Here is a 72,089-nt window from a genome sequence, read left to right as displayed (position 1 = left end):
GTAAGATCCCGCATGCTGCACCGCGCAACCAAAAAGTAAAGAAATTTAAAATGTGTGCTTTGAAATGAGGAGAACAGTTTAATGAGAGCAGTTAAAAAGGACCATGATTGGGACTTCCCTGGTGGCGCAGTGGTTAAAAATCTGCCCGCCAATGCTGGGGACACGGGTTCGAGCCCTGGCCCGGGAAGATCCCACATGCTGCGAGCAACTAAGCCCATGCGTCACAACTACTGAAGCCCGGACGCCTGGAGTCCATGCTTCACAACAAGAGAAGCCACCGCAATGAGAAGCCCGCGCACCGCAACGAAGAGTAGACACCGCTCGTCACAACTAGAAAAAGCCCACACATGGCAACGAAGACCCAACGCAGCCAAAAATAAATAAATTAATTTTTTTTTAAAATGACCATGATCTAGACTATTTATGTCTTTTATTTTGTATTTGTTTGTTTGGTTTTAGATGGAATAGATCTGAGTATATTTAGACTGGATGGGAACAATTCAGGTGAGTGAAAGAGGTTAAATAATATACAGGAGAGAAAAGGATTAAATAACAGAGCACGCTTCTGGAGAGCATAAGGAGGATCTTACACCCCTCGGGGAGGGACTGGCGTCTTCTAAAGCCACAAGAGGGAACATTGAGAGAGTGGATACAGAAGTAGGGGGGGTGGCAGGTTTTGTACCAGAAAATTGAATGAGGTCCTGTCCAAAAGCTTGGATTTTCTCTGAGGGAGAGGAGTCAAAGTTGTCTACTGGAAATAAGGCAGAAGAGGAGAAAGTCAGACATCTGAAAGAGTCTGGAGAGGGTTTGAAGCTTTCATCATGGACTGCAGGAAAGCAAGTCAACTGAGAAATGCAGCAGAATGGTTGGGGTGTGTTAAGAAGAACCCATCTGAGATAGGTGATGGTGACTATATACTAACAACAGTCTGCCTATTGTGTAATTTTCCCCAGAAACCGCAGAGAAAGCATACAGTTGGTTTCATTCAGGGTTGGGGATTTGCCAAATTGAGATGAGGAAGTGCCAGTGGGTCAAGGGAGTTTAGGATAATTGGTAAGAATAAAGGACCACAGAATTCAAGAGGAGAAGCCTGATTAATTGGAAAAAGGGAAGGGGTGTCAGTGGACTGGAGTTGCCAAGGAGATGGAAGAACAACTGTAGTGAGGGTGGTTGAACAGTAGGCTGGAAGGACGGACAAGAGCACAGCTGGAAGACGGCAGGATGGGGGGGGGGCTATCCCTGAACACATCCTCCAAACATAGAACCTCTTCAACAATATCAGATATTAAGACATGATGAAAAAATATTAGAGGAAGCAGCATGAAAGCAAGGCAGTGAGAGCCACGACCCATCAATAAAGTGATAAAAGAGTGGTGCTTTTTTAGCATCACTTTTGCTCCACCATCAACCATTAGCATAAGCCCCAGACCTCAGCCCACACCCTACCCACTCCCAGGTTTTGTCTCCCCAGTGTTGGAGCCTGACTAGGCTGGTGAGGAGGGAAGGACACAATTACAGGTCATTACACATTTATCAATGCTTAAATTGGTTATTCTGGACAGTTTCAAATGGTTACAAAATTTGGGGTATGGCTGTGGGAGTGGGTGGCTGAAGTGGAGAAAGGCCATTGGAAATGAGGAATTCAGCATCTTGGAGGGTCATCCATGCAGGTTGATGGTACACTTGGTAGAGAAGGCTGAGTTAAGCATAAAAGTCTTCATTGAATGATAGAGTGTAACCCCAAGGTGGGCATATGACAGGGACCTGAAGACAGATGGGACAACACATGACCCATAGGAAAGGAGATTTTTTTGCAGGAGAGTGAGGGAGTAATGGTCTGGAAGAAGCAGTGGAAAGAAGGCAGACACAAAACCTAATGCTGGTTCCTGAGGACAGTGGGTATAAGGGCATCAACAGTCAACATTCAATCTAGTGAAAGGGACACATTAGAAGAATCATTCCCTAAGCTGTGCCCCAGTGGACTGTGTCAGCCCAAAGGCATGTCTTTCAGATTTGCCGAGTGCACCCTCCAGACTGGCTGTGACCTTGGCAGAGAAAGTGCCGACCTAAGGAAGAGTCAGATTTCAGTGAAGGCAAGGTGATGGAAGGGATGGCAGAGAAAGGCTGATTATGGATTAGCCAAGGGTGCAGTAGAATAAATAGTCATTCAGTCATTTAAGAGAAAACTCTAAGGTTTTATCTCTAGATTGAAAGCTGGATGGACAAGCTGCGGCTTGTTAACCATTGTCGCCCCAGGGCCCAGCACTATCTCTAGCCGAGAGCAAGTTCCTGAAATAACATTAGTTAGAAGTAGGAATGAACTTCCTATTACTAAAGTTGTAGTTTGGAAGGGAAATGGGTGAGCAAAACAGCAATTCTTTAAACCTCCATAGTTAGAAATAAGGTGTGGATATAGAGCACAAAGGAGATTGAAAGTCAATGCCCTCAAGAGAAGCTTTGCAAAGTGCCTTTGTCCCCTGACTTCTAAAGTCATTGTTCCAGAAATGGACTGTACCCGAGGGTGCCTCCTCCCCAGATGAGTTCTCAAGTACTACAGTAGAGGCTGAGCAGTAACTAAAATGGGGGAGAGAGAAAAAGAGAGAGAGTTGTCTCTATTAGAAGAGGGTGTAACTAGTACTCATCTAAATTCAAAGATGGAAATTCAAGCCCATATTGATTTTATTCTATGTTTTATATGAAGTTAGAAGGAGCAGTAGATACATAAGATGCTTATTAATTTTCCAGTAGTATCTTAGGAGAGGGACTGGAGAGAGACACAGCGTAAATGTTAACAGTAGTTATCTCTGGCTGGTAGACTTGTTTTTCCTCTTTGTACATTTCTTCATGTCTGCGTATTCTATATTGTATATATCTGACTTCGATTTTCTCAGAAAAAACTGTAGAAATATATTTCTACAAGCCCAGAATATCTTTTTTTAGGGCAAAAGTAGTTGCAAACTAAAGGGATTATAAGGCTTCAAAAGGAATTATTTCTAGTAATTTCAGCAGTGGTGCAGTAATTGTGAAGAATCAATACATAGTAAATTTAATAAAATGAAAGTTGTTAGGAAAGCAAACAACATGCAAAACACCAGCTGAGTTAATATTGATATTGATCTACAGCGTACAAGAAGGAAGATTCAAGGCCACAAGAAACCTTGCTACTTTTAATGGGAGAAAGACACGCGTTTTAGGAAATCTGCATGACAAGTTACCCAAGGGAAAATAACTAAACAGCTATTATTATAAATAGTCTCAGAGTGATACTAGTTTGAAACTAGATGAGAAATTTTTAAATTAAAACAGAATTTTTCCTTACTTGAAGTACCTATAAGGATACATCCATTATTCCAACACAACTAAGAACTAGAAATATGTATTTGATTTAGCTAGATCATGCTGCAGTAACAAACAGCCCTCAAAATCTCAATGGCTTACAACAAGTTTATTTCTCATTCATGTTACACGTGAGGGGCTGCAGGTCAGCTGTGGCTCTGCTCCATTTTTCTTCTCATTTTAAGACCTGGGCTGAAGGAATGGTCTTTATCTGGAGCTGACATTCTCATGGCAGAGGAAAATATTACGTGAGTTAGTGGGAAATAACAATGGCTCTTAACATTTCTGCTAAGAACTGGCATATTGTAATCTCCCTTTTGTTTGTTTTCGGTTTTTGTGGGGTTTTGTTGTGTTGCTGTTGTTGTTGTTAAAGAGACATGGCTAAGCCTAGTGATAAGGCAGTGACTTATACTCCTTCCAAGGGATGCACTACATGGCAGTAGGCAGAAGTGTACAATCATTTTACAAGGAAGGAATCAGTGGATATCTGGGAATAATAATACAATCTCTCACAAAATGTATTTCCTTACTGAGCAATTACTATGATGGCGAGAACTGGAAAAATGCAGAGAAGATGAAAAGCATCATTTGTATTCTTAGGAGCTCAGTGCAGAGCTACATAGAGTGCCTGCTGTGCGGCATATACTACACTAGATCCACTACTTACTGTGTCCCATTTAAGCCTTTCAGTAACACTTTCAGGAATTATAGGTACTCATTTTTCTCATTTTATTTAAGAGAAAACTGGAGTTGGCTAACTCTTCCAAGGTCTCTCTGGTAGACTGTAAAAATGGCCACAATCTTCTCCCTGCATCAACACCTTGCAATGTCACTTGGCAGATCTTCCCATTAAGGAATGGAGACTATTTCTCCACTCTTAAATCAGATTGGCTGGCCATGTGGCTGGCTTTGGCCAATGAGACATTAATACATGTGACAAGCTTGAAAAGTGCTTGCACGCTGGGGCTTGTCCTTTTGCTGCTCTTGAATCATGTGCCATGAGAACAAGTCCAGGCTACCTTTCCAGATGAGCGACATGTGGTTCATTGCTCCTCTTGTCCCAACTAACAGCCTGCTAATCTAATGACCAGACAAGTGAGTGAGGCCATCCTAAATCATCTAGCCACTAGACAAACCACCACCTGACAACAGATGCATGAGACAGCCCAGTAGAGACCAGCTGAGATGGCCATCCAGCGAGCCTAAGAATCATTACCTAAATAAATAGTTGTTTCAAGTCACCAAGTTTGGGGGTGGTTTGTTATGAAGCAAAAGCTAACTAAAACGCAGGAAGAGAGAACAGGAAAGGAGTTTGGGTACAAGTCTGTCTGTCTCCAAAGCCCCTGTTCTTTCTACCAAGCTATACTTCTTCTCTAGGGTGGAAGAGGGACCTTGAAAAGTCATGCATGCCATTCATTCACGCAACATGCTTGTAACAAATATTGATGAATGACCAGCCTAGCTTATGTCAGGCACTTGACTATGTTTACCTTCACTGTATTGAACAAGAAGTAAATAGCCTCTGTCATTAAGAGCTTACAGTATCACGGCTAGAGGGAAAGCAACAACAAATAATACACAAAGAATTTATTTTTAATTGTGATAAGAGATATAAAGAACACCAACGTAATTAGGTATCAACAGTAGAAATTTGTAGGATGGGAGAAAGAGATGGGGTTAAGGCAAGGGCTGTAGTTTATGTAGAGTTGCCAGCGAGCAGGGAAGGGCCCTCTAAGGAGGTTGTGCTTGTTAGGTTCCCCTGGAAGCAAATATAGAGATTGAGTTAGGAATGCAAAAGCTTTACTGGAGAGTGATGCTTCTTAAGAAAAAGTGAGGGAGAAATATTGGGCAGGAGAACCATCAAGCAATAACCTGACCACAAGACTGCTAACCCAATAGGGCACTCTGGAGCAAAAATGCCCTGTTAGATAAATTCTACATGAGGTAAAAATGTCTTGTACCTCTGACTCTAACTGTGACCTCAGTCACTGGCTGAGGAACACCATGAGAAGAATGTGACCTCAGCCAAACACTGAAGGGGGGAGATCCTGAAGAAGCTAACGGCTGGACAATGCTGGCTAGCCACACAAGGGTTTATTTCTTGGTTCTCTATTCTACTCCATTGGTCTATATGTCTGTCTTTATGCCAGTACAATACTGTTTTGATAACTATAGTTTTATATGTTTTGCAATCAGAAAATGTAAGATCTCCAACTTTTGTTCTTCTTTTACAAGTTGTTTTGGCTATTTGTGATCCTTCAAGATTCCTTATGAATTTTAGGATAGATTTTGCTATTTCTGCAAAAAAACAACATTGGCATTTTGGTAAGGATTGTGTTGGATCTATAGATTGCTTTGGATAATATTGACATTTTAACCACATTAAGTCTTCCAACCTATGAACATGGGATTTCTTTCCATTTATTTGTGTTTCTTTCATTTCCTTCAACAACATTTTGTAAGTTTTATTGCTAAGTATTTTTGATGCTATTGTAAATGCAATTTTCTTAATTTCCTTTTCAAATTGTTCATTTTTAATGTATTCATATACAAGTGATCTTTGCACATTGATTTTGTATCCACTTTTATGAATTCATTTATTGGTTCTAATCATTTTTTATAGAATATTTAGGGTTTTCTACATATAAGATCCTGTCATCTGTGAACAGAGATAATTTTAGCTCTTCCTTCTAATTGAAATGCCATGTTTGTTCTTTCTTGCCTAAATGCTCTGGCTAGGTCCTCCAGTACTAGGTTGAGTAGAAGTGGCAGAAGCAGGGTATATGCATCAGAGCTGATTCTTGAGTGACACTCAAAGAAGCTGGAAGAGCAAGTGGTCTGAATACAAAGTAGTAGAGATCTTTTTTTTTTTTTTTTTTTTGGCCATGCCGTGTGGCTTGTGGGATCTTAGTTCCCCAACCAGGGACGGAACCCAGGCCCTCAGCAGTGAAAGTGCAGAGTCCTAACCACTGGACCACCAGGGAATTCCCATCAGCCAAACATTTTTATAACAGCTTTATTGATATATAATTCACATATTATACATTTTATCCATTTAAACAGTACAATTCAATAGTTTTTAGTATATTCAGAGTTGTGCTGTGCAACAATCAATTTCAGAACACTTTCATGGCCCACAAAAGCAGTCACTCCCATTAGCAATCACTACCCATTTCCCTTCAATCTTCCCCAACCCTAGGTAACCAGTAGCCTACGTTTGTCTCTATGAATCTCTCTTTTATGGATATTCCATATAAATGGGGTCATACAACAAGTGGCTTTTTGTGTCTAGCTTCTTGCACTTAGCATAACGCTTTCAAGGGTCATCCAGTGTTGTAACACAGCCTAACATTTTAATGACTGCTACAAACTGGTTTCATAATATTTTGTATTTTGTTAGTTAAATACACATAAAGGTTAATATTTGGGACAGACAGATATCATTCTGTAATGGAACTGTATCTAATGTAATGCTATGTAAAAAACCACCTTAAATCTTAGGGGCATAAAACCACAGCCATTTTACTATGTACATGGTTTTGTGGGTAAGGAATTTGCACAGGGCACAGCAGGGAATTTTTCTTGATTTATAATGACTAGGATGGCTCAAAAGGCTAGAGATTTGCTAGAATGGCTTCAAACAGAAGCCATTATGTGGCTTATATATGTGGAGAAGGTCTGGCTTCACAGGTGTGTGACCTACACTGACTCAAAAATAAAAGGGTCCCATACTCATTAAATCATGCCTGGTTTAATTCTTGGGTTGTCACCATCTTGAACTTCAGAACAATTTTTGAAAAAGGGCTCCACAGTTTCATTTAGCACTGGGTCCCTCAAAATATGTAGTCAGTCCCACAGTTCTCGTTGTCAGCTGGGTTCTTCAGTTCTCTACGTCATGTCTGCTTGGGCTAAAATGTCAGAGATGGCCTCTTCACTCACATATTTGGTTGTCTGTGTTGGGATGACTGGGAAAGCTAGGGATGGCCAAGCATCTCTCTCCCTCTCTCTAAGTGGCCTCTTTTTGTTGCAGGGTAATCAGACTTTTCACATGGTGCCCAGCATTCTCTACAGTGAGCAGTCTAAGAGCCTGGGGAAAAAAAAAATTCAAGGATCCTTACGACCTCACATGGGAAATCACAGAACATCATTTCTATTACATTCTATTGGTCAAGAAAGTTGCTAAGGCTAGCCCAGCTAAAAAGGAAGGGAAATTAAACTCCACATCCCAATGGAAGGAAGAGCAAAGAATTTAGCTAATACTATCTTTAATCTATCACTAGGTAATATCCACCTGATACATTCATTTTGTGGGGACAAAATTAATGTGTGTTACAGAAGGAATGCAAAGAGATAGACCAATGGAATATTCAGTTTCCAACATTCAAAATAGAATCATGAAGTATGTCACTATGCTTTACATCATATTGTAAATCAGACCTTTACCTCTTCCTTAAGAATCTGAAAGACTAGGGGTAGTCCATAAATTGTAAAGAATGGAAGGTAGCGACCTTCTCTTTCTGTCCCTTGAGGATAGTTGTAAATAGAGAGGAAAGGAGTGAGTGAAGGTGGAGGAAGATTCTTTTGTCCTGCCCCAGTCTTGTCACACTTCCCCTTTAAGGCTTTGAGAGAAGATTGCCTTGAAGAGTCCCTTGAACCAAAGCATACTTGGTAATTGTATGATAGGGAGAAGGGGGTTTAGTCACCCTTGGTTCCTCTGTGCGGACACTTGAGATTTCTTGCCTGCCTGATCCCTGGGCACCACGTTGAGTCCACATGGATTCAAGAAAACTGTCTTCCAAAAATGTTACAATATGGCACAAACCACACACATCAACCTTATACATCTGGACATCTTCCATGGAAATAAAGAAGAGAAAGCTGACTGAGAGGTAAGTTGTTTAAGCTAAGATGGCCTGGGGCCTTCCCTGGCAGTCCAGTGGTTAGGGATCTGTGTTTCCACTTCAGGGGGCCTAGGTTCTATCCCTGGTCAGGGAACTAAGATCCCACACATGCTGTGGGGTGCAGCCAAAAAAAAAAAAAACTAAGACAGCCTGAACACGATTTAAAGAGACTGATTAAATTTATTAGACTGAACTGTTTTGAATTAAATTGAACATTTAATGAACTCTGCACAGACTCATACCCTAACTAGTAGCAAGGTTTGGGGAGAAAAATGGAAGAGAGAGGGGGGGAAAGGGAGGGAGGGAGGGAAGAAGGAAAAGAGAAAGAGGGAGGGAGGGAGGGAAAGAAAGTCATTATTTTTGCACGTCTGAGTTGCAGTATGAATTATATTTGTGATTCTTCTGCAATACATACCATACCATACTACATAAGGGTGTGGGATAAGAACTAAGGACATCCAATCAGCACAGGGCTGTCTAGGGCAGGGCGGGGTGAAGGACTTGATCCAGCTACAGTGGGCTCTCTCTTCCAAATCAAGCCCCTGAGTAGGAGTTACGGGTGAAGGAAAGAGGAAAAAGCATTGCTTTAACTGTATCATTCCATCTTATGCCCTAACTGTATTACATTTTTTTTTCAGAAAATAAAGGAGGGTCTACTTCATAATTCATTGCTAGGAATATTCTCAGCCTAAGTATAAATTGTGAAGTAAGATCAGATAACCTTCTGGGAAAAAGCTGATTCAATTATAATAAATAAATAGAAGAGGTATGGAAAATAAATTAAACAGGCTTTCATTAAAATAAGGATGTACTGGGACTTCCCTGGAAGTCCAGTGGTTAAGACTGTGCTTCCAATGCAGGGGACATGGGTTTGATCTCTCATCAGGGAATTAAGATCCCACGAGCTGCGCAGTGTGGGAAAAAAAAAAAAAAGATGTACTGAAGCTTGACAAAATAATCAGTTTGGGAACCCTCCAGGCTGAGTGTGCAATATTTCCATGTGGATGGGCAGGAGGAGAAGGGTGCTCTCCTGGTAAAGTCCCAGAATTGGGCAGGGGAGGGGCCCCTGGGCCTGAGTGACCTACCCTTCAGCTGGCAATCTGGATAAACTAGGAGGAGATGGGGTGATAAAAAGCTCTGTCAGATTCTAATATTGCAATAACTACTGGTATACCCTGTTCAACTGGTTGGGGGTCCTGCAGAAAGGAATTTTGGTGTGTGGATTCTCTAATTAGAATAAGTAACATCTATGTAGGTTGATTTATGTTTCTCTTGTAGGAGTCCTAAACATCATCAGCTCAGTGCCGTTTTCCTTTCATAACCATTTGTATTTCACATAAATCAGCATAAAGATTTTGAGAGAAGTTGTTTTCTAGTTTGCTTAAATGATAATGAGGGGAGACGCTTTCGTTCAAGTATTCATTTATAGGGCACTCCTGTGTTAATCTCTGTTCTGAGTACACGGGGCAGTGAGATCAAAGACATTCTCCTTGACCTCAAAGCTCTCTGGCCCTATGCCTTTCTTTTTTCACTCCTTCATGGAAGGGTAAACCCAGGCCCATCCCAACCCTTCAAATCAAGTTAAGACCAGGCTGTAACATATAACTAGACTTTATGGAAGGTTTCAGGATAGCAAAATGGAATTACAATGTAGTAAAGGAAAACTTTAAACTGTCTACTAAATGTGACTTCTGAATGTCAATGTCCTTACCTACCCAATCCTTTTAGCCCCGGACTTCCTACTATGTTTTAGGAGTAGCCTACTCTCCTTAACAGAGGAGATGCCTGTGACTGTGAACATCACTCCCCACCTCCCCAGAGTTCAGGCTCCTTGAATCCTCTAAGGCCCAGTGAGAGGAGAAACCTGTCTCCCCTCAGCTCCAGCCTAAGGCTAGCTTTCTGGGAGACATCATCATCTACACAACTCCACCCACAAGGATGACAACTTCTGATATTGTTTTAAGAGCAGTTTAGCTCTGCGAGGTCTTGAATCTCACCACTGCTGAATGGCATCTTGACTTTTCCTTTCTCAAGTCCACAGTGCATTATTCTTTTTTTTTTAACTCAGATTTGTTGAGATTTAATTACATATAGTAAAATTCACCCACTTAATGTACAGTTCTGAGTTTTGACAAACACACAGCCATGTTACCACCACCACAATCAGGACATAGCACAGTTGCTTCACCCAAAAAAATCCCTCGTGTCCTTTTGTGGTCAACCTCCTTATACCCTCAGCCCCAGGCAGATAGTGACCTGTTTTCTGTGTCCATAGTTTTACCTCCTTCAGAATGTCATACAAATGGATCCAAACAGCTGGTAGCTTTTTATATCTGATTTCTTTCACTTAGCATAATGCAACTGAGATTCATCCATGTTGTTAAGTGTATCAGAAGTTCACTCCCTACATTGCTGTCATTTTCCATTGTATGAACGTACTATAGTAGATTTATCCATTCACCAGTTGAAGAACATTTGAGTTATTTCCAGTTTTTGATGATTATAAATAAAGCCTCTGTAACATTTGCATACAGGTGTTTGAATGAAGATAAGTTTTCATTTCTCTTGGGTAAATATCTAAGAATGGAACTGCTGAGTTGTGTGATAAGCATATGCTTAACATTATATGAAATAGTAAGTTGTTTGCCAAAGTGTTTGTGCCATTTTGCATTCTTACCAACAATATATGAGAGTTCTAACTAGTCTGTATCCACAGCAGTACTGAGTAATACCAGTTTTTCTGTTGTTGGTGGTTTTTTTTAATCTTATTCATTGTAATGGATGTGTACCGGTACCTCAGTGTAGTTTAAGTTTTTAATGACTCGAGTCTTTTCACGTGCTTATTTGCCACCCATATTTCTTTTTGGTGAAATATATTTTCAATTCTTTCCCCTTTTTACTTATTAACTTGTTTGCTTTATTGCTGGGTTTTGAGGATTCCTTACATATTCTAGATCCAAGTCCTTTAGCAGAAATATGCTTTGCAGATATTTTCTCCCACGCCTGAAGTTTGTCTTTTCATTTTCTTATTTTGTCTTAGCAGCTCAGCAGCTATAATAAAATGTTGTAGACTGGGTGGTTTAAACAACAGTTATTTCTCACAGCTCTGGAGGCTGAGATGTCCAAGATCAAGATGCCAGCAGATTCAGTACCTGGTGAGAGCTCTCTTTCTGGCTTGCAGACTGCCACCTTCTGGCTGTTTCCACACATGGTGGGGAGAGAGAGATCAAGCTCTCTGGTCTCTTCTTATCAAGTCACTAGTCCCATCATGAGGATCCCACCTTCATGATCTCATCTAAATCTAATTACCTCCTAAAGGCTCCATAATCAGATATATTGGGGGGTAGGCCTTCAACGTGTAAGTCTGTGGGAAGATACAATTCAGTCCATAGCAATGTCTCTCAGAGAGAGTAAATTTTAAATTTTGAGGAAGTCCAACTTAACAATTTTTCTTTTATGGATCATGCCTTTGGTGTCATATCTAAGAAGTTTATGCCTAACCCCAAATCACAAAGCTTTTCTCTTATATTTTCTTCTAGAAAATTTATACTTTCAGCTGCTTTTATGTAGGTCTACAATCCATTTTAATTGTTATACATGGTGCCAGGTATAGATCAAGGCTCTTTTTTTTTTTTTAACATTTGTATGTCACATTGTTCTAGTGCCATTTGTTAAAAAAAAAGACTATCTTCTCTCTTGAATTTCCTTTGAAAATTTTTCAAAAATCAATTAACCAAAAATCCATAGGTCTATTTCTGGTTTCTCTCTTCTTTTCCATTGATTTATGTATCTATGCTTTTACCCGTACTATGCTCTCCTGATTAGTGTGGCTTTATCCTAAGTCTGAAATCAGGTGGTATGAATCCTCCAAAAATTTTTAATTGTTTTGATTTTTCTAGCCCTTTGTATTTCCATACAAATTTTAGAATCAGCCTGTCAGTTTCTACTGGAAAAAAAAAGCCTTCTGGCATTATGGTTAGGATTTCACTGAGTTTGTGCAAATCAATTTGAAGAAAATTGATAGCTTAACAATATGGAGTCTTCTGATTCATGATCAGTATTTCTCCCCATTTCTTTAAATCTTCTTTAATTTCCCTCAGTAAGGTTTAATAGTTTTCAGTGTACAGGTCTTGAACCTCTTCTGCTAAATTTACCTTTTAGTATTTTACTTAAAAAAATTTTTTTAACATTTATTGTTCATCGTGGTCCGAGCACAGGTTGGAAAAGAATTTCCAGACACAAGGCAGAATGTAAGGAAGATATAGTTTATTCAAAAGAGTTGCTGCAAGAACAGTGGGCTGAATTCCTGGTAGCCAGGGAAAGTTGACCATGAGCGTGGGTTTCTGGTCTGTTTTTATAGCCAGGGAACCTGTAAGTCATCTGCTGACCGGGCGGAGTATGTATACTTTCAGTGTGGGGAGCATGAGAAGAACAGGGCAAATATCTTTCCTTATATGGGATAGGAGAGGGACAGGGCGTGCTGCCTGGGAGGGCTCTGGAACATTGCAATGGTCACATTCTGACAGTAATGGGAGTCCTGGAACTCTTTGTTCTGGCAATATTGGCCCTTTGAGTTTATCTTGTTCTTTGTCCTTGGAGCACACCACATTGTTGTCTAGTACATGTTGTTTAGTAGCATGTCCATTTATTTTATTTACTTCTTGGCCACACCATACAGCATGTGGGATCTTAGTTCCCTGACCAGGGATCGAACTCGCACCCCCTGCATTGGAAGTGCAGAGTCTTAACCACTGGGCCACCATGAAGCCCCTTGTATTTTATATTTTCCATTTTTCATGGTAATTTTAGAATTTTCTGATTATTCATTGCTAGTGTATAGAAATATAATTGATTTTGTATATTGACCTTGAATCCTATGAACTTGCTAAACTCACTTATTCTGGTAGCTTTTTTTTGTGGATTCCTTAGGATTGTCTGTGAATAAGGTCAGCTACTTCTTTTCCAGTTTAACTATCCTTTAGTGATTTTTCTTGATTTTCTAGTTTTAACTAGAACCTCCAGCAATACGATGACTAAAAGTGCTGAGAGTAGCTATCCTTGCTTCTCTCAAATCTTAGTCATTCACTGTTGTATTAGTTTGCTGGGGCCGCCATAACAGAGTACCACAGACTAGGTGGCCCAAACAACAGAAATGTATTTTCTCAAACTCTAGAGTCTAGAATTCTAAGATCAAGGTGTCAGTGGGGTTGGCTTTTTCTGAGGCCTCACTCATTGTCTTGCAGATGGCTGTCTTCTTCCTGTTTTCACATGGTCTTCTGTCTGTATCTGTGTCTGTGTCTTTATCTCCTGTTCTTTAAGGACACCAGTCATATTGGATTAGGATTAATCCTAATGACCTCATTTTAACTGAATTACCTCTTTAAAGATCCTGTCTACAAATACAGTTATATTCTGAGGTATTGAGGGTTAGGATTTCAAAATGTGAATTTTGGGGGGACATGATTCAGCCCTAACCATCATTAAGTATGATGTTAGCTGTAGGTCTTTGTAGATACCTTACCTAAGGTTGTTAAAATTCCCTTTTATTTCTAGTTTGCTTTTTTTTTAATCTTGAATGAGTACTGAATTTTATCAAATTATTTTCTACATCTATTAAAATGATAAGATGTGTTTCCTTTCTCCCTCTTTTAGTATGGTGAATTACATAGATTGAGTTTTCAAATTTCAAGCCAGACTTGTATTTCTGGGAATAACCCCATTCAGTCGTGATGTATTATCCTTTTCATACGTTGCCAATTTTTATTTGGGAAAATATCATGTAGTATTTTTGTGGTGCACACCACATTGAAGACTGTTGAGTTTCTGGGTGGAAGGAGAAATGCTATAAAAATGTTTAATCAGGGCTTCCCTGGTGGCGCAGTGGTTGAGAGTCCGCCTGCCGATTCAGGGGACACGGGTTCGTGCCCCGGTCCGGGAAGATCCCACATACCGCGGAGCAGCTGGGCCCGTGAGCCATGGCCACTGAGCCTGCGCGTCCGGAGCCTGTGCTCCGCAACGGGAGAGGCCCCAACAGTGAGAGGCCTGCGTACCAAAAAAAAAAAAAAAAAAAAGTGAACGGAAGCATGACTAGAAAGTAAGGTTGTTCTTCTTATAGTTTTTGTACCATTTGCCTTTTAAAAATTATGTGCACATTATTTTAGAAGTAAAACTTAATTTACATTAATTTTTTTAAAAAGTCTCCAACCAGAAACCAGTCATTTGTTTTGTTTGTTTTCATTACAACTCTGATTCAGTTGGGACTTTTTTGTTGGTGCATGGCATGCAAACAACTGGAAGAGCGTCTATTTTTCCTCCTAAATAGGTAACTAATTCGTCCCAGCATAACTGACTAGTGCTTTTCTTCCCATGATTTGTTAATACTCAGTTATTCATACCAGGATATTTCTATACTATTTGTCCTTGCTCCAGTACCACACTGATTTGAGCTATAGTGGAATGAGTTTACTGTGGTGAAGCTTATTTAAAAAAAAAAAAAGATGTGCAAAGACACAGGTTTATAAAAGTAGGTGGCTGGTTAAGTGCATGGAGGAATCTGAGAGTAGATAAACAATGAATGTTGAAAGCGCAACAGTAAACAGCATTAGTTAAAGCCAAACTCTGGCCACATAGCCTCTCGGGAGGAAACAACCTTCACAAGTTTGGACCCGTAGATGCGGGAGACACCAAGCACAAAGGAAAAGCGGCGGAAGCCCAAGGGAATCCCACAGCGATTTACGGTCCCTCACCTGCTCAGGGAGAGTGGCGGCGGCCCCGGGGGCGGGGCAAAGCAAACGTCACTTCCGGCCGCGGCCAGCGAGGTCCTCTCGCGCTATGAAGGCCAGTGCGGAGGCGCGGGGGCGGCGCCCAGGAGTCGGGGTAGGAGTAGTGGTAACCAGCTGCAGGCATCCTCGCTGCGTCCTCCTGGGGAGGAGGAAAGGGTCATTTGGAGCCGGCAAATTCCAACTTCCCGGGGGCCACTTGGAGTTCGGGTAAGCAGCCGCCTGGCGGACGGGGAAAGCGGGAAGTGCACGGTAAGGATGACCTCGCTCCCTGCGTGCGTCCGTGCGTGCGCGCCGACGCTGCGTCGTTTCTCGCGAGTTTCTCTTTTCTCCTCTCGGGCCGGGAGGGGGCACTGCGCTAGGTATGGCTGAAGGAGAGATTTCCTCGTTCCTGTGTGAGCTGCGCCTGCGCCATCAGCTCCTCGCGAGACCTGACGCGGCTGGGAGTTGGCTGGTGAGTTGTGTTTTTCTTACTGCTCGCACTTGAGAGACCGGAAGTTGGTGCTTATAGGCCGCGGTTAATGTAGTTCTGTCAGTTAAGGCTTTTGCACGGTTTGCTGGTGATTTAAACGCACGTGGATATATTCCGTGTTTCCTGCTCCAGTAAGTTTAGTTGCGCTCTAACCAAGCGAATTGGCGACTGAAACTCTGGGCCTCAGTTTCTCTTTTTAAAATGGGGAAGTTAGATGATGTACTCCTTAAGGTCCCTCTCTGATTTGGCATATTGTGGTTTGATGATGTGTCAGACCGACAAAGAAAGTTCTACACAGGGGTGTAAAAAGGCTGAGATTGTGCTAGAAGGTGGATTCACCCAGACTCTTGGACTCTTTAATCAATAGAAATTGATAAGATGCCAGATGAGGAATTTAGGCGAAGCTTTATTGGGGCTCGTGCTATAGCAAGAGGGAGCGAGAACAAGACACAGGTGCCCTCGCTCGGCTCCCCTGGAGGGGACGTGGTGGTGGGCTGGTTCCTTAAATGGGGTGAGAATAGGGATGGATCTGCGGGCTGTGCAGGAGGCGCAGCTTAGGTGGCCCGCTTAACCCCTTGGCGTGTGTGAGAATCATGCGTGATACCCTGCTTTGCTCTCAGCAGCTCCGAAATGGCAGTTGGTTTGTGGCCTTTTTATAGCTTGTTTATAATTGCCCCAGCTGCGCATGCGTGCAGTTATTTTTTTGGCCTCTACCTTTGTCCAGGTGCAAGCGCTCTGGTAGATGATCTAGCTCAAAGTGAGAATAAAGCGTTCAAGACACAGAGCTTGTTTTACCTTTTGTATAGAAAGTTTCAAACATACATAAAAATAGAATAGTCAGTGAATCCTCATGTACCCATTACTCAGTTTGTTCTTGTTTCGTCTTTACTGCTCCTCCCTCCCGGCAAACAGACACACACACCCCTTGTTTTCTAAACTATTTTAAAGGAAAGCAGGCATCTTATTACACCACCCCTAAGTAATTCAGTATCTATCTGTAATAGGCTTTTAAAAAGAAGTAACCACAATACCATTTTCAAACCTTAAAATATTTTATAGCATCTGTTACCCAGTCTGTACCGTTTTCTGCAGTTGTCTTGAAAATGTCTTTTTACTGTTTTGTACCAATTCAGATTAAAGGAAGGGCACATGTTGCATGTGATTGATACATTTTTTAAGTCTCTTAATCTAGCAGTACCCGCCCTTTCCTTTTTCCAATGCCATGTTGAATATGGGTCATTTGAATTTCTCACATTATGACTATATTCTTCTAATTCATGTATTTCTTATAAAGTGGTTGTTAGAAGTAGAGGCTTGATCCTAGTGCCTTTTAATCAGACTTAGATCTTTATAGAATATGGAATTCTAATCTTCTAGCACAGGGAATTGTTTAAATGGTCTTCAGAATTTTTAAAAGCATCAATAAGTTTCTCATTTTTAGATAAGTAAGATAATCTATCACTTAATAAATAATAAAATGCGTAGATTAAGAATCAAATTGCCCAGACAAGCACACCATGTTGTACTTTGTCAGTTTGGGGGGCGGGGGAGCATTAGCCAAAGTTAGATCACAAACTAAGCACTATTTAGAATGTGTAATTTCTAGAGTAGTGGTTCGAGATAGTTGTCCTAACAGTAACACAAGACAGTATCGGAGTCTTGACTCATACTGAATGATAATGGCCAAAATTAAACTTTAATGACCTTTTTACTAAGTGCTAGGTGTTATGCTAAGCTCTTCACATGTGTGCTTTCACTTATCTTTGTATAACTGGTAAACTGAGTGGGCTAAATCGATGGGAAACAAACAGGAAGGAAGTAGATTTATTTTCTCTTTTCATTGTCTTCAAATATGATTTGTCTTTCCCTTCTCTGCTTCTCCATGACGTTTTCTGCAAATTCAATTGTTTTGCTCTTGTTACCAACGTGGGTTCTTGAACTCTTTAATCAATAGAAATTGATAAGACATCAGACAAAAGAATTCAGGCAGGACTTTATTGGGACTCATGCTACAGCATGAGAGGTAACAAGTAACAGGTGCCCTTGCTCGCTCTCTGAGGCAGGTGAGCTGGTCCCTTAAACGGGGTGAGTGAGGGTGGGAGTGGATAGGTGCTTTGGGCTGGAGGGGTGGCTTAGGTGCTCTCTCCACCCCCTTGGTGGTGCCGGGTGCCTGTGTCATGTGTGGTACCCTGGTTTTGCTCCTGGCACCTCAAAAGTGGCAGTTGGGTTTTGGCCTTTTTGTATCTTTGTTCACAGTTTGCCCCAACTGTACATGGGTGCAGTTAGTTTTCATCGTCCCTTAGAGTTTCTTTGTATTCTGTTGTTCAGGGAGAGGAGATGTTAGTCCAGATGCAAGCAGTGCAGTAAAGGGTCCCAGTCCCAGCCTGTCTCACTTTCACTTGATTATAAAAGTAAATCGTATTTTGGTTATTATGATCCTCTTCCAGGCATTTAGCTTTCCTTTGTAGTGGGGAAAGGAGGTGTGGGCCATTGTTTTGTTTTCTCTTCCTCCTCCTCTTCTCACTGTTTCTGGTTTCTTTTTCTGGTGTGTTGAGGAAGGAGGGGAGGGAGCAAAACTTTTACCTGAGTGGTGCTGCTGTGACCTATGTTATGTGCCCTCTGGGTGCAGTATTCACAGGCGTGCTCTCTTTCTTTTTTTAAAATTTATTTATTTTTGGCTGCGTTGGGTCTTTGTTGCTGCGCACGGGTTTTCTCTAGTTGCGGCGAGCGGGGCTACTCTTCGTTGTGGTGCGCGGGCTTCAGTAGTTGTGGCTCGCAGGCTCTAGAGCACAGGTTCAGTAGTTGTGGCTCACGGGCTTAGTTGCTCTGAGGCATGTGGGATCTTCCCAGACCAGGGATCCAACCCCTGTCCCCTGCATTGGCAGGCAGATTCTTAACCACTGCGCCACCAGGGAAGTCTGCGTGCTCTCTTTCTTAGGGTGTGTATATTGGTTGGTTGGAAGACCTATAAGGATTTCTACACTGCACAGTTCCCTGACATAGGTGACTGACCTTTTGTGACGCTGGCCACCAGCTCCTGCTGTTAGCACACCACGCTACATTTTCTTTGTGACGGACCCCCCAGCAGTCTCTTGTACCATCTGCTTGGCCCAAAGAAAACACACGTTGGGAAGGACGCTTTCACTGCTGCCCATTTTCTCTGCTCAGCCATCATGAGCTGCTTTAGCCACTCTCCTGCCTTCCAAATTCCTGAAGTGGGAATGAGCATCACCTTGTGTATCCACGTGCATCCCTAAACGCCATGGAACACATCTCAGATGAACGCAAGAGCGCTTTCCCTCCTACACCTCTGCTCTGATGGACTGGGGTAGACCTGTGAGGTTCCACAGCTCAGTCTTTAACTGGGGAGTAACATACCAGTACCTCCTTCTTGAGAGTCTCACCCAGTCTTCGTGACTAATTCTCTTGGAGGGCCTCTCACTTGGTTTCGAGGCAGAGCTGGCCCCTCATCAGGAGGAAGAGGAACGTTCCTTCAGTCTGAAAATGCACAACTCTCCTCCCTCCCAAAGATCTGTCTTCTTATGTAGACTGGGTAGTGACGGTAGTTTAGATAATTAGAGATACAAAAATATTCAAGGTAGAAAAGATAGAGAAACAGTATTCTTTTTTGCTGAATATCACACTAAAGTGCTTCATAAATATTTGGAAATTTAATCTAAAGTGCATATGAAATGACTTTTAGAAAAACTGAATCACACTAATGATTTCTTTTAATAATATTTGTTTTCATTCAATACTCATATTTTATCTGATTGTATAAAATTTCATTTGGAACAATTTCTAAAGGGAGATATTATATATTTTTAATCTTGTCTCATGTATGAAAACTGCAGTGAAATGTTTTAATTTATATACAGGTTTTTGTAACTTTTGGAATATCAGCGTTTTTGTCAATATCTAGTTATTATGGATCATACGTTGAAGGTGACCTAATCACATCAGTGTATTTTAATATTTCGTGAATGCCTGTTGCCTATTGCCCTCAATTTTGAGCCTTCAGAAAAGACAGTGTCCACTTCTTGGTACACCTAACACAACCCCATGAGAAAGTAGTATTATTTTCTTACTTGTCTAAGGTGGAAAATAATGGACTTTGAACTCAAACCCAGGTCTAGTTGACTCCAAAGCTGTGCTCTTAACTGATATATTAAACCACCTCCTGGTTGCATGCTGCTTCCAGGCACATGAAGTAGTGCTGAATTGGCTAAATGTTCACTTTTTGTTCAATATGAAGTCCTTTTGGTCTTCAGATACTTGATATAGGATAAACAGAGTGTCAAAGGAGGGTTGTCGATTTATTGTTGTAAAGCGTGAGCCAATTACATCTCTTTTTGCTTTACACTAGGAATTTCTAGCCAGGAATTTCATGGCAAAAAAAAATGCATAAATAGAATTGAATACGGTGGTGTGTTTCTGTTTTTCAGTGAAAGCTGGGAAGAATGTGCTCAAAGGGAAACCTGGGAAGAAGCAGCTCTTCACCTGAAAAATGTTCGCTTTGCCTCGGTTGTGAATTCTTTCGTTGAGGAAGAGAATTACCATTATGTCACTATTTTAATGAAAGGAGAGGTGGACGTAACTCATGATTCAGAACCAAAGAATGTAGAGCCTGAGAAAAATGAAAGTAAGAGAACTATAAATAATGCATTTTCTATGAGAACATATGGTCTGAAGGAAGATTACATTATGTTGCCATAGGAAGAGAATTAGATTAGAATATAATTATACTTCAGTTAGAATGTAAATATACTTAAATCCTGGATACATAAGGACAGAACAGGAAAGAGAACTGGGCCTAGAGCCAGACTACTTGTTTTGCATCCTGGTTCTTCTACTTAGAGGTTTGTAACCTTGGACAAGTTATTTAGGTCTCTGGGACTCTTTTCTCACTTGTGACAATAGTACCTACTTCAGATGCGTTGTTGTAAGGATAAAATGAGTTAATGCATACAACGGGCCTGGCCTAGTGAACACAGTAAGTACTCAGTAAATGTTAGTTTTATTGTTAGTGTTTAATTTTGTTTCACACTGTGATTTTTAAGCAAAACATTTAACGTGCCTTCCTCAGTTTTCTCACCTGTGCAAGAGAGGTAAAACTTTCTTTTATAGAGAATGCTTAACCTGACAAAACACTTAGCTGTTACCTTCTGCGTTGAATTGAGTGCTCTGAAAGCTTTAATGACAGTAACTGATATTCTGTTATTTACTGTGTACTAAGCATTGTTCTTAGGGCTTTGCATGTATCATCTCTCTTCAGATTTCGTAAAACTGCATGATAAAAGGAACTAAAGAGTAAAATATCAAACTTATTCAGTATATTATTTGCCATAAGAAACCTTATCCAAGTGGTCTCATGTAGGATCACTCCTCTAAACGTTTAATTTCTCCTCTAATAGTGAAAATCTTTTCATTCACAAATACTTGCTGAGTACTGTGTGCCAGACATTGTTCTAAGCACTAAAGGAAAAGTGGTGTTTAAAACAAAGTCCCTGCCCTCCTGGACTTTACATTTTATCTGGGGGGGAAGGCAACAAATGAGCAGATATTTTATGATAGTAATGATAGGAGTAAGAATAAAAATAAAGCTATGTAAAGATAGTGATGCATGGGTGTTGTGTCAGGTGGGGTGGTCAGGGAGGGCTTCTGTGCAGAAGGAAGTGACATTACTAGAATGAATAAGTCATGTCTGAAGTGTTTTACAGACTGACTTGATTGAATGAACAGAAGGGCATGTTCTACCCGAAGGCCCATTGAGTCATATAAGATTTTTTATAAAATAGGTAACTACTTGGAATCCTTTAAAATGAGCTAGCAAAGTCTGAACTGTTTTTACTCACAACACTTCTGATACCAAATGTGTGGACTTTTTTCCTCACACTAAATAATTCTCCAACTCTCCAGACATCAGTTGAGTGTCCTATAATTCAGTTCAATTCTTACACTGTCTACTTGGATCCGAAAAGTTAAAGAGCTCAGTCCCATGAGACTGCCCCCATTTCCAATGCCAATCTCACGTCCAGGCCTCCTGTACTTTTGACGGCCTGGCTATAAATCGAGGCTCCCACAACCCCCTCTTCGGTAATTTGCTAGAATGTCCCACAGAATTAAGGAAAACACTCTCCTTACATTACCAGTTTGTTTTAAAGGGTACAGCTCAGGAACAGACAAATGAAAGAGGTAGGGCCAGGTCTGGGGAAGGGGGCACGAGACTTTCATGCCCTCTCTGGATGTGCCACCCTCCCAGCACCTCGATGTGTTCAACTCGGAAGCTCTCTGAACCCAGCTGTGTAGAGTTTTTATGGAGGTTCCTATGTAATGGGATTGTTATTACTGTGATTGGTTAAATCAATGTCCATTGGCTGTTAACTCAGTCTCCAGCCCCTCTCTCCACCCCTAAGATGGAGTGTGGGGTGAGAGGTGGGCTGAAAGTTCCAACCCTGTGATCACGCCTGGGTCTTCCTGGTCACCAGCCCCCATCCTGAAACTCTCCAGGGGTCTCCAGCCACCAGCCATCTCATTAGCATAAACTCAGCATTGGTTGAAAGGAGCTTATTATGGAAACAAAAGATGCTCCTCTGATCCCTGTCACTCAGGAAATTACAAAGATTTTAGGAACCCTGCCAGGAAACAGGGATAAAGACCAAATACCTATTTCTTATATCACGATGTCACACAAAGAAACACACAGAAAGTATGCAAAGGCCTTCAGCTGGCCTAGGGTACAACAGAAATTACTCATGCCTTAGGAAGTGGGAGGCAGGATTGTACCAGGTTCACTGGGGGAGCTGATAACCTGGCCAAGGTGCAGGCGCTCGGGGGTCTTCGTTTTTTATAATATAAGCATGCAGCCTCTGGCCCATGTTCATCAGGTCCTGGATCTGGACTGCCTGCTTCAGTTTCCTCCAGCCATCTGTTTATACTTAGAAGGATTATCCAGATGCTTTGTTCTCTAGGATAAACTTTACTTCAGCTCTCTTGCGACTCAGTTAACTGAGCATCTTGCAGCACATTGTGAGTGTCTCCCCCCCCCCCCCCGGGTTACTGTGTGGTCACAGGTGCTGATCATGATCAGCCCTTCCACAGCTTATTCCAGTTTCATGGATTCTTTGTCCCCTGCCTTGCCGGAGTGAAATTACATACCTGTATTTTATAGGCAAACAAATACTGAAGGGAAGAAACAGTACTGACACATAGATATATGCATGTAATCATAAACTAATTTAGAACATGGGGTTCTAATAATCATTATATTTCTGTATTATTATCATAATATTTAAACATTCACCTGTCACAGGCATCTGTGCTTTCATGTTATTTACATTTAAATCATCAAAACACCATCCCCTAGAATATTTTTCTAGGATTTCATGTACTTTACAATTAATAGACACTGTTAAATCTTTCACATTTCAGTGGATTTTTAAGAAGACAACTCCTTCCATTCTTGTCTTTCTATCTAAAATATACCACAGCACAGAGAATACTTTTTATTCTCTGTACAGCTTCCATTACTTTTTCAAGAAATGGAGGATAGCTTAGAAATTTTGCAATCTACCTTATTTTGTAGGTGAGGAAACTGGCTTATTTTAATGTAGTTTAACCTGTGGTATCAATGCAATATATAAAATTCTGTGAGTCTTGTTTAACCAGATATTTAAATAAAAATTGAATGGTATTAAATCTGGGTTTTACCACAATGTGGCCTTTGTAAACTTGGCTTCATATTCAAATAACAGCATGTTTTAACCGTATTTCCGCATGCGATTCTCTACTGAAACGTAATGAAAACGTTCCATTTTTAAAACAAATTGTGATGGGCAATGAAAAATGGATACTGTACAATAATGGGGAACGGAAGAGATCGTGGAGCAAGCGAAATGAACCCTTCTTAAGATCTTCATTCTAAACGCAAATTATGTTTGTATAGCCAAGCTAATGCATAGCATCACTATTGCACTTCATTAGTAGCAAATCATTTTTTTTTTTTATTTTGCGGTACGCGGGCCTCTCACTGTTGTGGCCTCTCCCGTTGCGGAGCACAGGCTCCGGACGCGCAGGCTCAGCGGCCATGGCTCACGGGCCCAGCCGCTCCGTGGCATGTGGGATCTTCTCTGGACCCGGGCACGAACCCGTGTCCCCTGCATCGGCAGGCGGACTCTCAACCACTGCGCCACCAGGGAAGCCCATCATTTTTAAATGTAATTAATTTTTCTTAGTATAGGTTAACTTGCCAAAATAAATATCCTTTGTTTCCTTTCATCTAAAGAAATTGCTTTGATACCTTTCTTTTCTAGGTTGGGAGTGGGTTCCTTGGGAAGAATTTCCTCCCCTAGACCAGCTTTTCTGGGCACTACGTTGTTTAAAGGAACAAGGCTACGATCCATTTAAAGAAGATTTGGATCATCTGATAGGATACAAAGGAAATCACCTAGAGGTGAACAAGGAGACTCCCTGATTTTTTTTTTTAATGGGTTAGCCAAAAAAAAAAAGTTCATCTGGTTTTCCCGTAAGATGGCTCTAGTAGTCCTTAGTTGTGTTTAACTTCATTCGAAACAGTTTTGTTGGATTGTATTGTGACAGCTGTCATATCAGCGTGTATTTAAAAAAACACTTAACAAAATTGGTGAATTTTTGCGTAGCCATTTTAATATAGAAGATGGAAGAAAAAAAGCAACATTTTCGGCATATTATGCTTGATTATTTCAAGAAAGGTAAAAATGCAACTGAAACGCAAAAAAAGATTTGCGCAGTGTATGGAGAAGATGCTGTGACTGAGCGAACGTGTCAAAAGTGGTTTGCGAAGTTTCGTGCTGGAGATTTCTCGCTGGACGATGCTCCACGGTCAGGTAGACCAGTTGAAGTTGATAGCGATCAAATCGAGACGTTAATTGAGAGCAATCGACGTTATACCACTCGGGAGATAGCCGATATACTCAAAATATCCAAATCAAGCGTTGAAAATCATTTGCACCAGCTTGGTTATATGAATCGCTTTGACGTTTGGGTTCCACATAAGTTAAGCGAGAAAAACCTTCTTGACCGTATTTCCGCATGCGATTCTCTACTGAAACGTAATGAAAACGTTCCATTTTTAAAACAAATTGTGATGGGCAATGAAAAATGGATACTGTACAATAATGGGGAACGGAAGAGATCGTGGAGCAAGCGAAATGAACCGCCACCAACCACACCAAAGGCCGGTCTTCATCCAAAGAAAGTGATGTTGTGTATATGGTGGGATTGGAAGGGAGTCCTCTATTATGAGCTCCTTCCGGAAAACCAAACGATTAATTCCAACAAGTACTGCTCCCAGTTAGATCAACTGAAAGCAGCACTCGACGAAAAGCGTCCAGAATTAGTCAACAGAAAACGCATAATCTTCCATCAGGATACCACAAGACCGCATGTTTCTTTGATGACCAGGCAAAAACTGTCACAGCTTGGCTGGGAAGTTCTGATTCCTCCACCTTATTCACCAGACATTGCACCTTCGGATTTCCATTTATTTCGGTCTTTACAAAATTCTCTTAATGGGAGAAATTTCAATTCCCTGGAAGAATGTAAAAGGCACCTGGAACAGTTCTTTGCTCAAAAAGATAAAAAGTTTTGGGAAGATGGAATTATGAAGTTGCCTGAAAAATGGCAGAAGGTAGTGGAACAAAAGGGTGAATACGTCGTTCAATGAAGTTCTTGGTGAAAATGAAAAATGTGTCTTTTATTTTTACCCAAAAAACCAAAGGAACTTTTTGGCCAACCCATACATAAAAGGCAAAATAAGGTCCTGTAAAAGAATGAAAAATATCTACATTTCAGAACAACTCCATTTTAGCTGAAGAGTCCCACATGATTGCCAGTTTTTTATTTGGAGTCTCTTAATATACCCAATACCCTTTCAGCCTGTACCGTGAAAAATTCTCAGGGATTGTGTCATGAATTATATTTCAGACTCAGATAACGTGATAAATGGTGATGTTGTGGTAATTCTGCTTTCCGTATTACTCTGTGGTTTGACTGTGCTGTTTGTCATCACCAGTGTGTGTGGAGGAGAGTGCAGAATTTGTCTTAGTGTTTCAGTTCTAATAGAGAACCTAATTCAGGTGCTAACACAGTATGCCCGTTGCAGAATTTATCACATTTGTTGATTTTCCTCTTTTGTTTTATTTAAATCAAAAAAATTTTTGGTAATACATTGTGACAGTCCCTGCAACTGGAGCAAACACGACAGGTCTTTAGGGTGTATTTCCCAGATTTCCGATTGAGAACCTAAAGCAAGGGAAGTGAGACAAACCATCCAGGACCTGTATCCCGTCATTAACAGGCCCTGTCATTTGGGATCTCAGTTGATCTCTCTGAGATTCAGCTTCCTTACGTGTAAAATGCAATTAGACTGGGGCAGTGGATCTCAACGTGTGGCCCGGGGAAGTCCTCAAGTCCCTTTCAAGGGTCCTCAGGGTTAAAGCTGTTTTTGTCATACGAAGACTTCATTTGCTTTTTTCATTCTCATTCTTTCCTGAGTGTACAGAGGAGTTTGCATGTTGTGTGATACTGTAGCAGACTGAATGCAAAGCAGATATGAGAGTCTAGCTCTCTTTTATTAAGCTAGATGTGAAAGAAATCGACAAAAATGTAAAACAGTGCCACTCTTCTCACTGGTTCTTTTGCTTTTCTTTTTTTTAAAGAAAAATAGCTATATTTTTTATAAAAATTATGTTAACATGTAATGGTTTTGAGTTATGGGTTTTTGTTTTTTGTAAATAAATTAATAAAAGAATTCTTAAAATTTCTTGGTTTTAATTCCTAATATGGTCCTATCACTAGATAAAATCCTACAAAAACAAAAACTCTTTGGGGTCCTTAGTAATTTTTTTTTTTAAATGAAGTATAGTTGTTTACAACGTTGTGTTTCAGGTATACAGCAAAGTGATTCAGATATATATTAATACACACACACACACATATTCCTTTTCAGATTCTTTTCTGTTATAGGTTATTACAAGATACTGAATATAGTTCCCTGTGCTGTACAGTAGGTCCTTGTTTATTTTATATCTAATAGTGTGTATTTGTTAATCCTAAACTCCTAATTTATCCCTCCCCTCCCTCTTTCCCCTTTGGTAATCGTAAGTTTTTTTTCTATGTCTGTGAGTCTCTGTTTCTGTTTTGTAAATAAGTTCATTTGTATCATTTTTTTAGATTCTACGTATTAGTGATATCGTATGACTTACTTCACTTGGTATGATAATCTCTAGGTCCGTCCATGTTGCTGCAAATGGCATTATTTCCTTTTTATGGTTGAGTAGTATTCCATTGTATATATGTGCCACATCTTCTTTATCCATTCATCTGTCGATGGACACTTAGGTTGCTTCCATGTCTTGGCTATTGTAAATAGTACTGCTATGAACATTGGGGTGTGTGTATCTTTTTGAATTCATTTTCATCTTTTCTGGATATCTGCCCAGAAGTGGGATAGCTGGATCATATGGCAGCCCTATTTTTAGTTTTTTAAGGAACCTCCATATTGTTCTCCATAGTGGCTGCACCAATGTACATTCGCACCAACAGTGTAGGAGGGTTCCCTTTTCTCCACACCCTCCTCAGCATTTATTATTTGTAGACTTTTTGTTGATGGCCATTCTGACTGGTGTGAGGTGATACCTCATTGTAGTTTTGATTTGCATTTCTCTAATAATTAGTGATGTTGAGCATCTTTTCATGTGCCTCTTGGCCAGCTGTATGTTTTCTTTGGAGAAATGTGTGTTTAGGTCTTCTGCCCATTTTTTGATTGTGTTGTTTTTTTGATATTGAGCTATATGAGCTGTTTGTATATTTTGGAAATCAAGCCCTTGTTGGTCGCATCATTTGCAAATATTTTCTCCCAATCTGTAGGTTGTCCTTTTGTTTATGGTTTCCTTTGCTGTGCAAAAGCTTGTAAGTTTGATTAGATCCCATTTGCTTATTTTTGCTTTTATTTCTTTTGCCTTGGGAAGCCAATCTAAGAAAACATTGGTACAGTTTATGTCAGAGAGTTTTGCCTATGTCCTCTTCTAGGAGTTTTATGGTGTCGTGTCTTATTTAAGTCTTTAAGCCATTTTGAGTTTATTTTTGTGCATGGTGAGAGGGAGTGTTCTAATAACTTCATTAATTTACATGCTGCTTTCCAACTTTGCCAACACCACTTGCTGAAGGGAGACTCTTTTCTCCGTTGTATATTCTTGCCTCCTTTGTGGAAGATTAACTGACCATAGGTGTGCGGGTTCATTTCTGCACTCTCTGTTCTGCTCCATTGATCCATATGTCTGTTTCTGTGCCAGTGCCACGCTGTTTTGATACTCTAGTATTGTCTGAAGTCTGGGAAGGTTATGCCTCCAGCTTGTTCTTTTTCCTCAGGATTGCTTTGGCAATTCTGGGTCTTTTGTGGTTCCATATAAATTTTAGGATTATTTGTTCTGGTTCTGTGAAAAATGCTTGAGTAATTTGATACAGATTGCATTAAATCTGTAGATTTCTTTGGGTAGTATGGCCACTTTAATAATATTCTTCCAATCCAAGAGCATGGGGTATCTTTCCATTTTTTTTGGAATCATCTTCAGTTTCATTTATCAGTGTTTTATAGTTATCAGCGTATAAGTCTCTCCCCTCCTTAGTCAGGGTTATTCCTAGGTGGGTTTTTTTACATGATTTTAAAAGCAATTGTTTTTTCACTTTCTGATATTTCATTGTTAGTATAAAGAAATGCAACAGATTTATGTATATTAATCTTGTATCCTGCTACCTTGCTGAATTCATTTATCTGTTCTGATAGTTTTTGTGTTGAGTCTTTAGGTCCTTAGTAATTTTTAAGAGTGTAACAGGATCCAAAACCAAAAAGTTTGAGAACTGCTGGATTAGGCCATGAACTCACATCCTTTTCTTTATGAGCCCATTTCTGTAAAATCCCTTGCTTCTCCTAAAGCTGGTTACATTTGAATTTTGCCCTTTCAACAGACTCAAATACTGTTGTAATACGTGTTACAAAAGAATCTTTCTTCAGTGAATGAAGATCATTTTTAAAGTTGTTTTTTTTTTTAAATATTTATTTGGCTGCATCAGGTCTTAGTAGCAGCACACGGGATCTTCATTGTGGCATGCGGGATCTTAGTTCCCCAACAGGGATCAAACCCACGTCCCCTGGCTTGGAAGGCGGATTCTTAACCGCTGGACCACCAGGGAAGTCCCTAAAGTTGTTTTCTTAATTGCTTACGTTTTCAAAGTTATATGTGCACATTGTATAGTTTACCATTTACAAATCTCATTTTCTATTTTATTTTAACAGACTTTTTTTTAAGAGTGTGGGAGGAGCTCAAGTGAAATTAGTGTATATTCCTTGAACTAATGAATTTCACACCGTTTTTCCTACTCCTGTTTGATTACTCCATATCCTTCTGTTGCTTGCTCATTAGTTTTACTCCCTTTCTCAACTGACATAATCCCTGTTTGTCCCTGGCTCCTCCCTAAATGATAGACATGGGAGGCTTGATAAGAAGAACCCAGGCAGCCTTGTAGATGAAACTCCTCCATGGCTTTATCCCAAGTATAGTTGATTGGGAATTCATTGAGATATGTCTTTATGCCAGTACTTATCCAAGCAGGTGTTTTATAGTTTCAGAAACTTATCACAAACCTGAGGAGTTTTTTCTGTATCTGCTACTTTTCAATTTTTAGTAGACAAACTCATTAGGAGCTTGTGAGGTTTTCCATTTGTTTGTTTTAAATTCACCAAATTAGACATGAAGGTCTATTTCAATGAAAAGAAAAAAACCATCCTGGGCCCTGATTTATAGTAAAAAGTAAAAAGCTAAGTTTCATGTTAGAGGGGGATTGCACTTACTCGGCACCCAGCATGCTCAGTGGCATCCAATAATCACCCTGTAAATTTTTCTCTAAGAGTGAATGACCAGAGCAGGATTTAGAGCTCTTTAAGTAAGCAGTTAATTCTTAAATGTGTTGAGAATTGCCTTTAATTGAAAAAACTAATACTACTAGCAGTATTCTCATGAAATGTCTATACCTCACTCTGCCAGGATACTGGCAAGTCTGAAATAGCTCTTCATGTATTTGCTAAATCAAGCCCCGAGGTGTCCTCTATCCCAAGATAGGCAAGTGCTCCTACACTGACCCTCACAACATCCAAGCAGAGGTCTGCCCAGCGGAGCATCATGTGAATTCGGCCTCCCTGAGATCCACTTGGAAGAGGCAGTTCTTCGTTATCTGGACTGCCAGCTTTCCAAATAAGGCAAATGTTCCTTCAGATGAAATATTCTCTTTCGGGGGCATCAAGGATCATTTAGGGATCATGGAGAAGGAGAGCTCAGGAAGTCATCTGTAAGGGAGGAAACAAAGTCTTCCAACATAAACTCAATCATATATTGATGCTGCCTCTCTTTTATTTTTAAATTATTTATGTTGTACTTAGAAATCAGTGTTGCACTTGAGTAGTGCTTGTGAAAAATGCAAAAAATAACCGTAGGCATTGACTGAGAGGTGTGTACCAAACTTTCCATTTTATGTACCTCAAGAAATTGAACACGTAAGTTAAGGCCCTCCATAAACATTTAATTTGCATCTACTATGTGCCAAATATTGTGGTAGTTGCTTAATAATATTTACACTGTAAATTGAATATCACACTTCCTTAATGCCAAATTCCCATTCTAGATTTCCCATTTTTATGTTTAAAATGTTTAAGTATTTGGCTTTCTGCATAATGTCACTTAATAGGTTTATATGCACTAAGTTATATCACTCATTTTATTTACCAGAACAATTTATGGGCAAACAGAACTAAGTAGTAAGCAAGCCAAGGTTATCACCAGATTCAGTTTGACTTGGTATTCTGTCCTCTATTCTTCTGTTTTTCTTTACAGATTCACTTTCCACCTATTGTTTGATGGCTCCCCAAACAACATTATCTTCAGCTCAAACCTTTTTCCTAAACTCCAGATCACACACCAATCACACACCAGTCATCTCTAGGTGAGATTTTCTCTGTCCTTCTCACTTGATACATTACGAACTGAATTTCCTCTTGTATTCCTCGAAGGGAATGCCTCTACCATCTGCTTAGTTGCTCAGATTAGTTTCCTTTTCGCCACATGAAGCAGTCTCTGTCTTGTCCATTCTGTTTCTTTCATGCCTCTTGGATCCATCCTTATCACATTGTCCTGGTTGCCTCTCCCCTGGTCCAGGTCCTTCATCATCTTCTCTCCTGTTCCTGCAGCTGTACCCTCAGACTGATTGATTGAGGTAAAATACACAACATAAAATTTACCATCTTAACCCTCTGACTTAACTTCGACAGTACTCCTAGAATGACTTCTCAGAATCATAAATTTGGTCGTGTCTCTTGTCTTCCCAGATTTCTTGAGAAGTTCCCCATTGCTTGTATGAAAAATCCTTGACATGCAAGGTCTTTCATAATTTCTCTAGAGTAACTTTCCCACCATATCCACTCACTTTCACTCTACTACATTCCAGGTGTATTTCTTTGTGCTTCCTCAAGTGTACTTCGCCAGTGTGTCTGCGGCTCCTTGTGAACTGAATGTCACTCCCACCCTCAGTCTGCCTCAACAAAACCTTACCAGTTTTTCATACTGCACTTCAAGGGTCCCTTCCTGTGAAGCTTTCTAGACTCAACCAGGCTGACTTTCACATACCACGCCTTACACTATTTCTACTGCAGTTTAACTTCAGAGGTGGCTTTTGAATTAGTGAGGCTGTAGGCTTAAGTGATATGTGACACTTGTGTTCTTCTAAAGTCATCTACTTTTGCCTTCTTGTATAACTTGGTTTAATTTCTAATGGGTTGAATTCACTCCCAAAGCATTTGTGCAGTAATAGATTCTGCAGATAAAATGCTCCCAAATCAGCCTTCTCCTTAAAAATGGCTGAAAATAGGTGCTCGTTTGTAGTGCATAGTTTGCATAAGCACTGTTTGTATGAATGAAGAGGAAACATGTCCACATTTCAGGGATCAGGTGTGATTCTCGGGGCATTTACTGTGGCTGAGCACCACCGTTGATTATTTGCAGTCTTGGGCTTGGTTCAGTGCCTGTGAACTGCAGCACATGCCATGCTGTGTTCTGTTGATTGCCTGCCTCCCCAGGGAAAGTAAACTTCAGGCTGGAGACTGCGTGTATTATACACACAGCAGCCAGTGGTGACTGGGAGTACTAAATGCCCAGTGTGTGCTGGTTGAGTGAAAAATTGACCTTCTAGTAGTTCTTAACTAGTCCTTGTCCTGGGCTGGAACAAGACAAGTAGTGCTGAGCATACTCAGAGAAGGGAATGCAAACTGTGTTCCAGGTATTTGGAGGGACATAAAGGAGAGCTGTTTCTATAGGTGTAGGGAGAGAGGAGCTAGAATCTGAAATAGGAACAGAGTTGCCTTGGAGGTTAAAGACCTGCACAAAGTCCGAAACCAGGTGGGGGAAGCTGAAATCCAAACGTCCGTTTACCAACAGTGAGGAATAATGAGGACAAGTTCCTGTGTTTTGGGGGAAATCGCTAAATAACGTGTATGTGAAACGTGCCTTAAAATGGAAGTTTAATGTGCTTAATTTATAAGATGCCTCTTGAGATCTTGCTGGAGGTATTATATAACATATGATATGTAAGTCCTATTAACTTTCTAGAATATTTTTAAAAATCCAAGTTCTGAGATACATGTAGACCCGAGGGTTTTGGATGAGGGGTTGTAGAGCTGTACAGATAAACGCCAAGTGACCATGTATACAGCAGCTTGATTTCTTTGAGGTACATGTGAAATTTCCACTTGTTTTCTAATCCACTGAGCCATCAACTCATAAGGAATCTACATATTAATTAGTCCTATTTTTCCATTTGGGTTTATTTTTTTTATGTTTAGTCTCTGTTGGTTTATAAGTAAAAACCCTGGAGGGAAGAGGTGCTAAGATTCTTGAATTGTGAATGGCAGTGACTGACAAGGATCTTAAAGGCTTTAAGGTCCCAGTACTTAGATTTGGATGTGAAGGTCTCACACAGATTCCCATTCAGCATGTAAGAAGCAGGTTCTTGAATCTGCCTTCTAACGGCCACCGCAGTAATTTGGATACGCTTGGTTTGTGGCCAGACTTTGAGAAATACCACTTTCAAGACAGTTAAAATGTAACCAACATGGCCATTGTGCTTTGCACAAGTCTGACATCCTTCATATCGGGTATGCTTTTTCTTTTTTCAATATTCTTATTTTTTCAAATAAAATGTATATAATGTGTATTTTTTTTTAAGATAAAAGTCTACACCAAAATGTTAATTGATATAATCTCTGGGTAGAATGCTAATTTCATTGTGTCTCCTTTATGCTGAACCATATTTGCTAAATTTTCCACGAAAGATCAGGAGAAAGAGTAAAGAGTGCAATACTGTCTAAAACTGGTAAGTCAAAATATAGCTGTATAAGCATATTATTTAAACATGGATGTTAACCACCAGAAGTTAAAAGTGATTCCTTCTGGGAACTGCCATAAGAGGGAAGGTGAAGGCCAGAGTGTTTTCCATTCTAAAACCTTTCATACAATTTGTTATGCTTGTTATGACATTATGGTAAGTTTTCAATTAGTTTAAAAAACTACTTCATTTTATTTCTTCTAAGAATGGCAGTGTGTGCCTTTAAGAAACCTACCAAAGTTTAAGAAACCTACCTAAGATGTATGCATTACCTCATGTTCATTCATCCTCCAAATTCTAAAGTATGTACAAAATGCAACTGGATTTACAGAAATATCCTACCTACGCTGAAATTAAAAAAAAAAAGCATAGAAAGTACAAACAAAAGTGAGTTTATTTACAAAATATACAATAATTACAAATAGTACAGATTGAGACGATTTCTCCTGTTCCTGTGACAGAAGCTAATGGCCTTTACTTTCAAATGAGGGTTTCTGTTATTCTGAGTTATGATGCACATTCAGTGATCCGCTGCCTTTGTTTATGCTTTTCTAAATGATTCCAGGAGGCCTATTAGTGATATGTACATGGGTCACTTCCCTAAAATCTTATTTCCAGAACTACTGTGCACAAGTCCAGCACAACTGAAATAGAAGAAGACAACAATGAACTGAATAATCTTTTTTTCCAACAGTAAACTTTGATTTTCTCTAAATATTCACCTAGTGGTTTAGAACTGAAACCATGCTTTTTGGCTTTAAAAAGAAAGTCCACTGTGATTTGTAATAGGCAGCACAATTCCACTATAGCCGATTATCACCTGGCTATTTTTACAGGTATGCAATTATTTAAGAAACAGAATTCTATAGTTTTCAATTCTGTATGTTTTTGTCTTATGCTTTTTTAATCAGAGTCACTACTACTGCTTGAGGAGTCTGTTGACATAACCTCTACATCATCTTCATTTTCTTTGTTATGTCCTGGAGGTTCCAACAAAAAGTCATTACTGTGATTTGGTGGTAACATATTCATTGCTATATCATTTGACTGCCATGGATACTGTGGAGCAAGGACATCTGGAGAAAAGAAAGAAGCACATATGAGAACATCTCTACTAAAAATTAATTTACTTCTTAGTTATACTTTCCTTCTTGCAAATAATCTGAAGTAAAATTTCTTAAAGGCTAGAAATCAAAATATACATTTGGCTAAATAATCAAATTTGTCATGGAAAAATGTGATGTTTTAGTAACGTGATGTTTAGACTCTATGGTTTATTTTTTTTAAATCATACTTTCCTATAGTCACTATTCAAGATGTTCACAATTTCAAATCGAATGTCTCATGTCTATACATATTTTATGCACATATATAATAGGTCATATATAGTACTTTCTATATATTCTCTCTGTATATATTGTAAGTAGCTAATGTAAACTATACTGTGTATTCCAGTTTAAACTGCCTCTTAAGCTACAATTCCACTCTTCTCCCTGGACCCTGAAAACACTTCTTTGCCAGCAGCCACAATGTTAAGCTCTGTCAGTAGAGGGAACTGCAAGGACTCTCCAGGAGGAACCAGGCTTCCCTTCCGGGATCCTGCGTTTCCCTCCTGTGGTGCCTGGTGGGTGTGTAGGACATCAGTGGCATCCCAGTTGAATGACTTCCCAGCAAGTCTCCCAGGGACCCTAGTGGATAATTTCCTACTTGCCGGCTCTGGCCTGTGACACCTCATCTAACTTCTCTGCCATCCAACAGGCCAGAGCTACACCTTTTCCACTCCAGGCTGAACCTCAGCCTTGGGATAGGGAGTGTGGGCAGGAGGAGCCTCTTCTCAGTCGGTCCCTTCCTTGGCTATCTGCCTCATCCTACATGCAGTAGCTGCTCCCTGCATCTGTTATTACTGCATTTAAAAAATATAGTTCTCTTTACTGTCTAGTAGTTAGTATCTGGTTACTACTCAGTAGTTCTTTACATTTTCCTTGATATTTGCTGGTGCGGTTTCTGCCTCCTGCCTGGACCTGACTGGCATATTATGACACAGTACAACCACAATGAGAAAAATGAGGAGATACCAAGGGAAGCTAATGCACAGTGACTTCCCAGTTTGTACGTTAGATAGTTAACAACAGCGATGTTTATAAAAGCATTTTTAGTAACACAGGGACAGCCTTACAATGAAATGTTAAGCATAAAAAAGCATTATCTACAGTATGTTTTTAGCGATGTAAAAAATACACGAAAAAACATGAAATATGTAAAATATTAAAACTGCTCAAAAAAGACCAATTTTTCCCTTTTTTATACCTTTTAAAAAACTTTAAAATGTTCTACCAGATCAAAACAAAACAAGTCACCTACAAAAGGTAAAAGGGGAACATAAAATAAACATAAGAACAGTACAAACCTATATGCAAAACCTGAGGAAGGCTGAAGTTCAGAATGAGCTGAGTCTCACAAAAAGTGATGGTCTATTTAGGTATTAAAACACCCATAAAAAGCTTTGTTAGTCACTTTGTTAATTTGGGGTTTTTTCACAAGTGTGCTCACTTGGTATTCTTTAAACTGAACATACATACATCTTATTCTGTTTATAAAATATACTTCATTTTAAAAAGCTATGTTTGGAGCTTAATGAGGCCTAATTCCTGAGGAAAATGGCACATAAAATCAGTTTATTCTAATTTCATAGCCTCCATCTAGAACAGTCTTTAAACTAGAGGAAGCAGAGAGAATAAACTGGTAGAGAACCTAGCAACTAAAATGAGTTGGGTCCAGACCCTCAAACTTGTTCAGATCTCTGTCTTTCTCATCATTTCTGAAAAAAACATTTGTTTGAAAGCATTACTCTGATTAACGTTACCTGGCAATCTGCCTGCTGCAAGTGCGTCCCCTGGTAGATGACCGTTCACTCCATTAGTGGAAGGGTTGTTCATCTGGCCCAATAATCCACTTCTCATCTCCAAATCAGTTGGGTATGGTCTCCGTGGGTCCCCTAAAAAATAAGACTGCTTTTAATTCAGTCACATATGAAAATAAGCTTTGATAGCTTCTCTGAAATATTGATTTTCCTTGGTTCACTTTGAAAACCTCAAGCCACATTTTCAATTTTGGAACATGAAGGTCATCTTATCGATTGTTATTAAGACATAATATATTAAAATTTTAAATACATGTATTTTTATTTCTTCTCTAGAGCTTCACAATAATACACTATTCTCTATATGAAAGAAGTCTCTCATTTAAGCAAACATTCCAAATGACAAAGTAAGAAAAGTATAATCTTGAGTCTTCTAAATTAAAACCTTTTCCTAACCAACCTCTTTTTTTTTTTTTTTTTTTTTTTTTTTTTTTCGCGGCACGCGGGCCCCTCACCGCTGCGGCCCCTCCCGCCGCGGAGCACAGGCTCCGGACGCGCAGGCCCAGCGGCCACGGCTCACGGGCCCAGCCGCTCGGCGGCATGTGGGATCCTCCCGGACCGGGGCACGAACCCGTGTCCCCTGCATCGGCAAGCGGACTCCCAACCACTGCGCCACCAGGGAAGCCCCCTAACCAACCTCTTTGATCACATAATTTAAAGACTAATTCCTGGGGACTTCCCTGGCAGTCCAGTGGTTAAGACTCCATGCTTCCACTGCAGGGGGCGTGGGTTCCATCCCTGATCCAGGAACTAAGGTCCCACACGCCGCACGCTGCGGGAAGGGAGGGAAGAAGGAAAGCTAATTCCTGTAACATTCCAGTGGAGTATCAGGAGCCAATAACATTCATTTCCAATCATGAAAGCACACTTTTTAGTTCTGGGTTAATGAAAACTTCGCCAGATTTGGACCAATTTTTTGGTAATATTTTCTCACCAACTCCAGATTATTTATCCTCCAAAACCGTAGCTACCCTTAGCGTTTCAGGTATGGCAAAATACCACCGTCAGGACTGACTAGAGCTGAGATAACTACCTCCCATTCCTCCCAAAAGGCTGCTGCTCTACCTGAGGTCTCTGCTGTCAGTATATGTAGCAAGGGACTTCCCTGGTGGCGCAGTGGATAAGACTCTGCGCTCCCAATGCAGGGGGCCGGGGTTCAATCCCTGGTCAGGGAACTAGATCCCACATGCCACACGGCAACTAAGAGTTGGCATGCTGCAACTAAGGAGACCGCCTGCAGTGATTAGGGAGTCCACGTGCCGCAACTAAGACCTGATGCAACCAAATAAATATTTTAAAATATATATATGTGGCAGTTTGTTTCTCTGCTATTTCTAATTACTCCAGCTCTCTGCAGTCCTGTGTGTCTGCTGCTGGGTGTCCGGTGCTTCATCTTTATCCCCTAAGAGTCAGGACTGTCTCTTTCTCAGGCTGGAACCCTTGTGGAAATCCTAATGGCTCAAAAGAGTTAGCTTCTGGCCAGCCTGGGTTTTACAGGTATATAAATCTATAGCTTTAGAATCATCACATATTACACTTTTAAAATTTATTAACTTATTACTTATTTTTTTTTAAAAAGGAAAGAAACAGTTTCCAATGGCAACAGCTTTGCAGAAAACCAAACTGATAAAACCCCATGGCCTATATTATCACTTATAAGACACTAAAGATGTGAAAATATGAAACATGTTTCTAAGGATAAATATATTCCATATTTAAATCTTTTCTTCCTATTTTTGTGTACAGTCACCTAAGAATTTTCAAAGCACATATATCTAGTAAAAAGAGAATTACTTTTACCTGGGACCCAGGTCAGTGGGGCACACACAGCATTACTTGCACTAATCCTATGTGCATACTTAATTATTTCTTCAGAGGAGATAGCACCTGAGAGAGTCAAGAGGCTAGTGTTAACATTTCAGTCTAGTAAACATACAAGTTTTTCAGTGCATACATCACAGATACACTTCATACTTAAAATATATTCATTAGGTTAAAAAAGTACACTAGTAAATAATATGTATAGCACAACCTGGTTTTTATTTTAGAATATATGTCATATATGTATTTGTATTGTTCTTGTTACATATGTATTACAGATCTAAGAAAAATCTGGAAGAACACACACCAAACATTAACAGTAGTTAATCTAAAATAGGACAAGAGGTGAGTTAGATGTAAATCATACCTACAAATCATTAAAAGTAACCAAAGTCTTCATTATAATTCTGACTTTTAGTATGCAATCTAAAAGATCCAAAATGGAAGCCTTTGAAAGAGAGAAGCAGGACAGGACAAGAAGCCATGCTGAGCCTCTAGAAGCACCACTACATGTGCACACATCCCAAAGCCTTATCTAGTTCTGACTTCACGGCGTCCTTCAAGATCCACCTCAAATCCCATTGGCTTCCAGCCCATATTCTCCTCTCCCAACAATTTAAAAAACCCACTGTCTTTATTGCACGTTTGGGTAATAGCCGTAACTTCTATTATTGCTTCTTATAACCTGAAAAAAGATGTGACACCTCCCTAGCAATGCCCAGCATAGTGCTATATAGCAGACACTTTACAATGAAAATTTATTGGAAACTTTTCAACAGCAGCAAATGATTACCAATAATCCTCGCATCAGTTTCTTGAAACCAAAATTTGGATTTTTCAGAAAGTCATTCAGTGTTCCCACAGTACTAACCTTTTCTTGCTTTTTCTATTGACTTGAGTTTTTCTTTTGCTTGGTAAACAGCTGTTGCCTAATTTAAACAACATTAAAAAAAATATGGATTATTCAAAACTATACCAAGCCCAGTTTTTGGCTAAATTCACAAAATCATTTATCCCATAGAAACAATATGTAAAATTTGGAAATCCCCACAATTTATTTGTAATATTCTGAACCACCACTTGGGTATCATATGTATCAGTTACAGTCAATGAAAAAAAGAAACATTTATGAGTCAATCTCCATACACATTAGTTGTTAGAAATAAAATGTAAATTGGATTGTTCACTACCACTTTTTCTTTATGTCATCTATCATAAACAGGCAGAAAACAGACCACGTACTACTCCCAAAGCATCCTATTCTTATATCTAGTTCAAGGATAAAATACCAAAAAAATTTTTTTTCTAGTTTACAAGATAAATTCTTGGATTGATAGTCTCATTCATTTATACATTACCATTACCTCCATGCTTAATGACTATTATAATGAACTCTTCCACCCACCCTCCCCTGGGCAAAGGCAAACTAAAGGGTAAAATGAAGCTAACCTAGTATATGCATCCTCCACCGTAACACAGCATTTAAGAGTATGGAGTGAGAGAGATCTAGGTTTATGTTCCATCTCTCAACTTTTACCTCTTGGGCAAGGTAGGTATTCATTTAAAATTATGGTTTTGTCTGTAAAAATAGAATAACGGTACTGACCTCATATAACTGTGATGAAGATTGAGATAATACACATAAAGTGCAAAGTACAGGGCCTGGTGCACTAGTACTTAATAACTGTTAGTTGCCACTATCTAAATCATAAAATTTAGTCTTTTTATAGTCCCTTGTGTTCACTGTCTTTTGGAAATCTAATCTAGAGAGGAGCCAGCAATGTCTGGTCCATATGAGAATCAAACTCAGGTCTTCCTGCAATACCACCACATAACAATTACATTAGTTAGTATTTAGTGAAATAACTGAGCAGATAACAACAAATAAATTGTCTCTTTGAAATAGTAGCCAAGAACAAGAAAGGAAAAACTAGAGTCCTTAACATATATCTGTATCTATATATATTTATATATAAATCCCATCTAGTTTAGGATGGAAGACTAAATAAATATAAATTTTAATCAATATATAAAATTGGTATATACTTTTACTGACTTCAAAAATTATTTCTAAAACTGAAGTAGAGATTTAGACTATTAACAAATGAAAACTTAGGACAGGATAAAAGTAAAACTTCCCATTTCTATTAATTCAAACTTGTGAAATCTTCAAATAATGAAAATATGGCTCAAAAGTAATGCAGACTACCGGAAAACAATAACTAAAAAGGGAGGGACTTCCCGGTGGTCCAGTGGTAAAGAATCTGCGTTCTTCTTGGTCAGGGAACCGAGATCCCACATCTCAGTTGCCGCGGGGCGACTAAGCCCACGTGCCACAACTACTGAGCTCGTGCGCCTCAACGAGAGAGCCCTCGTGCTGCAACTACAGAGCCCACTCGCTCTCGAGCCCACACGCCACAACTAGAGAGAAGTCCGCGTGCCGCAACGAAGAGATCATGCGTGCCGCAACTAAGACCAGACGCAGCCAAATAAATAAAATAAACGAATAAAATAAATAAACATTAAAAAAAAAGGGAATGACATGGTCTTTCATCTAACCAAAGTGACAAGGGGTCACTTTTAGACTTGGAAATTCAAGTTTTCTACCACTTCAAAATTGTAATAAATTTATTTTTCAGAAATAGAGTAAATAATATCCTTTTTTACATTAAGAAACAGCCTCTATCAACTTACCAGTATCTGTTCCGCTTCCTTTAGCTGTTTTTGTAGTTGCTGAATATCACTGTCTCTTTTTTCTACTTCTTTTTCTAAAACTTGCATTTCATGATGGATTTTTCCCTGATTAAGTGCCAATTTCATTAGTTCTTGAAATTCCCCATCTCTATGAATTAACAACTCCAGGACCTGTCAGATAATAGGTGATTAAAGCAGACAACAGAATACTGAAGAACTACATTCCAATGAAACAAAGAATCCACACGTGAATTGGCTAGTCCATAAAGTTTTAACACCTTCAAAGTACTGTTTACTAATCATTGTTAAAAATAGCCTACCTATGATTATTTTAGAAGAGATTAATATCAAGGTTTTCTGCTTTTTCTAATTATATGCTATTCTTTCACACAAAATAAAACAAACCTTTCAGAACTAGCAATATGCCAAAATGAGCAGGTTTATTCATTTCTCAGGGAAGGTAAAATTTGAGATGATTTTATTAGTTGACACCAGGAACTGAACAGACATTTCTCCAAACATATACAAGCGGCCAAAAATACATGAGAAGGTATTCAACATCACTGATCATCAGGGAAGTGCAAATCAATACAACTGGATATGACCCTACACCAGCTAGAACAGCTATAATCAGAAAGACAAAAGATAACAAATGGTGAGAATGTGGAGACAAAGGGAACCCTTAGAATCTGAATTGGTGCAACTACTGTGGAAAACATTCCATTAAGTGTGGAGGTTACTTAAAAAATTAAAATTAGAACTACCATATGATCCAGCAATTCTACTTCTGAGTATTTATCCAAAGGAAATGAAATCACTATTTTCGAAAAGATATCTGCACTCATATGTTCACTGCAGCATTATTCACAATAGCCAAGAAAAGGAAGTAATCTAAGTGTCCATCAATGGATGAATGGATAAAGAAAACGTGATGTAAATCTATACACACGCACACTCACACAAAGGAATATCATTCAGCCACAAAACAAGAAGGAAATCTTGGCATCTGGGATAACATGGACGGACCTTAACACTGCATTAAAGGAAATAAGTCAGACAGAGAAAGACAAACACCGTATGATCTCAGTTATATGTGGAATGTAAAAAGAGCCAAACACATAGAAAAAGAGCTCAGATTGGTGGTTGCCAGGGGGAAGGCGGCAAAATGGGTAAAGGTGGTCAAAAGGTACAAACTCCAGGCTATAAGATAAATAAGTTCTGGAAATATAACGTACACCATGGTGACTATAATTAAGAATACAGTACTGTAAATTTGAAAATAGCTAAGAGAATGAATCTCAGCAACTTAAAAAAGTTCTTAAAAAATGTGCAGGGGCTTCCCTGGTGGTGCAGTGGTTGAGAGTCCGCCTGCCGATACAGGGGACACGGGTTCGTGCCCCGGTCCGGAAAGATCCCACATGCCGCAGAGCGGCTGGGCCCGTGAGCCATGGCCGCTGAGCCTGCGCGTCTGGAGCCTGTGCTCCACAATGGGAGAGGCCACAACAGTGGGAGGCTCGCAAAAAAAAAAAAATGTGCAGAGGAACTGAATAGACATTTTTCCAAAGACATACAAATGGTTAACACGTACATGAAAAGGTGCCACTTTCCCTGCAAGTTTCTTATTAGTTTTTATCATAAGAAGAGAAAGGACTTCCCTGGTGGTACAGTGGTTAAGAATCCGCCTGCCAGTGCAGGGGACACAGGTTCGAGCCCTGCTCTGGGAAGATCCCATATGCTGCAGAGCAACTAAGCCCGTGCGCCGCAACTACTGAGCCCGCATGCCACAACTACTGAAGCCCATGTGCTCCACAACAAGAGAGGCCACCGCAATGAAAAGGCTGCGCACCGCAACGAAGAGTAACCCCTGCTCACTACAACTAGAGAAATACCATGTGCAGCAACAAAAACCCAATGCAGCCCAAAATAAATAAATAGATAGATAGATAAATAAATAAATAAAATGTGTTTAAGGAAAAAAAATAAAGAAAACTGGGGACTTCCCTGGTGGTCCAGTGGTTAAAACTCCACACTTCCACTGCAAGAGGCATGGGTTCCATCCCTGCTTGGGGAACTAAGATCCCACATACCGTGTGGTATGGCCAAAAAAAAAAAAACAAACAAACAAACTTAACCATGTGAGGTGATGGATGTTAACTAAACTTACTGTGGTAATCATTTTGCATTATGTACCTATATCAAATTGTTATGATATACATCTTAAACTAATACAATATTACAGGTCGGGCTTCCCTGGTGGCGCAGTGGTTGAGAGTCCACCTGCCGATGCAGGGGACACGGGTCTGTGCCCCTGTCCGGGAAAATCCCATATGCCGCGGAGCGGCTGTGCCCGTGAACCATGGCCGCTGAGCCTGCGCGTCCGGAGCCTTTTGCTCCGCAACGGGAGAGGCCCGCGTACCACAAAAAAAAAAAAAAAAAAAAAATACAATATTACATGTCAATTATATCTTACCTAAATGATGCAAAAAAAATCAATTTAAAAACTGCAATTAATAATTTAATAGAATCTGATCTTCCTGTTCTCACACAAAGTAAATATAAATAGGAAATTGTAGAAATGATGGAGGGTTTTTTGTGTTTAATTCAAAAAGAAACCACTTACCTGGTTTTCCTCTCCAGACTGTAACAACTTTTGGTTTCTAGAAATCGCCAGCATTTCTATAAGTTCTCTATAAAACAAAAACAAAGTTTACAAAGTAAATACAATAGAGGCTCTACCTGATCTCCACCTGACTGACTTGCTGGATTCACGGTACCCACAGCAAGCTGAGTACTCAGAGCTATTGCCCCACAGGCCACTTTGACTGTGGACTTCAGCTCTCACTGGCACAGTACATTCTCACCAAGACTCAGCTGTGTTCACTACCAGACCCATTTATTCAAACTTTACTATTACTATAATTGTATAAATTGAGTATATAAATACAAATGAAGTATGACTGTGAATAGGAAAAACTTTCTATAAAAACCTAAGCTTGGAAACACTTAACAGAGGTTTGCAAAGAATAACTATCAAACCAGGAGAAGTAAAGTCATAAAAACTCAGCAAGAGCCTGCCCTGTCTGCTTGATGACTGTCCAAGTGCTCATTTCACTTTAAAGAAACCAAAGTAGAAAATGCAGACAATGCATTATGCGTGGTTTATGCAAGAAAAACTCCTACAAAAGGGGTCTACAGGCCAAATGCAGCCCATCTGTGGTTTTTGTAAATAACTTTTCTTGGGTGATAGCCACGCCCCTTCATTTACATATTGCCTGAGGCTGCTTTCCCACTACAATGGCAGAACTGAGTACTTGTGACACAGAACTTCTCACCTGCAAATTTTAAAATTAACCAAACAGGTATCAGCTAAGAGGGATACTTACACATAATAAATCATATATTTCTAGAATGCTCATTTGTTAAATATGCGAATTTTCTACATGAAAAACAGTAGAATGATTGGGGAAAAATGTGTAGCAAGTGATATTCTATATATTAGTTTCAAAACTGTTGATAGATGGGACTTAATTCAGAAATTATCCAGGAGAGGACAGCTTCACAATTAACTACCTGACACTACTAGTCAGCCCAGGGTTTGTACCTTCTCACTGGCTGCCATGCTATTTTTACCTTCATAGTTCCACCTTCCACTCACTAGCCTCAGGCTATTTTAGTGGATGGTGCCAATTGGACTCAACCTCCCTCCCATACACCATTATGTATGAATTAATTACCTAGTTAATGAAAAAAGTAGATAAGGGAATAAAAAGTCTTCATTCACTCATTCAAATGTTTCTTGAGTGCCTATTACGTGCCAGGCACTTTCTAGATGCTTGGGTTAGTAAAGTGAACAATGGCAATTAAGTTCTAATAGAGAAGACAAAAAATATATAAGTAAAACCAGAGTGACAGGGGTTAGGAAGCAAATAAAGCAGTGTTAAACCAGAGAGGGTCAGTGAGGTAGTTTGGCTACTTACACTGGGTGGTCAGGGAAGGTTTCTCTATGGGAATATCTTTGAAGTAAAACGTGAATTAAACAAGAGAAGCCAGCCAGGAGATGGGGGAGGAAAGAATGCTTGGTAAAAGACCCAGATAGCTCACTGGCTCAAAAATGGGTTTGAGGAAATGTGGCCAGAGCACAGCAGGCACCAGGGAGCAGGATACAAAATAAGGACAATGGAGGGAGGGAGGGAGTGAAAGAGAGAGGGAGGGGGCGGGCTGGATTGTGTAGGGCCTTGTAGGTCAGGGTACAGGATTAGTATTTCACTCTTAAGTGCAAAGAGAAGCTACTAGATTATTTTAAACAGGCAAAGGACATGACCTGATTTACGTTTTTAAACAACTGCTGAACTATCTGGAAAACAGACTGTAAGAGAGCTAGAAAGGGAATCAAGTTAGGTGGTTTTTGTAGTGTCCCAGACAAAAGATGAGGCTGGCTTTGACTAGGTCCTAGCCACTAGGATTTAGTAATGGAAACGGGGAAACATGGACAGATTTAGGATATATTTTGGAAGCAGAGCTGACAGGACTTGTTAATGGATTAAACAGACATTTTATGAAAATAGCATGTTATATTAGCCCTTTTCTGCACCCCATTAATGAGATGGAGAGAGTTGAGAACCCCTGGCCTAAATAAAAGCTGGTTTCTGTGGGGAAGGGATGGTGGTAAGGGGTTGGGAGTATGGTGGGAGATGCAGAATGACCCTTTCTTGCCAATCTGGGAGTATAAATCAACAGAAAACCTTACAAGGGCTTACTTTAAGCAGAGGCATACAGAGAGGGAGAGGTCTGTAAGATTCAGTGCTCTTCACTAACTGTCTAGGACAAAATGGAAACCTCTGTCCACTCCAAGGGTGAAGAGAGGCTGAAGGACCCCCTGTCCTCTCTCTCATTATGGGAGTGGGAGGCCCGTGGTGCTACAAAGGAAGCAGCTGTACTCCTGGCATGCCAAATTAGAATCCTCCCACATTTCCACACAAATATAACCTATACAGGGTTAGGTCCTATATTATTTGTGATACTACACTTCAGGTAAACAATTTTCTTTTAAATTAATTTATTTTTTAAATTTATTTTTGGCTGCACTGGGTCTTCTTCATTGCTGCACGTGGGCTTTCTCTAGTTGCAGTGCGCGGGATTCTCATTGCGGTGGCTTCTCTTGTTGCAGAGCTCAGACTCTAGGCGCGCGGGCTTCAGTAGTTGTGGCGCACGGGCTTAGTTGCTCCGTGGCATGCAGGATCTTCCTGGACCAGGGCTTGAACCCATGCCCTGCATTGGCAGGCGGATTCTTAACCACTGCGCCACCAGGGAAGCCCCAGGTAAACAATTAATAGGCTGGTGGGGAAACCTCAAGACTCCTATCAATGTGGTTTCTGTTCCACAATGAGTTCTGAGTTACAAACAGGTTAAGAAAAACTTTTTAGACTACAATCTACCTAAGGTTTCTATTTTTTAAATTCCTCCAAAGACTACCTGATTCTATCAAATCTTACAAAGTATTGGATTGGCCAAAAGGTTCGTTCGGTTTTTCCCGTAGATGGCTCTAGCAGCGCTTAGTGGTCTTTAACTTCATTCGAAACAACTTTGTTAGACTGTACAGCTGTCATGTCAGCATGCATTTAAAAAAGCACTTGCCAAACCTGGTGAATTTTTGTGTAGCCATTTTAATATTGAAGATGGAAGAAAAAAAGCAACATTTTCAGCACATTATGCTTATTTCAAGAAAGGTAAAAACACAACTGAAATGCAAAAAAAGATTTGTGCAATGTACAGAGAAGGCGCTGTGACTGATCGAACATGTCAAAAGTGCTTTGCGAAGTTTTGTGCTGGAGATTTCTCGCTGGATGATGCTCCACAGTCAGGCAGACCAGTTGAAGTTGATAGCAATCAAATCGAGACATTAATTGAGAACAATCAACGTTAGACCACGCGGGAGATAGCTGACACACAATATCGAAACCTAGCGCTGAAAATCATTTGCACCAGCTTGGTTATGTGAATTGCTTTGATGTTTGGGTTCCACATAAGTTAAGCAAAAAAAACCTTCTTGACCGTATTTCCGCATGTGATTCTCTAATGAAATGTCACGAATATGTTCCGTTTTTAAAACAAATTGTGACAGGTGATGAAAAGTGGATACTGTACAATAATGTGGAACGGAAGAGATCATGGGGCAAGTGAGATGAACCACCACCAAGCACACCAAAAGGCCGGTCTTCATCCAGAGAAGGTGATGTTGTGTATATGGTGGGATTGGAAGGGAGTCCTCTATTATGAGCTCCTTCCGGAAAACCAAACGATTAATTCCAACAAGTACTGCTCCCAATTAGACCAACTGAAAGCACGAAAAGCGTCCAGAATTAGTCAACAGAAAACGCATAATCTTCCATCAGGATACCACAAGACCGCATGTTTCTTTGATGACCAGGCAGAAACTGTTACAGCTTGGCTGGGAAGTTCTGATTCCTCTGTGGTATTCACCAGACGTTGCACCTTCAGATTTCCATTTATTTCGGTCTTTACAAAATTCTCTTTAATGAAAAGAATTTCAATTCCCTGGAAGACTGTAAAGGGCACCTGGAACAGTTCTTTGCTTAAAAAGATAAAAAGTTTTGGGAAGATGGAATTATGAAGTTGCCTGAAAAATGGCAGAAGGTAGTGGAACAAAAGGGTGAATACAGTGTTCAAAGAAGTTCTTGGTGAAAATGAAAAATGTGTCTTTCATTTTTACTTAAAAACCTAAGGAACTTTTTGGCCACCCCAATAATATACTAGAAGGCTATATAATCAGGTAAGAGTAAAAAAAATATATGCCAAATTTCACAACCACTACTTTCTAAAGTCAAGAGGTTACAATAATGAGGGGTTTTTTCCCCATTTTTCATTAAAAAATGCAAAGAGAAAAAGTTCATTCATAGGATAATGACAAACTTCACATATCACAGAATCAGTATGAGTATATATGTGTGACTGGCCACATAATGGGACTTTTTGGAAAGCCAATCACACTGGAGCAGCCTCATTCTATGGAGGGGTTCCAACGAGTCTTAGGTGGCAAACCAAAGTGACATCTCTTCCATCACCACCAACAACCATTTCCAGGATTATGAAAGAGAGAAATTCTCACTTGCTTACTGTCACCCAGTCTTTCTTTAGAGATGAACAAATAAAACAATGTGGCAGATACAGCATGAGAAAATCAGAGAAAAAGAAAAACGAACTTCTAAGACAATGGCTATTACCACAGGCAGCAGAGCGCCTCAAGAAAGAAGAAGGCTTTAACCAATCTGTCAACAGATTCAGCGAGGAGGACTACAAACTAACGAGAAATCCAAGTCTTTTTGGCATTCCTGGAGCATGGGAAGCAGAAGAGCTACAGCTGCTTTTAGAGGAAGCAAAAGAGAACTCAGCACTTCAGGTGATCATGTACAACGGGAAAGCTGAAGGAGAAAGTTTCAGAAACACCGAGATTCCTGAGGAAAATTTACATGATTCAGAATTTCAGTGGATAAATACACTTCATCAAACAGAAAATGCTCTACTTGACAATCAAGAATCAAATATAGAGAGGGATAAACTGGTCAAATCTAGATACAAGAGAATTTCAATTTAGTCTCAAATTTAACATAACTGATAATTATTCAGCTATGCTATCTCAAGCAAAGAGTACATGAATACCAAGTATATGCACTCCTATAGGTACCGACAGCATCAGGTAAACACGCCATAGACAGACAGCCCAGGAGCCAATCAATCTAGAGGCAAGATCTCAAGATTGACTACTGGGCTGTCCAATGTCAGGAGATGTTCTCAAAGACCATTATACTAAAAGGGTAGGCTCAGAAACACAGTTCCTGAACTTGGTGGACATGAAATATATACTAGGGTTACTCAGCAAAACAGACAAATTATGTTATAGCAAGTAAAGCTGAGAAAAGAAACGAATTTACTGGGCTCCAGAGTAGAAGGGTGAGATGTAATAATTCTTTGGTTATACTAAGGCAAAGATTTGAAATTCTCAGACTAAGACCTACTCAGAACGAAAGGCAGCATCCATTGCTTCCCAAAGGGGGTGTTACTTCTTCACAAAGTCAACATATTTACAGAAAAATTAATTACCACCATCCATACCATGTGGTTAGTCAAAATGAACAAATAATAAGGATCATTTTAACTCGACTAATTTCACACTCATCAGTGTCATCAAGATTCCTTAGCAAAAACTCTAGAAGTCAATCAAGTATTAGACTTGGGCTTCTGGTGAGAATTCTCCCAAAAGAAGAAAGAGCTCAAGGGAATATTTCAAACAGAACAAGACCCAGAATTCAAGCAAGTGGAAAAAATTGGCTCAAAAAGTAGCAAGGGAGGTATTTTCCAATTAACCATTAGCTGTTCTTAAACTATATGCCAATAAAATGAACAACCTACAAGAAATGGACAAATTCTTAGAAGGGTACAATCTCCCAAGACTGAACCAGGAAGAAGTAGAAAATATGAACAAACCAATCACAAGTACTGAAATTGAAACTGTGATTTAAAAACTCCCAACAAACAGAAGTCCAGGACCAGATGGCTACACAGGCGAATTCTATCAAACATTTAGAGAAGAGTTAACACCTATTCTTCTGAAACTGTTTCAAAAAATTGCAGGGCTTCCCTGGTGGCGCAGTGGTTGAGGGTCCACCTGCCGATGCAGGGGACGTGGGTTCGTGCCCCGGACTGGGAGGATCCCACATGCCGCAGAGCGGCTGGGCCGGTGAGCCGTGGCCGCTGAGCCTGCGCGTCCGGAGCCTGTGCTCCACGACGGGAGAGGCCACAGCAGTGAGAGGCCCGCGTACCTCAAAAAAAAAAAAAAAACACTGCAGAGGAAGTAAAACTCCCAAACTCATTTAATGAAGCCACCTTCACCCTGATACCAAAACCAGACAAAAATACCACAAAAAAAGAAAATTATAGGCCAGTATCACTAATGAACATAGATGCAAAAATCCTCAACAACATACTAGCAAACCAAATCCAGGATACATTAAAAGGATCATACACCATATCAAGTGGGATTTATCCCAGGGATGCAAGAATTTTTCAATATCCACAAATCAGTGTGATACACATTAACTGAAGAATTAAAACCATATGATCATCTCAATAGATGCAGAAAAAGCCTTTGACAAAATTCAACACCAATTTATGATAAACACTCTCCAGAAAGTGGGCATAGAGGGAACCTACCTCAACATAATAAAGACATATGACAAACCCACAGCTAACATCATACTCAAAGGTGAGAAGCTGAAAGCATTTCCTCTAAGATCCAGAACAAGACAAGTATGTCCACTCTCACCACTTTAATTCAACATAGTTTTGGAAGCCCTAACCATGACAATCAGGGAAGAAAAAGAAATAAAATAAGTAAAACTGTCACCGCAGATGACATACTATTCAAAGAAAATCCTAAAGACACTACCAGAAAACTATTAGAGCTCATCAATGATTTCGGTAAAGCTACAGGGTACAAAAATTAATAAACAGAAATCTCTTGCATTTCTATACACTAACAACAAAAGATCAGAAAGAGAAATTAAGGCAACAATCTCATTTAGCATCGCATCAAAAAGAATAAAATACCTAGGAATAAACCTACCTAAGGAGACAAAAGACCTGTACTCTGAAAACTATAAGACGCTGATGAAAGAAATGGGAAGATGACACAGGTGGAAAGATACACCATGTTCTTGGATTGGAAGAATCAATACTGTCAAAATTACTATACTACTCAAGGCAATCTACAGATTCAATGCAATCCCTATCAAATTGCCAATGGCATTTTTTGCAGATCTTTAGAAGAAAAAAATCTTAAAATTTGTATGGAAACACAAAAGACCCCAAATAGCCAAAGAAATGTTGTGAAAGAAAAACAGAGCCAGAGGAATCAGACTCCCTGACTTCAGACTATATTATAAAGCTACAGTAATCAAAACAGTATGGTACTGGCACAAAGACACATTTACAGATCAGTGGAACAGGACAGAAAGCCCAGAAATAACCCCATGCACCTATGGTCAGTTAATTACAACAAAGGAGGCAAGAATATACAATGGAGAAAAGACAGTCTCTTCAATAAGTGGTGCTGGAAAAGCTGGACAGCCACATGTAAATGAATGAAATTGGAACACTCTCTAACACCACACACAAAAATAACCTCAAAATGGATTAAAGACCTAAATATAAGACCAGATGCTATAAAACTCTTAGAGGAAAACATAGGCAGAAGACTTTCTAACATAAATAGCAGCAAGATCTTTTTTGATCCACCTCCTATAGTAATGAAAATAAAAACATAAATAAACAAATGGGACCTAATCAAACTTGAAAGCTTTTGCACAGCAAGGGAAACCTTAAACAAAACGAAAAGAACCCTCAGAATGGGAGAATGGGAGAAAATATTTGCAAACAATGCGACCAACAAGGGATTAATCTCCAAAATATACAAACAGCTCATGCAGCTCAATATCAAAAAAACAACCCAATCCAAAAATGGGCAGAAAACCTAAATAGTCATTTCTGCAAAGAACATATACAGATGGCCAACAGTCATATGAAAAAATGCTCAACATCACTGATTATTAGAGAAATGCAAATCAAAACGACAATGAGGTATCACACCAGCTAGAATGGCCATCATCAAAAAGTCTACAAACAATAAATGCTGGAGAGGGTGTGGAGAAAAGGGAACCCTCCTACACTGCTGGTGGGAATGTAAATTGGTACAGCCACTATGGAGAACAGTATGGAGGTTTCTTAAAAAACCAAAAATAGGCCTATCATATGATCCAACAATCCCACTCCTGGGCACATATCCAGAGGAAACCGTAATTCAAAAAGATACATGCACCCCAATGTTCACTGCAGCACTATTTACAATAGCCAAGACATGGAAGCAACCTAAATGCCCATTAAAAGAAGAACGGATAAAGATGTGGTACATATATACAATAAAATATTACTCAGCCATAAAAAAGAATGAAATAATGCCATTTGTGGCAACATGGATGGACCTAGAGATTATCATACTAAGTGAAGTAAGTCAGACAAAGACAAATATCATATGATATCACTTATACGTGGAATCTAAAAGAAGGATATAAATGAACTTATTTACAAAACAGAAACAGACTCACAGATTTAGAAAACAAATTTAGGGTTACCAAAGGGGACAGGTAGTGGGGGAGGGATAAATTAGGATGTCAGGATCAACACATACACACCACTATATATAATAGATCATCAACAAAGACCTACTGTATAGCACAGGGAGCTCTGTATGTAATAACCTATATGGGAAAAGAATCTAAAAAAGAAAAATCTGTAATAGGGAAGAACCTTTGTATTCTATTACAAGTTAATTACTAGAGACATTGCCTATAAGCTTAAATTATACATGATGGCCCATCTCTGGGAGTCCTGCCTCCGGGTAATGAGCATTAAGCTAAAACACCTTTGTTGAGCTCATGAGAAACATCTTGACCAGGCCCACCTGTGAAAGACTGCAGGGAGGAAGAAATGAACACATCCCCTCAGGAGGCTGACCTAAATTTTTGACTTTAGCCCCTCCCCTTTTAGTAAAAAAGAAGCCTGAATTCTAACTCCGGCAAGATGGTTCTTCGGGGCATGAGTCCAGCATCCTCCCGGTTTACTGGCTTTCTGAATAAAGTCTCTTATTCCCTGCCCCAACACCTCATCTCTTGATTTATTAGCCTGTCATGTGGTGAGCAGTAGGAGCCTGGACTTGGTTACAGGTGTATATGTATAACTGCATCACTTTGCTGTACACCTGAAACTAAGACAACATTGTAAACCAACTTTACTCCAATATAAAATAAAAATTTAAAAAATAATCATAATAAAATAAAGTAAATTTAAAAAAGAAAGTTTAAAAAATAAAATAAAAACAGTATTAATTTAAAAATAATGCTCTTGGAAAAATGGCACCAACAGACTTGCTTGACACAGGGTTGCCACAAAGCTTCAATCTGTAAAAAAAAAAAAATCTGCAAAGTGCAATAAAGTGGAATAAAACAAGGTATGCCTATATATAAGACTTATTCAAAAACGTCAAAGAATGTTGACTACAGAAAAGGTGACACTTGAACTGGATTCTGGAGGGTAAATGAATGATTCATCAAGTTGGAGGTGGAGTAAAAACGGTACTGAAGATGAGGAAGCTAGCTAGCTTGAGAATGGGGAGTATTCACTAAGGCTGGAATAAAGGGTATGGGAGGGCAGAGGAATGCAGCAGTAAGTAAGGACAACAAGATGGATTAACAGGGGTGGAGAATGGCTTTACTGCACGATAAGCTAAAGAGTTTGAACTTTACTTCACTGGGCAATGGGAAGCTACCAAATATTCTAAAGCAGAAAAGTTAATAGCAGAGGCTTTTTTTAAAAAGATAGCTCTGCTCTCAGGTAATATAGAAGGATAAAATGCAGAAGCATTAAGGCAAGTGAAACTGTTGGGAAGCTGCATTAAGAATTAATTATAACAGTGGGGATGGGAACATTTTAGGAGGAAGAACCAGAACAATTTTAACATCCAAGTGAATGCACTGGAGCTAAGGAACGCTTCAATCTGACAGATTACCATGAAAACTGGCAGAATAAGGAGGAGGACATCCAATTTCATCTTCTACCTCTGCCACACACTCTGCACTCCAGCCACCCCAAACTGGTAATTCCAGCACCAAGTCGTGCGTGCTCCTGTTCCAGCCACATACCGCCTAGTGGGTCTGCGGGACTCATTCGCCCCATGCAGTCCTTTCTCCAGGAAGCCTGCCCTAACTACCTATCAAAACAACCCGCGCCACAGTCACTGTTGACATGTAAGTCTCTCCCCCTTGACACTGGGCTCCTTCTCGTCGACATCCAGCCTCCCCCGCAAGACCTCTCCCAGCGCGCAGCACCCAGGGGAGTTCCTGACATGTCTGTCGAGTGTTGGTGGACGAAGGGACTCACACCCAGCGACCTCTAAGGTTCGCTACGATTATGACAGTCAGGGGTTCCAGGGTCACTGTCAGTATTAAAATGTCCTCTAAGGGGGGAATATGCCGTCTGAGCCCCTGAGGGTTGCGGGCCCACGTCCCGACCCTCGTGCACTGTCCTTGGGAGCGTGCGCCGCAGCCCCGAGCGCGGCCCTCCCCACCAAGCCCAAGACAGGCCGGTAGTCCCGAGTCAGTCCTCCCTGCCCAGCCCCAGCCAGGCTCTCAGGCCGACGGCCTCACCTCGACAAGACCTCCAGATCTTCCAGCGCAGACAGCAGCCTCTCACGCGTGCTGTTACCGCCTGCAGCTCCCGAGCCGCCGCCCGGCCGCTCCTTCTCCTTCTCGCCACTAGAAGACGCCGCCATTCTCCGCAACGGGCCAGCGTGCGCGCAGCTACGCGCAGGCGTGGAGGGGCGGGCTCGGCAAGCGGAAGGAAGGGTCACCGAGGCGGGGGACGAGAGGCGGGCGGGAGCGCCCCCTGCGCTCCTGGAGGTGCCCTGCGGGCTCCCGCGCCATCTGCTGGGCAGCGAGGGCTTCTCGGGTCTAACCCTTGGAGCGAGAGCCAAACCGAGAACAGGGAGGGGTTCCATCGCGGTCAGGGTCTCCTAAGCCTTAGGTTATTCAAGCTGGAATGGGAAGCTTCTGCTCAACGGATTTTAAGCATTTGAGGGAATTACATAATGGCCTGCCTCTTGTGTCGTTTCTTCGTAAAATGGGCCGGGGGCTCCTCGTATTAACCCCTCTTTAGTCTGCATTCCCATAACACTGTTCCTACCCTCCTGCTTGGGCTCTCAGGGAGGCAGTAAGCACTTTGGGACAGGAACCGAAATCCATCTTATTTTCTTATTGTGGTAAAATACACTTAGCATAAAATGTACCATGTTAACTGTGTTTAAGTGTACAGTTCAGAGGCATGAAGTACTTTCATACTGTGCGCTACCATCACCACCTCCTTCCGCATAGCTCTTTTCATCTTGCAAAACTGAAACTCTGTATCCGTTCATCAACAATTTCCCATTCTTCCCTCCCTCCTTGCTTAACCATTCATCTGTCAGGGACACTTGGCTTGCTTCCACGATTTCGTACTCCATCTTTATAATCATACATCCCCCAACAAACTGTTTTGTTCATTGCTCAAGATGACTAGCGAACTGAATCCATCAATATAGTATGAAAATGGTTGTTGAAAATAGTTTAAATAATTGATGTAGCACACATTCCAAATTAACCAAAAATGTACCTTAGCCCACTTTTTCTGGGGGAGAACAATGCAGTAGGAGACCTTCCTTACTAGGAAAACTCGAAGTTAAACAGCACTGGCAGTGGGAGCTCTGTATCTGGCCCAAGTTGCCATCACAGAAGGTGAGCTGGAAAGTTGTCACCTACAGACAACAGCTGGGAGTGAGGCAGGAGTACCTGTGGTCCCCTCGTTCCACAGTCCTATCCTCTGCTCTGTCCTTCTGAAGGTGCCAAACCTGATTCCTGCTGGACACCCAGAGCTGAGGATTTCCTTGGGACTCATGCTAAATAAATTCATTCATGGTAACTGCTGAATAATAATAATAATCCAGAATGCCACTTTATTCTCTTACGATGAGCACAATTATACTCATAGACAAACCCACACAGGAAGCCATAAATTATCACCAGAATGTCGCTTGATAAACTTGGCAGAACAAATGAACATAAATAAAAACTTAATTGATGCAATCATATGGATTTGCACCTCCATAGTGTAGGGATATGTGCATTAAAGAGATTGGCATATTTGTGTTCATAGGTCAGCGTGCCTCCTTCCCTAGACAGTGCAAGAGACTCATGGACACCTTTTATTTTCCAACCACCCTCCACTTCTGCTCTGGGCTAACCCCTCCTTTTAATACTGTCAATTCTCAGGCAATGGACTAAATTAGATTTAAGCTTTCTTAATTACAATTGCATTCTAAGCATGCCTCCCAGTAGCTCTAGTCAATAATTTCTTATGTTAAGTTTCCAATGGGCTAAACTCCTGCAGCCTGTGTGGGTTTTGTTTACTCAACTCTCACAGGTTTGTCTTGTAAGAGTCAGGATTCCGGTTGGGGGAGGGAGGTCATATTAGCGTAGCTTCCACATAAAAGTTCTGGGAGAGTTCTAATTAGTTAAAAATGACCAATTATAAGTCCTACTTTACAGATAATGAGGGTCGATATGTGGACAGTATATGTGTGTTGTGAACTCCATACCCCTCAGATTTCTGCAAATTCACATGCACACTGAACAGTCTCTATAGACTGATAAGTAATGGCACTTCCTACTGATACACTCTTCTGCAAACTGTGCAGACCTAAGCGTGATAAACAAAATATGAGTTCTTTTATAATATATTATACAGCTGAGCCTTGAGCAACATGAGAGTTAAGGGTGCCAATCTGAGTACTGCTATCTTTGCCTCAAAAACAAAGAAATGGTTAAATGACTCACCCAAGGCAGAAAGCTGAAACAGGATTGGACAGAATCAGGACTCAAACCCTAGTTTTTTTGATTCTATATATTGTGATCTGTAATCAAACACAAGCTTTTCCCCACACTTAGTTAATTTAAAGATCTGTAAAATGAAAATGCAGTTTCTATATTTGTTGGAAGACTTCCACATATAAGTGGGCCCCCGCAGTTCAAATCTGTGTTGTTCAAGGGTCAACTGTAATTAAATATGAATATATATTTGTATTGTTATGATAACTGAATTCATGGTAACTTTGAGTGCAAAAGATTTTCTCAATCTATAGAATGGAAAAGGGTAAGTACCACCTTCTTATGAATATTTATGTATGCAACCTGCAAGGTGCTGTTCTAAGTATGTTTAAAAAATGAACTCCTTTAATTTTCATAAAACTCCCAGAGATGGGGCTTCCCTGGTGGTGCAGTGGTTAAGAATCAGCCTGCCAATGCAGGGGACACGTGTTCAAGCCCTGGTCTGGGAAGATCCCACATGCTGCAGAGCAACTAAGCCCGTGCACCACAGCTTCTGAGCCTGCGCCCTAGAGCCCATGAGCCACAACTGCTGAGCCTGTGTGCCACAACTACTAAAACCCCCACGCCTAGAGCCCGTGCTCCGCAACAAGAAAAGCCACCACAATGAGAAGCCATGCACCGCAACGAAGAGTAGCCCCCACTCGCCCCAGTCAGAGAAAGCCCACGCACAGCAACAAACACCCAACGCCGACAAAAATAAAATAAAATAAAAAATAAATTTAAAAAACAAAGCAACCTCCCAGAGGTGAGCACTGTAATTACCTCCATGCTACAGATAATGAAGCTGGAGGCGGAGAAGTGGAGAGGCTCGCCCCAGGCCACACAGCTGGTCAGTGGCACAGCTGGGATCTGAACCCAGGGTCTGGCTCCAACGTCTGTGCTCTTAGCCTCTGGTTGTCCTGCCTCTCTTTTTACAGCAAAAGTTGCCTTCATGTACAGAAAATGGGTTGGGCACCTCTTGTCTAAAACACAAGCACCGTCAAACACACAGTTCAGAGATTTGAGCAAAAAGCAGCTACAACCTTTGGTGGATGTTTGAGTGAGAACAAGAAACTAATTAGGCTGCCCCTGAGTCAACGGAGGTGGCTGCATACATTACATGTCTGTTTAAAATTATTTTTTATTTTTATCAATGTATATACTTTTTTATATAACGCATGATTAAAAAGTCAAAGAGCCCTGAAAAGCTCACAAAAACAGAGTTTTCAGTCACCACCTCCCCAACTCCCACATCCTGTCACATCCCTCACCCTAGTGGCAACCACTCTCAACATTTTTAATTGGTCCTTCTACTATAAAATCCAAGTTTTTGTTAAATCGATAGTCAGTGCTTACATTACTACACTATTATTTACATGTAACTAGGAATTATCATTTGTTTGAGATACCTAACAGATATCTCTGTAGAGGTTTTTAAAAAAACAGAATAGAACAGAACATTTCATCAAAGTGCGTATCATTACTTTGTGGACACTTTTTTCAGTTGTATATTTATGTGTGTGGATACTAGGTCAAACACAGAATATATTTTTTACTGTGAATTGAAAAAGTTTGCAAGCATTGGAGAGGAAGGATGATACCAACCCTAGGTCTTAGAAAAACAACACCTTCTAGCTGAAGGTCCCCAAAGGGAAAGTTTGTATAACTTTTGTGTTCCAGGGGCAGAAAGTCAAAGCAAACATGTACAAATAAAGTGGTGTGTTGAGATGATCATCTATGATGCATTGCATAGATGGAGGGTGCCGTTATGGGCTCCAAATTATTTGCTCTCAAGATTCATATGTCAAAGCCTTATCCCCCGGTACCTCAGAATGCCACTGTATTTGAAGGAAGGGCCTTTAAAGAGGTAATTGAGTTAAAATGAAGCTGTTAGGGTGAGCTTTAATCCAATCTGACTGGTGTCCTTATAGGAAGAGGAAATTTGGACATACTGAGAGACCAGGGATGTGCAGGCACAGAGGAAAGATGGTGTGAGGACCCAGCGGGAAGGCGGCCGTCTGCAAGCCAAGGGAAGGCTGCAGGAGAAACCAACCTTGCTGACACCTTAATCTTGGACTTCCAGCTTCCATAACTGTGAGAAAATATTCTATTGTTTAAGCAAAACCCAGTTTGTGGTATTTTCCAGCCCCTACTCATCCTGCTCATCATACCTGCTGCTATTTTTCCTATTTAAAAATTCTTCTCTTGACCCCGCTTCCCTCTCCAGCAACTGCTTTCCTTCTTTGCTCCCCTGTGCAGCAAAGAGTTCAGACTATTTTGTTACCAAGTCCATTCCTTCCTTGCGTCCATTTCAGTTAGCTTTTCACCCTTACTTCCCCACCGACACTCAGCTCGTAAAGGTCACCGGAGACCTCTGTGCTGCCTAATGTTAACGGTCAGTGCTCGCTGTGTTTGACCTCTCAGCAGCCCTGGACACAGTCCATCACCCCTTCTCCTCGATAACACTTTCTTCACTTGATTTCTAAGATGCCAGACCCTCTTCATTCTTCTGCTTCCTCCCTGGTCTCTCTTCTCCATCACTCCGGCTGCTTCCTCCCGGTTCCTCCTGACCTCTACACACAAGAGTGTTTTCGGGCCACTGCTAGGCCCTCATCTCTATCGGCACTCACTTCTGATCACCTCATTCAGTCCAGTGGCTTTAAATGCTACCCGTAAACCGACTCCCAAATTTGTATTTCCTGCCTAGACCTGTCCTCTGAACTCAGACTTGTACTGCAGCTCCCCCTAGATACCTCTACCTGGGTGTCTAAAAGACACAAGCAAAGCAGAGCTCCTGTTCTACACCCCTCACCGTCCCACCCAAAGCACCTGCAGCCTCCCTCGACTCAGTTGATGGCAATTTCTTCATTTCCGTTGTTCAGGCAAAAAACTTGGGGTTATCCTCGACTCTGCTCCTTGTTTCTCATACGCCGCAGCCGATCCATCAGGAAATCAAGGTGGTTCTGCCTCCAGAACGTGCCCAGAACTTTTCCACTCCTCACCTTTCCACTTCTAATTGCAGATCCACATCTCCATCATCTCTCACCGGTGTTTCCTGAAATTGCCTTGTCACCGTTCTCCCGGCTTCTCCCCCGATGTCTGCAGACCATTCTCAGCATGGCGGTCAGAGTGATCCGCTTTAAAACTCAAGTTAGGTCACGTTTTTCCTCAGCTCAAAGCTCTGCAGCTGGGACTTCCCTGGCGGTCCAGTGGTTAAGACTCCACGCTTCCACTAGGGGGCGCGGGTTTGATCCCAGGTCCGAGAACTAAGATCCCACGTGCTGCGCCAAAATAACCCACAACTCTGCAGCAGCTCGCCATCCCACTCAGAGTGAAAAACAAACACTGTTAGCTCTGAGGCCCAACGTCATCTGACTTGGCATTACTTCTCTGGCTTTTCTGTCTTCACTTCCCTTTGTTCATTCTGCTCTAGCCATTGTGGTCCTCAAGCACACCAGGACACTCCTGCCTTAGGGCCCTCACACTGGCCATTCTCCCTGTCTTCACCCGTTGTGCCCCAGCTAGGCCCATGGCTAGCCTCTCACTTCCTGCACAAACGTCACTTTCTCCAGGACCCCCAGCCTGGCCACCCTGTTTACTACTGCAGTCTCACCCCACCTTCCACCACCTTTACCCTGTTCTACTTTGTTCCCACAGCACTTGTCATCTTCTAACACTCTATATAATTCACTTGATGTGTGCTTTGCCAGTTGTCTCTTCCACTAGAATGTAAGCTCCATGAGGACAGGGTCTCTTGGCCCTTTTGCTCACAGACATAGCCCCAGTGTTAGAATACTGTCTGAAATGGAGTGGGCACCAATAACAATTATTGGATTTGTTGTTGTTGATGGAGATGCTGAAATCATCAGACACTGAAAACAAACTGTAGTTGTCTACAATTTTGCTTCTAACTGGTAAAGCCTTACTGTCAATGATTTCTGTCCATATTTTCCTTGAAGAGTCTCAAAAGCAACTCCAAATATTTATAACATCCTCAACCAAAAATGGAATATTCGGCAGCGCACTGGTGGGTACTGTCCCTGGTACCTTGTAACTCGAGAAATAATGGTTCATTCCAGCTTCCTCTGTTCTGAAGCTCCTTCCCGCAGCCAGTCCCCAAAGTAAGCTTGAAGACTCACATTCCAGGTCAAACCCACAGGGGTGGAGGTGGAGAGTCAGACTCAGGCATTTCTCTCCCAGTGGTCAGGCAGTGAGAAAAGGAAAACAGGCCCACGGCATTGATTAACTCCTTCTTCAAAAAGCAGAAAACCGTGAGACTGTATCTCAAAGCACAGGCCTCAGAGTCCCTAATCCCAGGTAAAAATAACACTCAATTCAGGAGCAAGCTCTGATGTCAAGAATCACATTTATGGTTTCTGAACCATAAATCACCTCTCAAAAAGCTTCTGAGGGGAAGGGGTGGGTTCCCATTAAGTTGCTGGGGTTTAGGGCAGTAACTTCAATTTATATATATATATATATATATATATATGTTTCTTTTAAATTTTTTTAATTTAATTTTTATTTTATATCAGAGTATAGTTGATTTACAATGTTGTGTTAGCAACTTCAAATTTTAAATCAATTACAAAGCCTCAAAATGTGCCATTTTAACTACTTTTAATAAGCCGAGTTATCTCTGGTCAATCCAGCTGGGGCTGTTCTACATCAAGAGAAGTTTTACAAGCTGAACAAAGCCCCTTATCTTCTTCATCCTCCTGTCCTAGTTACACTGGGAAGCTTTCCTCAGAAGAACCTTATCCTCCTCATTCCAAAACACAACACAACAAAAAACTCCCACTGTCCAAAATTGTTCAACATTAATTAAAGCCATTAGCCCTGTGGAAAGTGTGGCAATTTGTCTTTAACTCCCTACATTCTTGTGCCTTGAGAATAAAAAACAGTTTAAGTTAAACATCTCATTCTTTTTAAATATTCATGGTGTGGTTTCAATGCAAAGGTTTTCTGGAATTAACAAACCTTCTAAAAATGAAGTCTCCGGACTTCCCTGGTGGTGCGGTGGTTAAGAATCCACCTGCCAATGCAGGGGACTCGGGGTCGATCCCTGGTCCGGGAAGATCCCACATGCTGCGGAGCAACTAAGCCCGTGCACTACAACTACTGAGCCTGAGCTCTAGAGCCCGTGCACCACAACTACTGAGCCTGTGTGGTGCAACTACTGAAGCCCCTGCACCTAGAGCCCGTGGTCCGCAACAAGAGAAGCCACCGCAATGAGAAGCCTGCACACAGCAACGAAGAGTAAGCCCCACTCACCGCAACTAGAGAAAGCCCACATGCAACAATGAAGACCCAACGTAGTCAAAAATAATAAATCAATAAATTTATTAAAAAATTTAAAAAGATTAAGTCTTATCTCTGGCCTGAAGTTCTCCAGGTATCACTGAAAACTTACCACTTCTCAGTAATACCAAAGAAAGGTAGGAATCATCATTGGCCTCCTTTGATAGATTCATTTATTCTTTCAACAGATATTTATTAAGCTCTGTTTATGTGCCAGGGATCACACTAAATGCTGGGCCTGTAGAAGGCAAACAAAACAACACTGGTCAGGGAAGGCTTCCTGGAAGAGGTGAAATCAGAAGCTCCTAAGAAGGTAAAAGTTGGCTGGGCTAAGTGTTGGAGATGGGCAGGAAGATAGGCAGGGATGGAGAAAAGAAGAACTAGAGTAAGGAATCAATGTCAGAAAGAGAATGGTTAAAATATCTCAACAACTTCTTGATTCAAATGCATAGTGAATTAAACGGTGGACCTCCATAAAGATATGTCCACAACCCAATGAAGTGAGAGAGTGGCATGGACATATATACACTACCAAATGTAAAATAGATAGCTAGTAGGAAACAGCCGCATAGCACAGGGAGATCAGCTCTGTGCTTTGTGACCACCTAGAGGGGTGGGATAGGGAGGGTGGGAGGGAGACACAAGACGGAGGAGATATGGGGATGTATGTATATGTATAGCTGATTCACTTTGGTATAAAGCAGAAACTAACACACCATTGTAAAGCAATTATACTCCAATAAAGATGTTGTAAATAAATAAATATGTCCACATCCCAGAACCTGTGAATGTGACCTTATTTGGAGAAAGGGTACTTGGAAAATTAAGTAAGTTAAGGGTCTCAAGATAAGATGACCCTGGCTGGGACTTCCCTGGTGGTCCAGTGGTGAAGAATCTGCCTTCCAATGCAGGGGATGCGGGTTTGATCCCTGGTCAGGGAACTAAGATCCCACATGCCACGGGGCAACTAAGCCCACCTGCCACAACTATGGAGCCCACACGCCTCAACTAGAGAGCCCGCATGCCACAAACTACAGGGCCCATGCGCTCTGGAACCTGCACACCACAACTACAGAGCCTGCGCACTCTGGAGCCAGCATGCCACACTACAGAGAAAACCCATACACCACAACTAGAGAGAAGCCAGTGTGCCACAGCAAAGAGCCCGCCCACCCGCCGCAGCGAAGGATCCCGCATGCCACAACAAAGATCACACATGCCAGCAACTAAGACCCAACATAGCCAAAAATAAAATTAATTAAAAAAAAAAAAAGATGACCCTGGCTTATCCAAGTGGGCCCTAAACCCAATGATAACCGTCTTTATATGAGACACATAGAGGAGAGACACAGGGAAGAGAAGAAGGCCATGTGAGGACAGAGGCAGAGATGAAAGTTATGCAGCCACAAGCCAAGGAATGCCTGTGGTCAAGGAAAGATACTTCCCTAGGGCCTTCAAGGGGGCAGAGCTCTGCTTATGATTTTGGACTTCTGGCCTCCAAAACTGTGAGAGAATACACTTCTGTTGTTTTTAGCTTCCTGGTTTATGTCAATTTATTATAGCAGCCCTAGGAAACTAGTACAAGAAGGAAGAAGTCTAGTTTGAATGAATAGACATTCTAAATTAGATTCTAAGGAAATACAAGCACATTTCTTCTTATATGTAAAACAAATTGCTAAGTGTTTCTTGGGTGCCTGAATATTAATAAACTAAATGCATTTCTATTAACAGCATCAGTTTGTACATCACGAGCTAAAACCATGAGAAACGTGTTGTGGTCACAAGCAGTAGCCCAAGTTATAGAGTAAGAGTCAAAAGAGATCTCAGAGGTCATCTGGTCTAGCCCAACCCCAGCCTGTGATTAATCCCTTTCTGGAAAAGGGAAGCTGGCCACCTCACATGTCAACCAATTCCATTCATATTGAGCCCAAATGTGCTTCAAGATTGTGCTTCAATTGTCACACATTGGTACCAAACTCTGTCTTCTGAGGTCATAAGCAAAACATTTAACCTGTCTTTCACAGAAAAAAACTATCAAGTTTTTCTTTCTTTCTTTCTTTCTGCTCAATGTAACCTATATTCATAGAATTCACAAGGGAAAAAAAGGTTATATTTTCAAATACACATTTCAAAATCTGTCTTAGATTTCAAAATAAAATGTGAATAAGTCCCTTTTCAAAAAGGGGTTAAATATTGTGCTAGATGTGTATATATAGGTGTTATTTTTTCCAGCTTTGTTGAAATATAATTGACATATTATTGTATAAGTTTAAAGTGCAGAACATAGTGATATGGTATATGGATAAATTACAAAATGATTACCATAATGTTTCACTAACATCTATCACTCAAATTTTTCTTTTAACTGTGATTTGTTGAAGTGTTTTTTCTTATTATAAGAGTAATTATAAAAATAAATTAAAAAAACAAAATAAATATTCCATCTTAAAAAAATTAGAAAATATAAAGAAAATAAAATCATCTGTTATCCTACCATTAAGAGACACACATTGTTAACGTTTTGCTGTGTTTCCTTCCCAACTTTTCATTTTCCACACCAACCATCTCTAGTTCCTTCAGCTGTGCCTCATTTGAAAGGATTTCCAGGTCTTTCATCACCCTGATCACCATCTCTTTCTCACATTCTAGTTGGTTTTTCATAAAGTGTGGCAACTCATAGTGAAGATGATATGTCCAGAGCTGAGTAAAAGGAGACATTCCTTATGCTCTTGAGAATCACTGCAGTAAAGCTAGAAGATTAGAGCCTTTGTAATATGATAGATTTCAGTTCAAGTTGAGGTATAGTCTCTGTATTTCAGGTTCTCCATCTATAAAATGGGATAATTATTCTCCTTTGAAATTTTGTTGGAAGGCATAAAAGAATATATATAAAGTGCTTGCTACATGATACGTGAACATATTATTATAAGTTATAACAATAACTAACGTCTATTGAACCACTGTTTAAGCCACTATGGGTACAGTTACTATTCCTTTTCACAAACAAGGACATGAGGCCCAGGAATGGTAGGTAATCTAGCTCAGCTCACATATCTTGTGTTTTACAGCAACTAACACTGCAGCTGCTCTACTTCTCCCAATGCATCATAGTGGTAGAGTAACTTTTTTGGAAGTCATGTCGTTTTGCTGATGCATTTTAAGTTTGCAATTTATTTTTTTAAATTCTCAATGGAAAGCAACCAATCCGTGTTTCAATAGGTTGGATGAGCCATAGAATAGATAAACATTAGTATACCCATATAATGGAATACTATTCATCAATAAAAAGGAATGAGCTATCAAACCTTGCAATGACAAGGAGGAGTCTTAAATGCATTTTGCTAAGTGAAGGAAGCCAGTCTGAGAAGGCTACATATGATTCCATTTACATTACATTCCATTCTGAAAAAGGTGAAACTATATAGATGGTAAACAGATCAGTGGTTGCCAGGGGCTCAGGAGGTGGGAGGGTTGAAAAAGTGAAGCACAGAGGATTTTTTAGGATGGTGAAACTATTCTGTATGATACTGCAATGATGGATAGACGACACTCTGCATTTGTAAAAACTCATAGAACTGTGCAGCACAAAGAGTGAACCTTAACATGTGCAAATTTAAAAAAATCATTTGGGAGGTTGGGAGATCCCAGGATGGGATGAAGAATGTGACAAAATATTCTATCTATATTATATATGCATGGAACAACCTCACTGAAGGCAGTGAGTGTAAAAGGTGCTGACCTAAGTAACTTTCATCTTTAAGACTCAAGGCAAAATAAATGGTATATAAACACCATAGTCTAGTTGATAAAGTTGTTTCTCAAGGTTATACAGGTTAACAATCCTGAAGTCACTATACATGTATATTGGGATTGAACAATTCAGTTAAACAGATGGCCGATGTGGGAACCAGGTTTCTCACTGTTGGGGAAGGTTACAGACAAGCAAGGCTAGAAGGCTAGAATGACCCGTGTGGTAATAGATTAGAGTTGGGCACATCAGTATGAACTCATGTTTACTAAATAGAGATACAGATGACTACAAGTAGAAATACTGATATGTGCGTGTGTATACACTGATTAGTAGACACATATATATCTCCTTGATCTGTCAGCTGAGAGGGCCTAGAAGCAGTGACCCCTGCTGCCTGGTAGCAACAAGCCCACCTAGGGTCTAGCTCCTGGCTCTGGATTTCTAATAACCATTCTTCCTTAAAAGGAAACAGGGGGCTTCCCTGGTGGCTCAGTGGTTAAGAATCCGCCTGCCAATGCAGGGGACACGGGTTCGAGCCCTGGTCCAGGAAGATCCCACATGCCGCGGAGCAGTTAAGCCTGTGCTCCACAACTACTGAAGCCCACGTGCCTAGAGTCCATGCTCTGCAACAAGAGAAGCCATCGCAATGAGAAGCCCGTGCACCGCAGCGAAGAGTAGGCCCCGCTTGCCGCAACTAAATAAAGCCCGTGTGCAGCAAGGAAGACGCAACGCAGCCAAAAATAAATAAATTAAGTAAATAAATTTAAAGAAAAAAAAAAGGAACCAGGGCTCCTTGGAAAAGTGGCTGATTCTAGCACTGGGACAGGAAATATACAAGATGAACCTGGAGCATCTTGCAGTGCCGGAAAGTAAGGAGATGCTAAAAAGAAAAGAAAAGAAAAAACCTACAATGATGGGAGTATGTCAAAGTGTCATAGGAGCCAAGTGAAAGAGTTCCCTCTGGTGAAAGGTGGAACAATCTGAGTAACAAAATAAGTAACATAGTATTGGATTAGAACCTAAAATATAAAATGAATATCCATGAGTCTACACTGATGTAAATAAATGATTAGATAAATAAATAAATCGGGGAGAACAGACAAATCCCTTGTGCAGAATTCCAAGTTATTTGTGTAGGTCCTGCACCCTCAAGGAGACGGTGTGACTCCCCACTCCTTAGGTGTATACTGCTAGCTATAACTTGCTTCCAGAGAGTACAGTATGGAAAGGGGGTAGGGGTAAACTCACAGTGGAGAAATCTGACAAACACTACTTCAGCAGGTGGTCAAGGTCAGCATCCACAGTCATAAGTCAAGGTGATAGTAAGTACCCTTGATATAATGTGATAAAAATGGCTTTTTACCTCTGATCTTCCTCCAAACCCACAACCTCATGAGACAAATCCCAATTGAAGGACAGTCTACAGAACAACTGACTCCTCAAAAATATCAAGATCATCAGAACCAAGGAAAGTCTGAGAAATTATCACAACCAAGAGGAGCCTAAGGAGCCAGGACAACGAGATGTAAGGCGGTATCCTGGACGGAGAGCCAGGACAACGAGATGTAAGGCGGTATCCTGGACAAAGAGCCAGGACAACGAGATGTAAGGTGGTATCCTGGACGGAGAGCCAGGACAACGAGATGTAAGGTGGTATCCTGGACGGAGAGCCAGGACAACGAGATGTAAGGTGGTATCCTGGACGGATCCTGGAACAGAAAGAGAACACTAGGCAAAAACTAAGGAAATCTGAAAAAAGTATGGACTTTAGTCAATGATGATGTATCAAAATTGGTTCATTAATAGTGACAAATGTACTATACTAATAGAAGACAGTAATAACAGAGGAATCTAATGTGGAATATATGGGAATTCTCTCTACTACACAATATTTTTTTAATAAATCAAAAACTATTCTGAATAAAAGTTTATTTTAAAAATTCTTGATGTTTTTCAGATGAACTCCCCTTAAACCATGCGTAAGTGTTCACCAGTGTTTACAATATCGTAACCTAGGTAATTGTTGCTCAAGGCAGAACCAAGTAGGATATTATTATTTTAATTCTCTTCCTATACAGTGTTTAGTTTTTCTGGTGTTTCTATTTCTTTTTCTTCTGGTAACCTTTTGTAATAATTCTCCATTTATTTTTCCAAAAGCTCCATCATATTCAGTAGTTTTTCAAACCCCCTTTTTCTGGAAGCCTTGTCTCCCAGAGTCCTCTGGGGCCAGTGAAGGCTACCTTGTGAGAGGTTAATTTAATGTGGCTCTGGAGCCATCAGAAGACCACATGTCTGGACTGCTGGTAGTCTAACCTGATTTAAGGATAGAATTTAATGAAGCTGAGGAGCGAATGAATTACACACACTCTAAGTGTCCTTTCCTGCATTTCTTAGCTAGTATTTGCTGGGTAAAGTTGATATAATTCCAATCCAAAGCAAAGATGTATGATTTTCAGTTAGCCCAGTAGCCTGATGCCTTCAAGAACCTTCTGGGATGCAGCCGCCATCAATTAATAAATCAATGCTGCTGGGCTATAAACAATTAACCATACAAATCCACCTACTATACCATCATCCTGTCCACATTTCTTTGTCTGATGCACGAGGAATTCGTGATAGACTCTACCAAATTCATGAACTTCAGTTACAATAATTTTTAATTTTTCTCCAGCTAACATCCCTAAACAACAATAACAGCAACAAAAAACAGGTTTGAGAAAAAGGAACATATTTTCCTATAATACCCATTTTTGGTATGAGTTTAAATTTGTCCTCATGAATGCCAGCCACGTTTTTTTAATTTCATAAAACGAGTACCTACCACATAGCAAATGTTCAGTATTTTTATTGAAGTTAGTTGACTTATCTAGCATCTTAATGTGAAGGTCATTTTACATTCATTTTAACTTTTGTTTTCCCCTCGATCAAAATATTTGTTTTGGCTATACTGAGGGAGATTTCCCAGAAAAACTCTCCTTTTGGGCTGTTAGTAAGTTAGTTCACTTCCTGTCTCTAACCCTGTGGGGACAATTCAGAAAAGATTAACTATAATCTCCAGGCTGCTGCTGTGTTTTTCACTTCCTTGCATTTCAAATACTGCTCATTTTTGTGTATCAGCCTCTCACAGGATAGGCAGATGCTAGATAAATGTTTAGGGATTTAATTTAGAAAAACACCTCATGAGCTAAACGCTATAGTGCAATTGGCAACATTGGCTGCAGATCGCCTTCACCTTCTCTCTGAATGCTTATCACAGTCCGGAACGTACTGCGTGACCCTGTGTGCAAATGAGTCACTGTAACACCTCTCCCCAAAGGCAAAGAGATAAACGTTGACGGGTCAGGAAACGAGGAATTGAACCCCCTCAAAACCGCCAAATTCCCAGACAATTTAGCCTTCTGGGTATAATGACATCATCATCATTTCCCATTTTTCTACTGACTTTCAAATACTTCTGAACCCATGTTATCTGATTCTGATGCTGGCCAGATTTTTATCGTTAAAGACAGACGGATGAGTTTACTGCTAAAAGCATGAGGTTGAAGGAGGTTTCTTGGCCCTCATCAGGGAGAACAGTGGCCCCTTTGTGTTTCCAGACTCTCTGGGGCTTGGCCCTTGCCTTTTCTTGGATAACTTGTTGCTCTTGGACATTCTGGGCTTCGGCCAGGTCTGGTCCTCAAACCTCCCCGCAAGTCATTCCCCTGGGGCAGCCCCGCCGGTGGTGACCACATGGACTCCCTGTCCTCCAAGGCTGGGCTTCCAGAAAGTCGCCTGCCCATTTTGTGAACCTAACACCTGATATAAAATTTCTAATTACAGACACCAAATTCTCTCTCCTAGGAGATCTGAAACTGCAAGCCCCTCTTTGTTAAGACATTTTATTTTCACTGGCAAGGCCTGGCCAAACGTTGGTCACGTTTTACTCTGTCTGAGTCATGCTTTTTATCTCTTCTCAACCAGACAAACACATAATAAAGCTTCATTTGCTGGATGACCAGGCAATCAATTTTCAACCCTGTACGTACGCAATGCTCCTGCCGGGCCAATGGGCTGTACAAAGTGCCCCAAAGGTATTTCTCAGGTTCTGGCAGAACAACTGTGACGTTCCTCAACAAAGGCTCTACAGTTTCAAAGGGAGTTGAGATCCCTTGATTTTAGCAGTGTCAGTGGTTCTTCTCTGGGTCTTCAGACACCCAGCCCACAGTGTGTTTAACGGTGGATTGAGATGTGAAATGGTGGAATTACGGATCACACACATCACTTGGCAAGTGACCATTCTGACAGATGCATATTAAGTCTCTGCAAACTATGCCTTTTGGGTTTGTTTACATCCTAGTGTGTTGGTCAATAAACTTTACATCCCCAGCATGAGTGAAGGGCCTGGCCCACATCTATGCACCAAGGACGGTGAGGTGGGAGAAGTCCAGGGATATAAAGCTCTGATTAGTCCTCTTATTCCAAGTCACACTTGATATACATGCAGTTTCTGTCTGGCATGCACCCCAGGGGCCTGGGTAGGCTCAGGATGGCCCCAGACAGTAGGGAAAAAGAAAGTGTGCTGAGGTCTGATACTTCCCTGGGCTGCCAGGAGAAAGGGTCAAGTCGGAAAGTGCAGTACTAGGGGAGCATATAGCAGTGTAGTCAAGTAACCTGGTCAAGGAAGACTTCCTGGAGGAAGTGATGTTTAAGCTGAGAGCTGAAGATTAAGTAGAAGAAGGCCAGTTGCAGAGGAAAAGTTTTCCAGTTGGAAGGAACAGCACATAACCAGAGGTAAGAGAGAACATGGTATATTTTAAGAAACTTAAAAATTTTCAGTAAGATGGGAAGCAGAGTACAAGATTGAGAAGTGGGAAGAATTGAGGCTGGAAATGTATTTAAGGACCAGGCCATGAGGCTAAATCATGAAGGGTCATGTCAGGGTGTTAAAGTATCTGTACTTTATCATGAAGGCAATGGGAATTCTCTGAAGGGTATGGAAAATGCATTGGGAATGGGGCAAGATGGTGGTAGGAAAAGTCGTTGTACTAATTCAGGGGGGTGGGGGAGATGATAGTGATTTGACCAAAATAGTAGCCATGGAGATGGAGCAAAGTTGACTGATTACAGATACATCCATCCACAGCTTAAAGAGATGACTTGGAGCCAACTCTCTCTACGGAAATGAAGCCAAAAAAAATATGGAGAGAATGAAATTGATGCAGAGAGAAGCTGAAGAGAACGTGATGGGTTGTGTACGCCAAATTTATAAAGGAGCAAAGCCCAAGAATATGTAGATGCTATGAGGAAGGTGAAAGATATGCAGAGTATAGGAAAGAAAAAGGTAATGGGGAGAAAGAGATGATATGGCCCATGAGAGATGGAGTGGGGCGAGTGGTAGTCCCGGGGGCCGGCCCACTTCCTGGCAACTTTCTAAGTTCAGTTCCCATAAGCTTCAGCTTTATCATGTGTCCTATTCATGAATTCTCATGACCCCTGTCTCTCTTATTGCTCCACATAAGGGAGCTTCTCCCCCTCCACACACAGACTAGCTTGACTAAGTTTTGTTTCTTGCAACTTAAAGAATCTGAATCAGTAATGATGTTATACAAACTAATTCTTCAAGAAGCTAATTAATTAAAACAATGCAAATTGATGCAGTTATAATGAGAACTATAACTTCTGCATGTTCATACATGTCCCTGTCCGTGGATCCACTATTTTTCAATTCGGTAAGCCCAACGGCAATCAAAAAAGTGGCTTGGAGAGCAGAGTTTCAGAACAAAAAGTACTGAATGGTCATAATGTCTGATCTCTCTCCAACTCCTTCTCCAGGGGATGGGGCTGAATCACAAGAAACCACTTCTGAGGCAAGAGAACACAAACCCGGAGGCAGTTACCCAAGGAAGCATGAGGAAAAAGAACAGGGAGAGAAGCCAACTCTTGCTAAGAAGCACTCCAGAATATTCTGGAGAAGGCAGATCAGATAGCAAGGGGGAGTGAAGGGTTTCTGGAAACCCAAGATGATCAATCATATTGGACACGGGGAGGATGGGTAAGATGAGACAAGGCTCAGGTTGGGGTGTTGGCTGGAAGTTGTTTGGTCAGGGACAGTGCAAGAGAACTGAGCAGCCTACCAGGTTTCAGGCCTTGGGAGGGTCAAAAAGAGGTGAAAGTCTGGTCCACATTCTTAAGGACTTACAGTCTGGTGAGAAACCCAGACATATACACAGATTATAAAATGTGGTGAGAAGCAGGGTAACACAGGTGCTATGAGTTTACAAAGTGCATTTAGATTAATCTGGGGGGTTCAAGACACCACAGCTGAGCTCAGATATAAAGCTGAGTCATAGTTACGCACAGAACTTTAGGAAGGGCAAAATTTCAGGTGTATCTGGAAGGATCTGAAGCACCCAAAGTAGGCTGTATTATTAAAATGAAAGTAAGAGATAGGTAATAGCAGAAGAGAAGGCTGGAGAGTGTAAAGAGAAGCCATTCCCTGAAAGGCATTTTTATTTCTGAGAAAAAATCTTAGACTTGTTCTTTTTTATAAATAAATATTGGTAAAAGTTTTATTCACAGAGGATGCAAAAATTATGCAACAAACACCAACTTTAAAAAAAAACTAGAAATATAAGGAAAATTGCCAAAACACCATTAAACTATAGCTGTCAATATGTAGCTTTTTAAATTCCAAATATGAAATAAACAAAAAATGACAAACTAGATATTGCAGAATATAATCATTGAAATCAATTTAGTGGAAACAGGATACGGACACTGTAAATAGTGAATATAGACCTTTCTTTTTGTAAATCAGAAACAGAAAATATACATTCTTTCCTATTTTGTTGGAGCGTCTTCTAATATTGATCGTGCATTTAGGTACAAAGAAAATATTAATAGACTATCCTAAATAGAGATGTTATAGACCATATTCTCTGATTAGCCTCTAATCTAGAAATCAGCAATAAGGGGAATTCCCTGGCAGTCCAGTGGTTAGGACTCTGTGCTCTCACTGCCATGGGGCTGGGTTCCATCCCTGGTCGGGGAACTAAGATCCCACAAGCTGTGCAGCATGGCCTCCCCCCAAAAAAAAGAAATCAGCAATAAAATTGGATATGGTTTTCTAAGAAGTCACTGAAAGA

The 72,089-nt window shown here is 40.6% G+C and overlaps 2 protein-coding genes across 5 annotated transcripts; one reads left to right on the top strand and one right to left on the bottom strand.

The window, feature by feature from the left end:
• The first annotated feature begins 14,990 nt into the window (after positions 1–14,990).
• NUDT15 (nudix hydrolase 15) lies at positions 14,991–58,042 on the top strand. 4 transcript variants are annotated; one of them, XM_032611237.1, is made up of 3 exons: positions 14,991–15,226; positions 19,934–20,130; positions 57,845–58,042. In XM_032611237.1, the coding sequence occupies exons 1-3, from the start codon at positions 15,069–15,071 to the stop codon at positions 58,003–58,005; spliced, it is 516 nt and encodes a 171-aa protein (XP_032467128.1). In that variant the 5' UTR covers positions 14,991–15,068; the 3' UTR covers positions 58,006–58,042. The 4 variants fall into 4 exon arrangements, with proteins under 4 accessions (XP_032467128.1, XP_032467126.1, XP_032467125.1 ...); XM_032611235.1 differs by lacking the exon at positions 57,845–58,042 and adding an exon at positions 23,801–26,380 and having other exon boundaries at positions 15,001–15,226; XM_032611234.1 differs by lacking the exons at positions 14,991–15,226; positions 57,845–58,042 and adding an exon at positions 15,240–15,470 and having other exon boundaries at positions 19,934–26,380.
• Positions 33,327–53,823, bottom strand: MED4 (mediator complex subunit 4). Its single transcript, XM_032611238.1, has 7 exons — positions 53,664–53,823; positions 43,010–43,076; positions 40,390–40,560; positions 38,567–38,624; positions 37,675–37,761; positions 35,818–35,949; positions 33,327–34,030 (listed from the first exon to the last, which is right to left on the bottom strand). Exons 1-7 carry the CDS (start codon positions 53,786–53,788, stop codon positions 33,858–33,860), a joined length of 813 nt encoding a protein of 270 aa, XP_032467129.1. The 5' UTR covers positions 53,789–53,823; the 3' UTR covers positions 33,327–33,857.
• Positions 58,043–72,089: the final 14,047 nt, after the last annotated feature.

Source organism: Phocoena sinus, chromosome 18, assembly GCF_008692025.1.
Source record: "Phocoena sinus isolate mPhoSin1 chromosome 18, mPhoSin1.pri, whole genome shotgun sequence".
Taxonomy (NCBI): Eukaryota; Metazoa; Chordata; class Mammalia; order Artiodactyla; family Phocoenidae; genus Phocoena; species Phocoena sinus.
Note: the sequence above shows the minus strand (reverse complement) of the source record. Positions and strands in the feature narration are given on the sequence as shown.

Excerpts from the sequence above, each read along its gene's own strand:
- NUDT15 (XM_032611234.1), top strand. The coding sequence starts at position 24,163 with ATGGAAGAAAAAAAGCAACATTTTCGGCATATTATGCTTGATTATTTC.
- MED4 (XM_032611238.1), bottom strand. The coding sequence starts at position 53,788 with ATGGCGGCGTCTTCTAGTGGCGAGAAGGAGAAGGAGCGGCCGGGCGGC. Across the intron at positions 40,561-43,009 it reads AGTCTGGAGAGGAAAACCAG|GTCCTGGAGTTGTTAATTCA; the intron begins GTAAGTGGTTTC and ends ATTATCTGACAG. Across the intron at positions 38,625-40,389 it reads AGGAAGCGGAACAGATACTG|GCAACAGCTGTTTACCAAGC; the intron begins GTAAGTTGATAG and ends TGTTTAAATTAG.